This window comes from Eretmochelys imbricata, chromosome 24, assembly GCF_965152235.1.
Source record: "Eretmochelys imbricata isolate rEreImb1 chromosome 24, rEreImb1.hap1, whole genome shotgun sequence".
NCBI classification, from domain to species: Eukaryota; Metazoa; Chordata; order Testudines; family Cheloniidae; genus Eretmochelys; species Eretmochelys imbricata.
The window spans coordinates 15,318,856-15,375,175 of NC_135595.1; the positions used below are offsets into that span (position 1 = coordinate 15,318,856).

The 56,320-nt window shown below is 53.7% G+C and overlaps 1 protein-coding gene across 1 annotated transcript; it reads right to left on the reverse strand.

Annotated features, from left to right (window-relative positions):
* Positions 1 to 512: 512 nt before the first annotated feature.
* HPN (hepsin) lies at positions 513 to 47,929 on the reverse strand. The gene is made up of 16 exons (XM_077841658.1): positions 47,912 to 47,929; positions 47,470 to 47,536; positions 47,166 to 47,215; positions 23,077 to 23,194; positions 22,736 to 22,837; positions 10,290 to 10,391; positions 9,745 to 9,786; positions 9,158 to 9,287; positions 8,390 to 8,512; positions 6,428 to 6,468; positions 3,698 to 3,863; positions 3,211 to 3,401; positions 2,757 to 2,852; positions 1,046 to 1,188; positions 795 to 959; positions 513 to 551 (listed from the first exon to the last, which is right to left on the reverse strand). The coding sequence occupies exons 1-16, from the start codon at positions 47,927 to 47,929 to the stop codon at positions 513 to 515; spliced, it is 1,593 nt and encodes a 530-aa protein (XP_077697784.1).
* Between the last annotated feature and the right edge of the window lie 8,391 nt (positions 47,930 to 56,320).

A 56,320-nucleotide genomic window follows, 5' to 3' on the forward strand; every position in this document is an offset into this window, starting at 1 on the left:
GCTTAAAGGACCGCGCTGCATTGTGATAGGTGGAGCTAGAAAACCCCATTGGCAGGTGGGGTCTTCGAGGGCCGGTGCTGTATTATGATAGTGGATCTATAAGTCCACCATTGGTGGGTGGTGGCTTAAAGGGCCACACTGCATTGTGATAGGTGGATCTGGCCCATTCCTCCCCAGCCCCCACCCACACTCGCATTTAGGGTGACCAGATGTCCTGATTTTATAGGGACAGTCCTGATTTTGGGGTCTTTTCCTTATATAGGCTCCTATTACCCTCCACCCCCATCCCGATTTTTCACGTTTGCTGTCTGGTCACCCTACTCTCATTCCAGTAACACAGACAAGGCGGTGTGGGGGTCAGAGGTCGAAGGTCATTGGGTTGCAAGGTCCAGTAGGTCATGTAGGAACAGCTGCCCCTCGTGGCTGGAATGGAGGGGGAAGCGTCTGTCTGGCTTGGGGGGCGAGGGGAGGGCTGGCGTAACTCCGTAGTGCGGGAACCTGGGCAGCAGGGGTCAGTGCTGGGAAACGATCCCGCTGGCCAGGGAGTGAGTCTGCAGAGAGAGACACGGGCATCAGGGGCTGGCACAGCTGGGGTGGGACAGACCGGGGCGGATCCAGGCTGGGGAGGGGGTGGCAATGCCACCCCCCTGCAAATACACTGGAGGGATGATCCCTCCTGCCTCCAGGAGGCCAGAGTAGGAGGGATGGGGGGTCAGACTGGGGGATCCCACCCCCCTCAGGGAGAATAGACTGAAAGGGACGATAAATGGAGGGACCATCCCTGCCCCACACACCTTCATGGCCTGGTGGATCCAGTCGTGGAAGGCGCCAACCCTGGTGTAGACCCCCGGCTTTTGGGGCAGGGCGCAGCCGGTGCCCCAGCTGACCACGCCGCAGAGCCGCCAGCGGGGGGTGCGGGAGATGCCGTCCTCACACACAAAGGGCCCCCCGCTGTCACCCTGCCGGGAGGGAGACAACAAAGAAGTCAGTGCCCTGACACTGGCCCGTACTGCCCACCTGCCCTGCCCGCCCCGGCCGGCCCCACCTGGCAGGCATCGGTGCCACCCTCGGCGTAGCCAGCGCAGAACATGCGGGGGCGGATCTGGTTGCCGTAGTACTCAGGCGAGTTGCACAGTGCGGTGCTGATGATGGGCACAGAGGCCTCCTGCAGGATGCTGGACTGCTGCCCTGGGGGATAAGGGGAGGGAAGAGTGGGCATGGGGTCCCCCGCCATGCCCCCACCTGCCCTGCCAAAACCCAACTGCCACCCCCCCCAGGGCATCCCGCCCCATCCCAGCTTCTGCCTGCCCCACATCTGCCCCCCACCCCACCTCTGCCCACCCAGCATCCACTTGCCTGCACCCAGCCCCTGCCCGCCTTGCTTCTCCCCACCCAGAACCCAGTGCCCACCCGCCCCTGCACCCAGCCCCCACCTACCCAGCACCCGCCCTACCCCCCAGCACCCAGCTTCCGCCCACCTAGCTCCCACCCCTGCCCATTCCCCCAGCAACTGCCCTGGCACTTGAACTGTAACTCTCCCCCCGCACACATACACCTGCCCACTAAATGCCTCCACCTGAACCCTGGCACCTCACCTGCCTAGCATCCACACCAGCATCTGAACACTGGCACCCATCCCTATAGAGGAGGGACCTCCGGAGTGGTGCGCCCCCATGGGGGTGGGCTTTCCTGAACTTGGTTCTTGGGGTCAGGATATCATGGGTTGCTCTGGGTGGCATCTTGGGAAGCCCCTCCCCATGGGCGGAGCCTAGCATTGCTACCCATCCAGTTTTTACCTGGTTTTTGGTTTCTGCGTCTGGGTGCCATTTAGGGTTACCAGGTGCCTGGTTTTGGGGGACCTGACAACCCTAAATGGCATCCAAACCAAAAGCCCGGTTACCATGGGCCGGGGGGAGGCTAGGGTTACTAAGGTCCAGTTTTCAAGCGGAATGCCCGGTCGAAAAGGGACCCTGGAGGCTCCAGTCAGCACCGCTAACCGGGCCATTAAAAGTCCAGTCGGCGGCGCAGCGGGGCTAAGGCAGGCTCCCTGCCTGCCCTGGCTCTGCGCTGCTCCCGGAAGTGGCCAGCATGTCCCTGAGGCCCCTAGGCACAGGGGTGATCAGGGAAGCGCCACACACCGCCAGAGCCCACAGGCATTACCCCTGCAGCTCCCATTGATCAGGAACCACGGCCAGTGGGAGTTGCGGGGTCAATGCCTGTGGGTATGGGCAGCGTGCAGAGCCCCCTGGCCCCTCTGCCTAGGGGCCGCAGGGACGTGCCGGCCGCTTCCGGGAGCAGCGCGGAGCCAGGGCAGGTAGGGAGCCTGCCTTAGCCCTGCTGCACCCAACCCCCTGCCCCAGCCCTGAGCTTGCTCCCACACCCCAACCGCCTTGTCCCCAGCCCCACCCCAGAGCCTGCACCTCCAACCAGAGCCCTCACCCCCTCCTGCACCCCAACCCCATTGAGAGGATCCAGTGAGCAACCAGAGGGGGAGAAGGGGCGATGAGGGTGGGCCCTGGGGAACAGGTGGAGTGGGGTGGGGCCATGGGGGTCTGGTTACCAGGAATTAGAAAGTTGGCAACCCTAGCGGAGCCTCTAACACAGGTCTCTGTTGCCGAATGGCCCATCTTCCTCCATCCCCAGCCCCCCAGCTGTGTGACCCTGATGAGGTTGCCCTGGTTGCCCACAGGAAGGGGCGGGGCCATGTCTAGGGGTGGGGCTGTGCCCCATGGGGATGGGGGCAGTCACACACTCACCGTAGTACTGCGTGTTGCCCCAGCCGGTCACGGTGCAGACCTTGCCATCCAGGAGGGGCTGCCCCAGCGCCGGGAGGCAGACGGGCTGGACGTCCTCTGGGGAGACAGAGTCTGGGCATGAGGCACAGACAAGGGTTGCACGCCACACAGCCACATGCACAACACACACACCGCACACTATACACACACAACACGCACACGACTCGAACCCATCGCGCTATGCACGCAGATAAATCCCCCCCCACACACACACAAAACCCCCAGACACGCCACACACCTTACACAGACCCCACACACTGGTAGGTACAGACACCCCTCACCCCCACACAACTGCGACACACCCCGGCGTCACTAACACGCTCACGCGACAACCCACGCACAAAGCCCCCACGGGTGGCTCCCTGCAGCACGAGGTCCCAGGTCCCCGGCCGGGCGCCCCACGCTCCCCACGCACCGGTGAAGCTGAGGGGCGCGGCCAGGTGCACCAGCGCGATGTCGTTGCCATTCTCCTCGCTGTTGGGGTCCAGGAAGGGAAGGTAGCCCGCGTGGTACACCACGCCCGTCACCCCCGCCTGCTGCCCCCTGCTGGAAACCTGAGAGATGGCGCCTGAGAAAACCCGCCAGCGGCTCACCACCCGGTTTCTCCTGCGGGGATGGACAGACAGAGACAGTGCATCAGGGGGCTAGGCGGGGCGGCCACCCCCTCCCGCACCTGGGATGGGGCTGCTGCTGAGAGCTGGGAGCCAGGACTCCTGGGTTCTCTCTCTGGCTCTGACAGGAGTGTGGGGTCTCGTGGTTAGAACGTGGGGGCACTGGGAGCCAGGACTCATGGGATCTATCCCCAGCTCTGGGAGGGAAGTGGGGTTTTGTGGTTAGAGCAGGGGGGCAGGGCTGAAGGCAGGACTCCTGGGTTCCATCCGCGCTTGGCGCTGGGCACTCACTCAGGGAAGCAGTGTGCGGCGGTGACAACCCACTGGCTGGAGATGATGGAGCCGCCGCAGAGGTGGGTTCCGTCATAACGCAGGCTGACCTGCCACGGCCACTTGCCCAGACTGGCGTCCTGGCCCCCCACGATCCGGTCAACAGACAGCTTCCTGCGCCCGCAGTCTGCAGGGGACACGCCAGTCAGTGCCAGCCACCCCCCACCGCAACCACCAGGGGGAGACAGCACCAAGCCCGCACCCTACCCCCACAGCCACCCCGGGGGCCTTGGCCACTCCCCCAGCACGGTCCCAGGGGTAACCAGTGGGGCAGCCCCAGGTGACCCCCCTCCCACCCTGACGCCAAGGGAGGTTTCCTGGGTAACTCTGGAGGCTGCATTTTATCCTCTAGCTTCTTCCACGCTGGCTCTTGGCTGTTTTAACTGGAAACTGCAGGCCCAGGAAGTGCCTGTGCAGATCACAATAGGGCCCCGAGCTCGTTCCACCAGACCTCCAGCTGGGGTCGATGGGCCGTAGCTCCACTGGAGTCAATGGGGTCAGATCCCAGTTGGGGTCAGTCGGCCACAGAATCATAGAATCTCAGGGTTGGAAGGGACCTCAGGAGGTCATCTAGTCCCACCCCCTGCTCAAAGCAGGACCAATCCCCAATTTTTGCCCCAGATGCCTAAATGGCCCCCTCAAGGATTGAACTCACAACCCTGGGTTTAGCAGGCCAATTGTCAAACCACTGAGCTATCCCCCTCCCCCAATCCCCCCTCATTCTTCTCTTTTGCAGACTAAACAATCCCGGTTCCCTCAGTCTCTCCTCATAACTCATGTGTTCCAGTCCCCTAATCATTTTTTGTTGCCCTCCGCTGGACTCTCTCCAATTTTTCCACATCCTTCTTGTAGTGTGGGGCCCAAAACTGGACACAGTACTCCAGATGAGGCCTCACCAGTGTTGAATAGAGGGGAACGATCACGTCCCTCGATCTGCTGGCAATGCCCCTACTTATACAGCCCACAATGCCGTTGGCCTTCTTGGCAACAAGGGCACACTGCTGACTCATATCCAGCTTCTCTCCACTGTAACCCCTAGGTCCTTTTCCGCAGAACTGCTGCCGAGCCATTCGGTCCCTAGTCTGTAGCGGTGCATGGGATTCTTCCGTCCTAAGTGCAGGACTCTGCACTTGTCCTTGTTGAACCTCATCAGATTTCTTTTGGCTCAATCCTCCAATTTGTCTAGGTCCCTTTGTATCCTATCCCTGCCCTCCAGCGTATCTACCACTCCTCCCAGTTTAGTGTCATCTGCAAACTTGCTGAGAGTGCAATCCACCCTCCAGATCATTTAGGAAGATATTGAACAAAACCGGCCCGAGAACCAACCCTTGGGGCACTCCACTTGATACCAGCTGCCAACTAGACATGGAGCCATTGATCCTACCCGTTGAGCCCGATGATCTAGCCAGCTTTCTATCCACCTTATAGTCCATTCATCCAGCCCATATTTCTTTAACTTGCTGGAGTCAATGGGTCCAGATCCCATTGGCGTCAGTGGGGTCAGATCCCAGCTGGGGTCAATCGGCCGTAGCTCCACTGGACTCAATGGGGCCAGACCCCCAGCCCATGTCAGTTGGCCATAGCTTCATTGGACTGAGTGGAAATTTGAGTTTTTGACAAAGTGAAATTTCTCAGGAAAAGCCTCTGCTCTGGTTGAAAACCCAACGTTCCTGTCCCAGAGAGACTGACGTGTACCCTGGGAGTCCCTGGCTCTGGTACCTCAGGGTGTCTCAGCCCACAGACGAGACCAGGGACAGGAGGCAACTGAGCTGCACTGCCCACGAGCACTGCGGCCACATTCAGAACCCAAACTCTCTGCAGTCTGACACTTCTCTGAAAACTGTTAATTTCCCTTGGAAATAAAAAATAAATACTTCAACCAGCTCTAATTTGGGCTGGTTATGATGAGCACTGACTAGAGAGAGAGTGGTATGCATGGGGATGAACCCACAGACAGGTTTGTGCAGGAGAGATGAACAGAGGGGTGGCTGGAGAGAAGGAGGGATGGGGGGTGTAGGTGTGGACATGGGTGAATGGAGGAACTGTGGAGGGTGGGTACAGAGGTGGATGGATGGATCAATGGGGGTGTGTAGGTATGGAGATGGATGGGTGGGTAGATGGCTGGCTGGGTATGGAGGTGGACGGATGGGTAGATGGATAGTGGATGGGTGGCTGGCTGGCTGGATACTGGGTGTGTAGATGGCTGTCTGTCTGGGTGGGTATGGAGGTGGATGGGTGTATGGATGGAGGGGGTGTGGAATGGAGATGAATGAGGCATGGATGGACAGATAGTGGGGGTGTAGTTGTGGAGATGGATGGATGGGTTGGTATGGAGATGGATGGATGGATGGAGGGGGTGTGGAATGGAGATGGATGGATAGTGGATGAATGGATGGATGGACGGGGTGTGGATTAGAGATGGAGGGAGCGATGGATAGTGGGTGTGGAGATGAATGGATGGATAAGGTGTGTGTAGTTGTGGAGATGGATGGGTGGGTAGATGGCTGGCTGTCTGGGTGGGTATGGAGGTGGATGGATGGATGGTGAATGTGGAGATAGTTAGATGGATAGCGGGTATGTCAGTGCTGAAATGCATGGGTCGGTAGATGGCTGGCTGGGTATGGAAGTGGGTGGATGGATGGAAGGACGGGGTGTTGGATGGAGCTATGCCCAGGGCTGAGGGCTTCATACCTTGGCAGAGCGTTGCAAGGAACTGGCCCGTCGGGCAGTCGCTGTAAGACAGAAATGTGAGAGGTCAGCGTGAGGGTGGGGCAGGAGGGGATGTGTGGGGGATGTGAGGTGCGTGTTCACCCCCCACTGAGCATCTGGGGAAGGTGCCACTCCCACGGATAAGGGTGTGTATGCACACCTCAGACCCACGTACGTTCACTGACACAGAGACTGGGCTAGACAGAAAAGGACAGAAAGTAGGTGTGAGCTGGGGCAGTAGGGGGCGCACACACACACACACAGAGTTCATTATCATTCATTTATTACGTGATGTTACGATGAACTAACATCATATAGAATCAAGATGTGCTAAATCGATGCAAGTTGTAGGACTAGAGCAGTAGACATTTGCTCGGTAGCCTGAAGGGATATGGATGCATTCGCTATCTAAGTAAACAGGGCTGAAACACCAGGTCTACAGGCTGAGGCCTGTAATATGTCAGCTTAGTCACACTCGGCCAGAAGCTTAAGAAATGCTGGACGTAAGTGACCAAAAACGGGCCCTAAGCTACAAGATTCCTGGGAAAGGTAGAATCATAGAATCATAGAATATCAGGGTTGGAAGGGACCTCAGGAGGTCATCTAGTCCAACCCCCTGCTCAAAAGCAGGACCCATCCCCAATTAAATCATCCCAGCCAGGGCTTTGTCAAGCCTGACATTAAAAACTTCTAAGGAAGGAGATTCCACCACCTCCCTAGGTAATGCATTCCAGTGTTTCACCACCCTCCTAGTGAAAAAGTTTTTCCTAATATCCAACCTGAACCTCCCCCACTGCAACTTGAGACCATTACTCCTTGTTCTGTCCTCTTCCACCACTGAGAATAGTCTAGAACCATCCTCTCTGGAACCCCCTTTCAGGTAGTTGAAAGCAGCTATCAAATCCCCCCTCATTCTTCTCTTCTGCAGGCTAAACAATCCCAGTTCCCTCAGCCTCTCCTCATAACTCATGTGTTCCAGACCCCTAATCATTTTTGTTGCCCTTCGCTGGACTCTCTCCAATTTATCCACATCCTTCTTGTAGTGTGGGGCCCAAAACTGGACACAGGTGTTGCAATGGGTGGCATTGGGGAAAATTAACAGGAAGAATAATTCTGACGAGAGGACACAGTGTCCTAACCTGTGCCCTTGCCCTAGCCGTAACCCTAACCGCAGGGCTTACATCATGCTAATGCCACTAAAAGGAACCATAACCAACCTATGGGAAATGGGGAACCCCAACATTCTTGGGGGACACGATACAAATAAGGAAGAAGAGGGTGGACGCCTTCACACGCACACACAGAGTGTTAGATGTGGTCAGAATCACCAGACAAAAGAAGGCTCCCAGACGGGGGGAAATGAGCTTCCTACAGGCATAGGTGCTGACTTTTGGTTTGGCGGGTGGGTGCCCCATCCCGGCGCCGCCCCTTCCCCAAAGCCCCGCCACCACTCTGCCCCACTCCACCTCTTCCTGCCCACGCTCTGCCCCCTCCCCTTAGGTCCTCTCCCCTGAGCATCTCCTGCCCACTGCTCACTCCTTTCTGCCCCCTCCTGCCTTGAAGGCGAGGTGTGTGTGTTTGCGGGGCTCAGCCTCCCCCCAGAACTGGCAGGACACAGACAGACACACACACACACAGAGCAGGGCTTAGCCTCTCCCACAGGGACAGCAGGACACACACACACGGCAGGGCCCATCCCCTCCAGCAGGGGGCAGCAGGAAGAGAGAGAGAGAGAGAGCACAGGCGCACAAGAGCACACAGGGCTCAGCCCCTCCAGCAGGGGGCAGCAGGACACACACACACACACACAATGCCAATATAAGAGTAACCGGTTCCTAGGGATCCAGCAGCCCAGGCGTGGGGGAAGGGCTGCCCACAGGGTCCCCCTGCCCCATCCTAGCAGCATGGCAACCGCTGCTGAGCCCCCCGCCCTGCCCCACGCACCAGATGGAGACGACCTCACTGAGTCTATGGGCCAGCGGCAGGCGAGACTCGTCCACACAGAAATATCCCGACGTCCCGTTGGCGCCCACGCGCTCCACGTCCAGCTCCGAGTGCCAGAGAGACCTGGGGAGGGGACAGCGTCACCCACAGGCAACCCACCCCTGTCAGAGATCTGCCCCACCGCACAGTGCCCCTCACTCCCGACCCACAGCCCCTGCTATCCCACCCCGGGTCACCCCCAGTTCTGTCAGTGCCCCTCACTCGTGACCCACAGCACCTGCTAGCCCACCCCTGGCTCCCCCAACCCAGCTCTGTCAGTGTCCCTCATTCCCGACCCATAGCCCCTGCTATCCCACCCCTGGGTCCCCACTGGCTCTGCTGGTGCCCCTCACTCCCGACCCGCAGCCCCTGCTACCCCACCCCTGGGTCCCCCCCACCCAGCTCTGCTGGCGCCCCTCACTCCCGACCCGCAGCCCCTGCTAGCCCACCCCTGGGTCCCCCCAACCCAGCTCTGCTGGCGCCCCTCACTCCCGACCCGCAGCCCCTGCTACCCCACCCCTGGGTCCCCCCCACCCAGCTCTGCTGGCGCCCCTCACTCCCGACCCGCAGGCCCTGCTAGCCCACCCCTGGGTCCCCCCCACCCAGCTCTGCTGGCGCCCCTCACTCCCGACCCGCAGGCCCTGCTAGCCCACCCCTGGGTCCCCCCCACCCAGCTCTGCTGGCGCCCCTCACTCCCGACCCGCAGCCCCTGCTAGCCCAGGCTGGTACCTGATGAAGCCCATCTCTGCACAGCTCATTGCAGCCACCAGGGCATTGGAGGAGGTGGAGCAGATGAGGCGCCATTTGCCCGCGCTCTCATCGTACAGTGTGAGCCGGAGGTCCGCCGACCCGACCTGGACTGTGGGGTGGGAGGGGGCCGCACTGAGCAAGGGTCTAAGAACGTCGTGGGTCACCCTCCACCTCCCCTCCAGCCCTGGACTAGCACCGCGGGGCCGCCTGTGTCCATGTCTCCCTCCAGTGGCCATCCCCAGCACTGCAACAGCCATCCTCGGGGCTCCCAGCAACAGGGAGGGTGGCTCAGGGCAGGGCTCTGGGCTGTTCACAGACCAGCCAATTTCCTACTAACACCCACAGAGTGGCAGCAGGACCCAGTGGACGAGGGCCCTCTATGGGCAGTCAGGACTCCTGGGTTCTATGTCTGGTTCTGGGAGGGGAGTGGGGGCTGGTGGGTTAGAGGAGGGGGATTCGGGTCCTACCCTGGTGTGCACAAGGGGGAGGGTGTCAGACCCCCATTACTGAGGGGGGGCCAGTAGCTCTCAGTCATATGGCCCTGAGCAGGGGGCTCCACAACTTACCACCATACAGTCCTTCACTGTCACTCCCCAGCACAGATGTCACTGCAAGAGACAAGAGCCTTAGCGTATATGCAGAGCCCACCAAGCCCAGTAGGGGGCAGCAGGAGGGGGAGCTCCAGGTGCGCCCACGGCCGTGATTGCGGGGAATGAGGCTATGGCATCAGGGAATGTGAGCCGGGGGGTGGGAATGAGGGGCACTGGCAGGGCTGGCAGGTGGGGCTAGCAGGGGGCTACAGGACAGGAGTAAGGGGCATTGGACAGTTGGGGAGGAGTAATGGGGGCTAGCGGGGGCTGCGGGTCGGGAGTGAGGGGCACCAGAGGGTTGGGTGGGGAAAGCCCAGGGCTGGGCTAGCAGGGGGCTGCGGGTCGGGCGTGGGGGGCACTGGAGGGCTGCGGGGGGGGGGGGGAGTCCAGGGCTGGGATAGTAAAGGGAGCTGCGTGTCGGGAGTGAGGGCCCTGGGCAGGGCTGGGTAGGGGGAGTCCAGGGCTGGGATTGCAGGGCCTGTGGGTCAGGAGTGGGGGGCCCTGGGGGGCCAGGTTCTTACCAATGGCCCACACGCTGGCCCCGACACCAGCTAAGAGCAGGAAGCCGCCAGTCACGACAGCCACAACCTTGGGCAGCGACCAGCACGGCACCGTTGGGCCCCCTGGAACAGGAGGGGGGTTAATGGTGCTAGGAACGACCCCCCCTCCCTGGCTCTCAGCACAGGCTATTGCACTGAGTCCCCCCAGCTGGCTGGGACCCCTCAGCCCAGCACACGGCCCTGGGACTGACCCTGGTATCCCGCCCCAGCTCAGCAGCCCCATATCTCGCCCTAGAGGAGTCACAGGAACCTGCCTGCCGGTGGCCCCATGAGCCATCCTCCTGCTGTCTGCCCCACCCCCCACCCCCCACTCAGCCAGCCCCATGGGCTCCCGTCATCCTCCCGCCCGGGGTTGCTGTGGTACCAGAGGGATGGAGGGAGGGGAAAGTAGGCCTGGGGACGAAATAGGGGCCTGGACACCCGAGGGGGTGGGGGTGCCAAGCCTCCGCCCCTGTAACCACTAGAACTCCCCCTCCCTCCCTGTACCAGGAATAGAACCCAGGAGTCCTGGCTCCCAGCCTCCTGCTCTAACCACTAGCCCCCCCTCTCCTCCCCTCCCCTTTCTGCCAGGCACAGAACCCAGGAGTCCTGGCTCCCAGCCCCATCGTGAAGAGTCAATGAATTCTATGTCCCACAGGCCGAGCGTGGCGGGGTGGGGGTTGGTCCAGGGGGACTTTGCCCTCGGGCAGGGTGCAGTGACCCAGCAAGCACCTGGCAGAGTTGTTCCCATTGCTGGGGCCCCTGCAGGAGAGGCTGCCCCCCCCCCAGGCATAGCAGGGTCACAGGGGAGGAAACCGGCCCCATGGTGCCACTGACTGGGAGCCCCCACAGCTCAGTTGCCCCATCTAGGGCCAGAGCACCGACCCCTAGACACTGAGTTTTCTGTGTGCCCCTACAGGAAGGTCCCCCAGCACCCGGGGGTCCAAGCTGCAGGCAGTTGGGTGGCAGACTTTGTAGGGGGCTCCATGCTGCAGGGTTGGGGGCTCAGAAGGGGGTCCGCGTTGCAGGGGCTGAGGAGGGTTGTTTTGCTCTCATACTCAGTGTTAGCCCCAAAGCCCCACATGGCTCTGGAGGTCTGTGTTCCTGGCAGCACCATCCGGTTTAGTTGACTGATTCCCAGCCCCCCTGCTCTGACCACTAACCCCCCCCCCCCAAGCTGGGATAGAACCCAGGAGTCCTGGGGAGGGGGGTGTCTCTGTGGGGACATGGGTGTGTGGCTGAATCTGTCCCATGGCCAGTGCAGGGCTGAAGGAACGCAGTGCCAGCCCCATGCTGGGCCCTGCCCCGAGCCCAGTGCCTCATAGCCAGGGGCCATCTGGGCTGGAGCTGCGGATGCTGTGCTGGGACAGACAGGGAACGAGTGCAGGACAGGTTTCTTGATCTCCTCACACCTGGCCTGGGACGATTGACTCCCCCCCCACACACACACCCCGACAGCCCAGCCCAGGTGGGGGGAGGGAGCTGCCAGCCTATACCTGGGGAAGGGGTGAGGGCGGGGTCCAGGGCCTGGCTCAGCCTCACGGCTGCTCCACCACAGGACGAGTGGTGCTCTCTGAAATGTACAGACAGGGAAACTGAGGCACAGAGCAGGGCAATCAGAGCTGGGGATAAAACCCAGAGTCCTGGCTCCCAGCCGCCCACCCCACGATGTACAGGGACAACACAAAGGCTTCTATATCTTCAACTGCACTAAAATAATACAATGGCAACACACTAATTCAACAGCCCTAGTGTCACACAACTGGCCTGTGTGTGTGTAAAGTCACCCTGGGAAGTGAGACACAGAGAGAGAGTGAGAGTGAGTGTGTGTGTGTACACAGCCATCCTGGGGTGGCACAGCAGGGCCAGCGATGAGCAGTACCACTAGCTGGAGCCCTCCGTGAGCACAGCTCTCTGGGGGTCCCTGGGCAGAGCCAGACCTGGTGTGATACGCACAGCCCCAGCCAGAGCCGGGGCAATGAGGCCGATCATCTATGGGACAGGGACTGTCTCTCGGCCTGTGCAGTGCCTAGCACACAGCCTCTGACCCACCCCCAGGGAGCAGGTGATAGGGATGGAACTGGCGGGCAGAGGAGACATTAACTCCCAGCGCTGAATTCAGTTGGACACCCTGCTGAAGCCAGCTGCCCCTCTGCCCCGTTGCATCACTTCCCCAGGCACGGCCAGAGAGGCTAAAACTCCTTAAAGCAGGGAGGGCTCTTCCCTTGGGAAAATTCCCACTTTTTGTCAAAACTAAAATATCCCCCCCCATATCAGTTTTCAGTCCCCAAATTTTATTTTTTTTTCTTCTCCCAAGGGAAAGTCAGAAAATTCTCAGAGATAGAACCCAGGAGTCCTGGTTCCCAGCCCTGCCTGCTCTAACCACTAGATCCCACTCCCCTCCCAAACCTGGGGAGAGAACCCAAGTGTCCTGGCTCCCAGCCTCCCCCACCACATCCCCTCCCCTCTTCTGCCAAAACTTTTGTTTTCTTGAGAACCTGATTTTCCATCAGAAAAAGAGTCGCAGCCGGGTCAGCCCCACTCCAGGGGAAAGGCTGTGTAAGCGACTGCCCCAGGCACGGAGCAGCCGCCCCAGAGACAGGGGTCACCTCCCACTCCCAGGCTGCAGGGCCATGTGAGCAGCTCGGGCTGTGGTGTCCTCACTGGAAGATGATCAAAACAGCCACTTACCCAAGCTGGGTTCTACTCGGGGCACAACCCACCCCAACCCCCGCCCCCCAGGGCTCCCCCTGCTCGTACAGCATAGAATCATAGAAGATCAGGGTTGGAAGGCACCTCAGGAGGTCACCTAGTCCCACCCCCTGCTCAAAGCAGGACCAACCTCAACTAAATCATCCCAGCCAGGGCTTTGTCAAGCCGGGCCTTTAAAACTTCTAAGGAAGGAGATTCCACCCCCTCCCTAGGTAACGTATTCCAGTGTTTCACCACCCTCCTAGTGAAAAAGTTTTTCCTAATATCCAAGCTAAACCTCCCCCACTGCAACTTGAGACCATTGCTCCTTGTTCTGTCATCTGCCACCACTGAGAACAGCCGAGCTCCATCCTCTTTGGAACCTTCCGGTAGTTGAAGGCTGCTATCAAATCCCCCCTCATTCTTCTCTTCTGCAGACTAAATAATCCCAGTTCCCTCAGCTTCTCCTCGTAAGTCATGTGCCCCAGCCTCCTGATCATTTTCATTGCCCGCCGCTGGACTCTCCAATTTGTCCACATCCCTTCTGTAGTGGGAGGACCAAAACTGGACGCAATAATCCAGATGTGGCCTCACCAGTGCCGAATAGAGGGGAATAATCACTTCCCTCGATCTGCTGGCAATGCTCCTACTAATACAGCCCAATATGCCGTTGGCCTTCTTGGCAACAAGGGCACACTGCTGACTCATATCCAGCTTCTCATCCAGGCCCTTTTCTGCAGAACTGCTGCTTAGCCAGTTGGTCCCCAGCCTGTAGCGGTGCATGGGATTCTTCCTTCCTAAGTGCAGGACTTTGCCCTTGTCCTTGTTGAACATCCCACCCTGATGGGTCAGATTCCTTGTGACTCTCCCAGGCCACAAACCGCTAACAGGGGGAACTGCTGAGAAAGCACCAGGCCTTGTGAAAGCCACAGACCAGCCTGATCGGTGCTGGGGAAACACCCCTCCAAGCCAGGCAGGGGAGGGAAGAGGGACAGGACCCCAGTGCCCCTCACTGGCACACACAGCAATGACCTGCCAGCCTTGCTGGGGCAATCCCTGCACTGGGATCCCGCCAACCAGCTCAGGAGAACCGTTCCCATCATCCCCTCCGACCAACCCACTGCTGCCCAACACACGCCCCCGAAATCAGCCAGGCCAAAGTACAGCTTTACTGTTGAGATAAAGGGGGGACTGAAAGCCACAGAAGTGGACAGACGTGGCACGGATGAGTGGATGGATGGAGTCGGAAGGAGGGGTACATGTGGAGATGGATGGATAGAAGGGTACATGGAAGTAAGGAGGGGTACATGTGAGGATGGATGGAGGGAAGGAGGGATACATGGAAGGAAGGCGGGGTACATGTGAGATACATGTGCAGATGGATGGATGAATGAATGGATGGAGGGAAGGAGGGGTACATATGGAGGGAGGAAGGGGTATATGGAAATAATACAGCAGGGCAAAGATCATCCAACAAGTTCTGGGAATGTATTGGAGAATTTTTTTTATTTCAGATGGTGGAGAAAGCTAGTGGGGAGAGGCTGTTCTAGATTTGACTTTGCCAAATAGGGAGGAACTGGTTGAATTTGAAAGTGGAAGGCAGCTTAGGTGAAAGTGTTCATGAAATGATCATGATGAGTTTGTGATTCTAAGGAACTGGGAAAACAGCACAATAAAGATAATGGATTTCAAGAAGGCAGAGACTTTAGCAAACAGAGAGTTGGAGGTAAGATCCCATGGGAAGCAAGTATAAGGGGGAAAAGAATTTGAGAGAGTTGGCAGTTTTTCTTAGAGATGTAATTAAAGGGAACAAGAGCAAACTATCCCATTTCAAAGGAAAGATAGGAAGCATGACAACAGATCACCCTGTCTTAACCAGGAGATCTTCAATGCTCTGAAACTCAAAAAACAGTGTTCTGCAAAAATTGGAAATTAAGTCAAACTACAAAGGATGAATATAAACAAATAACACAAGTACGTAGGGACAAAATTAGAAAGGCCAAGGCACAAAACAAGATTAAACTAGCTAGAGACATAAAGGGTAACAAGAAAACATTCTACAAATACATTAGAAACAGCAGGCAGACCTGGACAGGGTAAGCCCATTACACAATGGAGAGGGCTGGGGGGAAACAATAACAGAAAATGTGGAAATGGCAGAAGTGATCAATGACTTTGTTGTTTCGGTTTTCACCAAAAAGGTTAATAGTGATTGGATGTCTAACCTAGCGAATGCCAGTGAAAATGTGGTAGGATCAGAGGCTCAAATAGGGAAAGAACATGTCAAAAATTACTCAGACAAGTTAGCAAAAAGAAAAGGAGTACTTGTGGCACCTTAGAGACTAACCAATTTATTTGAGCATAAGCTTTCTTGAGCTACAGCTCACTTCATCGGATGCATACTGTGGAAAATACAGAAGATGTTTTTATACACACAGACCATGAAAAAATGGGTGTTTATCACTACAAAAGGTTTTCTCTCCCCCCACCCCACTCTCCTGCTGGTAATAGCTTATCTAAAGTGATCACTCTCCTTACAATGTGTATGATAATCAAGGTGGGCCATTTCCAGCACAAATTCAGGTTTAGATATCTTCAAGTCACCAGGGCCTGATTAAATACATCCTAGAATGCACAAGGAGCTGACTGAGGTAATATCTGAGCCATGAGCGATTATCTGTGAAAAGTCATGGAAGACGGAAGAGATACCAGAGGACTGGAAAAGGACAAATATTAGTGCCCATCTATAAAAAGGGAAATAAGGACAACCCGGGGAATTACAGACCAGTCATCTTAACTTCTGTACCCAGAAAGATAATGGAGCAAATAAGCAATCAATTTGCAAACACCTAGAAGATAATAAGGTAAATAACAGTCAGCATGGATTTGTCAAGAACATATTGTGTCAAACCAACCTAATAGCTTTCTTTGACAGTGTAACAAGATTTGTGGATGGGGGGGAAGCGGTAGATGTGGTATATCTTGACTTCAGTAAAGCTTTTGATACTGTCTCGCATGACCTTCTCAAAGATAAACTAGGGAAATACAACCTAGATGGAGCTACTATAAGGAGGGTGCAAAACTGGACGGAAAACTGTTCCCAGAGAATAGTTATCAGTGGTTCACAGTCATGCTGGAAGGGTATATCAAGTGGGGTCCTGCAGGGATCAGTTCTGGGTCCAGTTCTGTTCAATATCTTCAATGATTTAGATAATGGCAGTACACTTATAAAGTTTGTGAACGATACCAAGCTGGGAGGGGTTGCAAGTGCTTTAGAGGATAGGATTAAAATTCAAAATGATCTGGACAAACTGAAGAAATAGTCTGTGGTAAATAGGATGAAATTCAATAAGGACAAATGCAAAGTGCTCCACTTAGGAAGGAACAATCAGTTGCACACATACACAACAGGAAATGACTGCCTAGGAAGGAGTACTGCGAAAAGTGATCTGAGGGTCATAGTGGACCACAAGCTAAATATAACTCAACAGTGTAACACTGCAGCAAAAAAAAAACAATCATCATTCTGGGATCAGGAACAGTCAACATGGATTTACCAAGGGCAAGTCATGTCTGACCAACCTGATTGCCTTCTATGATGAGAGAACTGGCTCTGTGGATATGGGAAAAGTAGTGGATGTGATGTATCTTGACTTTAGCAAAGCTTTTGACACGGTCTCCCACAGTATTCTTGCTAGCAAGTTAAAGAGGTACGGATTGGATGAATGGACTATAAGGTGGATAGAAAGCTGGCTAGATCATCGGGCTCAACGGGTAGTGATCAACGGCTCGATGTATAGTTGGCAGCCAGTATCAGGCAGAGTGCCCTAGGGGTCAGTCATGCGGGCCGGTTTTGTTCAACATCTTCATTAATGATCTGGAGGATGGTGTGGATTGCACCCTCAGCAAGTTCGCAGATGACACTAAGCTCTGGGGAGAGGTAGATAAGCTGGAGGGTAGGGATAGGGTCCAGAGTGACTTAGACAAATTGGAGGATTGGGTCAAAAGAAGTCTGATGAGGTTCAACAAGGACTAGTGCAGAGTTCTGCACTTAGAACGGAAGAATCCCATGCACAGCTACAGGCTGGGGACCAACTGGCTAAGCAGCAGTTCTGCAGAAAAGGATCTGGGGATTACAGTGTATGAGAAGCTGGATATGAGTCAGCAGTGTGCCCTCGTTGCCAAGAAGGCCAACGGCATATTGGGCGGTATTAGTAGGAGCATTGCCAGCAGATCGAGGGAAGTGATTATTCCCCTCTATTCGGCAATGGTGAGGCCTCCTGGAGTATTGCATTCAGTTTTGGTCCCCCCACTACAGAACGGATGTGGACAAATTGGAGAGTCCAGCGGAGGGCAACGAAAATGATTAGGGGGCTGGAGCATGTGACTTACGAGGAGAGGCTGAAGAAACTTGGGTTATTTAGTCTGCAGAAGAGAAGAGGGGGGATTTGATAGCAGCTTTCAATAACCTGAAGGTGGGTTCCAAAGAAGATGGACCTAGGCTGTTCTCAGTGGTGGCAGATGACAGAACGAGGAGCAATGGTCTCAAGTTGCAGTGAGGGAGGTCTAGGTTGGATATTAGGAAACACTATTTCACTAGGAGGGTGGTGAAGCACTGGAATGGGTTACCTAGGGAGGTGGTAGACTCTCCATCCTTAGAGGTTTTTAAGGCCTGGCTTGATAAAGCCTTGGCTGCGATGATTTAGTTGGTGTTGGTCCTGCTTTGAGCAGGGAATTCACCAGATGACCTTTTGAGGTTTCTTCCAACCCTAATATTCTATGATGTATTAGCAGGAATGTTGTAAGCAAGACACGAAAAGTAATTCTTCCGCTCTACTCCACCCTGATTAGGCCTCAGCTGGAGTACTGTGTCCAGTTCTGGGTGCCACATTTCAGAAAAGATGTGGAGAAATTGGAGAAAGTCCAGAGGAGAGCAACAAAAATTATTAAAGATCTAGAAAACATGACCTATGAGGAAAGACTGAAAAAACTGGGTTTGCTTAGTTTGGAGAAGAGAAGACTGAGAGGGGACATGGTAACAGTTTTCAAGTACATAAAAGGTTGTTACAAGGAGGAGGGTGACAAATTGTTCTGATTAACCTTTGAGGACAGGACAAGAAGCAATGGGCTTAAATTGCAGCAGGGTGGTTTAGGTTGGACATTAGGAAAAGCTTCCTGACTGTCAGGGTGATTACGCATGGAACAAATTGCATAGAGAGGTTGTGGAATCTCTGCCACTGGAAGTTTTTAAGAGCATGTTAGACAAACACCTGTCAGGGACGGTTTAGCTAGTATGCGGTCCTGCCTTGAGTGCAGGGGACTGGGCTAGATGATCTCTCAAGGTACCTTCCAGTCCTACACTTCTATGATTCTGTGTGGGCTGACGGCTGGCTGGAGCAGTGTGCGTGTGGAGATGGATGGGATGCGTGTGGAGATGGATGAATGGATGGGATGCGTGTGGAGATGGATGGATGGATGGGATGCGTGTGGAGATGGATGGATGGATGGGATGCGTGTGGAGATGGATGGATGGATGGGATGCGTGTGGAGATGGATGGGATGGTGTGGAGATGGATGGATGGATGGGATGGTGTGGAGATGGATGGATGTATGTATGGGATGGTGTGGAGATGGATGGATGGATGGGATGCGTGTGGAGATGGATGGATGGATGAGATTCGTGTGGAGATGGATGGGATGGTGTGGAGATGGATGGATGGATGGGATGGTGTGGAGATGGATGGATGGATGGGATGCGTGTGGAGATGGATGGATGGATGAGATTCGTGTGGAGATGGATGGGATGGTGTGGAGATGGATGGATGGATGGGATGGTGTGGAGATGGATGGATGGATGGATGGGATGGTGTGGAGATGGATGGATGGATGGGATGCGTGTGGAGATGGATGGATGGATGGGATGGAGTGGAGATGGATGGATGGATGGGATGGTGTGGAGATGGATGGATGGATGGGATGCGTGTGGAGATGGATGGATGGATGGGATGCGTGTGGAGATGGATGGATGGATGGAGAGGTATGTGTGGGAATGGATAGATGGATACATGGATGGAGGAGATGTGTGTGGAGATTGAGGGAGGGGAACATATACATATGATTTGGCTATCAGATCACTTCACTTCCAAACTCCATGAAGAAACCCTAAATCGATAAAGCTGTAACACCACTGCAGCTGACATCTGATAGCACTGTTAGTATTTATTAGTAAATATTCACCCTTTTAGTCCTTTACTTTCAGCATATTTGATTCATTTATATATCAACTATGCTTTAAAATCTTTATGATATTAACAAAGGAGATGTTTGAATTCTAAGGACCAAAACACTGGGCCTTGTTCTATAAGTAACCCTAGTCAGGTATACTATCTATTAGGCTTTAATCTAATAATCTGTGGCATCTCCATGCCTATAGAACTCCAGATATCCTTGATTCCCTTAATCAGAGGCTAAAATAGGGAAAGAACAAGTCAAAAATTACTTAGACAAGTTAGATGTCTTTAGGTCCCAGGGCCTGATGAAGTGCATCCTAGAATGCACAAGGAACTGACTGAGGAAATATCTGAACCATTGGCGATTATCTTCGAAAAGTCATGGAAGACGGGAGAGATTCCAGAAGACAGGAAAAGGGCAAATATAGTGCCAATCTATAAAAAGGGAAATAAGGACAACCCGGGGAATTACAGACCAGTCATCTTAACTTCTGTACCCGGAAAGATAATGGAGCAAATAATTAAGCAATCAATTTGCAAATATCTAAAAGATAATAAGGTGATAAATACAGTCAGCATGGATTTGTCAAGAACAAAACTTGTCAAACCAACCTAATTAGCTTTCTTTGACAGAATAACAAGCCTTGATGGAGGGAAGCAGTAGACGTGGTATATCTTGATGTTAGTAAAGCTTTTGATACAGTCTCACATGACCGTCTCATAAACAAACTGGGAAATGCAACCTAGATGGAGCTATTAGAAGGTGGATTCATAACTGGCTAGAAAACCGTTCCCAAGGAAAGAAAAGGAGTACCTTTTTGTGGCACCTTAGAGACTAACCAAGTTCCCAGAGAGTAGTTCTCAGTGGTTCACAGTCATGCTGGAAGGGCATAATGAGTGTGGTCCCGCAGGGATCAGTTCTGGTCCAGTTCTGTTCAATATCTTCATCAATGATTTAGATAATGGCAGTACACTTATAAAGTTTGTGGATGAAACCAAGCTGGGAGGGGTTGCAAGTGCTTTGGAGGATAGGATTAAACTTCAAAATGATCTGGACAAACTGAAGAAATAGTCTGTGGTAAATAGGATGAAATTCAATAAGGACAAATGCAAAGTACTCCACTTAGGAAGGAACAATCAGTTGCACACATACACAATAGGAAATGACTGCCTAGGAAGGAGTACTGCGAAAAGTGATCTGAGGGTCATAGTGGACCACAAGCTAAATGTAACTCAACAGTATAACACTGCAGCAAAAAAAGCGAACATCGTTCTGGGATGTATTAGCAGGGGTGTTGTAAGCAAGACACGAGAAGTAATTCTTCCGCTCTGCTCTGCACTGATTAGGCTTCAACTGGACCATTTTGTCCAGTTCTGGGCACCACATTCCAGGAAAGATGTGAAGAATTGGAGAAAGTTCAGAGAACAGCAACAAAAATTATTAAAGGTCTAGAAAACATGACCTATGAGGGAAGATTGAAAAAATTGGGTTTGTTTAGTCTGGAGAAGAGAAGACTGAGAGGGGACATGATGACAGTTTTCAAGTACATAAAAGGTTGTTACAAGGAGGAGGAAGAAAAATTGTTCTTCTTAACCTTTGAGGACGGGACAAGAAGCAATGGGCTTAAATTACAGCATGGGCGGTTTAGTTTAGACATTAGGAAAAACTTCCTAACTGTCAGGGTGGGTAGGCACTGGAATAAATTGCCTAAGAAGGTTGTTGAATCTCCATCACCGGAGCTTTTTAAGAGCAGGCTGGACAAACACCTGTCAGGGATGGTCTAGATAATACTCAGTCCTGCCATGAGTGCAGGGGACCGGGCTGAACGACCTCTCGAGGTCTCTTCCCGTTCTATGATTCTATTAATGTAGATCTGATGCTGACATAAGCATATATAAACCTGGGATTGATGAGGGGTGATGTTTCGTAGGGGAAATCACTAGGGAAGAATGACCTTGGGGAAAGGAGGACCCACTGAGAGAGATTATCTTGAACAACGTTGGTCGTCTCCACTGTAAATAATGATGCCTTCACACATCAATCGGTAAAGATTTCCTCTGAAAGGAAATCCCATCGGAACAGATGGTTCTGGGCAGGGGGCTGGGACCATGTGCATAGTGGGGGTTCTGAGAGCCACTGAACCAAACTGTAAACCCTGGATATGATGGAAACCGATTCAAGCCAGGGGGTGCAGCAGCACCCCCAGGACCCCTAGTCCAGGGGGTGGCAAGGAGGGGTCTCTTTGTCTATGTATTGACAGAAAGTTTGGAACTTAGTTGGAGGATGAAACTGCGTGTCCCACCAGTTCCAGTGGAGAAGGGACACGGCCGACTCTGCCCCTCACCCCGGGGTGGGGCTGGATCTGTTCTTTCTGTGCCAATCTCTGACTGTGGATTTTGGTTACAGAATTCCAGCTGACCCTCTTATGTGACAATCTCAAACTGCCATTAACTTCAGACATGCAACAACATCACCTCTGCCCCTCCTCTGCCAGCTGGGCCAACTGCTCACCCCCACCACCCATGCACTAACTCCCCACCCCTCTCCCGCAGGCTTCACCCGCCTCCCCACCCCCATCTGGCCCTGGCCCTGGCCCTTCTCCCCAGCCTGGGGAGGGAGGGGGGAGCTGGGAGTGGGGGACCAGCAGGGAGCTCAGTTCAGGCAGCGTGACCCTCTCGTGTTCTCTGCCCAGCCATCTGGCACTGTTAATGATCAATTTCTGCTGCAGTTCGGGGAGTGGAGTGGGATCAGAAAAGAGGTAGAGGGGAGTGTGGATTCCGAAGGGGGCAGACGGGTGTGGGATATAGGATTGGGAGCATGGGATCAGGGCCCATCGGAGGGGTGGGAGCAAGGATTGGGGAGGTGTGGGGGACTGGAGAAGGGGGTGTTGGATCAGGGAAGGGATTGGAGAAGGAGCAGGGACATGGGATCAGGGATCAAGAAGGGTGGGGGTGTGAAATATGGGACCGGGGAAGGGGTGGGATCAGGGATTAGGAAGGGGCAGGGGTGTGGGATACAGGACTGGGGGAGTGGTGAGATCAGGGATTGGGAAGGGGTGGGGTGTGAGATCTGGGACTGCGGGAGGGACATGGGATCAGGGATTGGGGAGCGGTGGTGGTATCAGATCTGGGATTGGGGAAGGGGTGGGATCTGGGATTGGGGAAGGGGTGGGGGTGTAGGATATGGGACAGAAGAAGGGGAGGGATGTGAGATCAGGGTTTCGGGGGCAGGGTGGAATATGGGACTGGGGAGGGGTGGGATCAGGTATTCGGAAGGGGTGGGAAGGATATGGGACTGGGGCAGTTGTGTGATGGGGGAGGGGTGGGGGGATTGGAGATGGGGGTGTTGGACCAGGGAAAGTAGGAGGGATTGGGGAGGGGGGAGGGGCATGGGTGGGATCAGGGATCCCCCAATCATAGGGGGCACGGCACTGGCTCGGGCAGGGAGTGGGATGTGGGATTGGGGCAGGAGCAGCCCGCGGCCCAGCTCCCCTGCGACTCACTCACCGTCTTTCTCAGCCATCTCCTTGCAGCGGTTAATGATTGACTGGGGCCACTGGGCCGGGCCAGACAGACCCCGCTCCCCTGGCACCCGGCAAGTCCTGCACCCTGGGGACAGAAAGCACAGTGGGGCGGTGACTACAGGGTTCCCAGCCCTGGCTGGCGCCAGTGAAGGACTCCCAGGCTCTGAGATCCCGCCCGGGGACCCCAAATCCCCTGCCTCTGCAGCCTTTCACCCCACAAGCCTGGACACACAGGGATGGTTTGCTGGGAGCTAAGGTACAGCTACCTCTCAGGCGGGGCAGCTGGGGAACAGCTGCACGTAACATCGCAAGGGGACAGCTCACCCGGTGCTGACATGCAGCCACCTCTGGGGTGGGGCCCGATTCTGTGCTGTCCAAGCTCCACGTACTGAGCCACAGCCCCTGCAAACCCATAGGGCAGGCACTGGCTGTGGGCGCCGCACTGAGGAGAGACAACCACAGCAGCCAGCCAGCCACTGCCGAGCCTGCACTGCTGTTTTGGCAACGGGCAGCGCTGGATAAACCATACCCCCATGCGCCTTTCCATCCACCCATCCCCCATCCAGCCACCCTCCCCTTCCCCCCACGCACCCCTCCATCCTCCCATCCCCAAACCAGACACCCACACATCCCCCCCACACGCACCCCTCCATCCACCCATCCCCCATCCAGCCACCCTCCCCTTCCCCCCATGCACCCCTCCATCCACCCATCCATCCCCCCACGCACCCCTCCATCCTCCCATCCCCCAACCAGACACCCACACATCCCCCCCACACACACCCCTCCATCCCCCCATCCCCCATCCAGCAACCCTCCCCTTCCCCCCACGCACCCCTCCATCCACCCCTCCATCCCCCCACGCACCCCTCCATCCTCCCATCCCCCAACCAGACACCCACACATCCCCCCCACACGCACCCCTCCCTCCATCCATCCCCCATCCAGCCACCCGGCCCTCCCCCCATACACCCCCCCATCCAGCCACCCCTCCATCCACCCACACATCCCCCCCCACACACCCCTCCATCCACCCACACATCCCCCCCCACACACCCACACATCCCCCCCGTGCACTCTTCCATCCATCCATCCAGCCACCTGCTCCTCCCTGCACACACCCCCATCCAGCCACCCGCCCCTCCCCCCAGGCACCCCTAAATCCAGCCATCCCCCAACCAGACACCCACACATCCCCCACACACACACCCCTCCATCCACGCATCCCCCATCCAGGCACCCACCCATCCCGCCCACACATCTCAGTCCACCCATCCATCCCCCCACATGCCCCTCCATCCACTCATTGACCCCACTCACCCCACCCCCCCCATTCTCCCTCACACTCCTCCACCCATCCACCCACCCCACACACCCATCCCCCAGGGGGAGGAGTGAACTGGGTGTGGTGCCCAAGGGGGCGGGAGATTTGGGGCACAGTGCCCAGTGGGGGTCAGAGTGGGGAGCTGAGTGTGGAGCCCAGGGGAAGGGGTGATGTGGGTGCGGTGCCCAGGGAGCCCGGAACAGGGGTGTCTGTGGTGGGGGTGTCTGAGCACGGTGCCCTGGGTGGGGGTGCCCGGGGGGGGTGTCCGGGGCACGCTGCCAGGGGTGGGGGAGTCCGGGAGCAGTGCCTGGGGCAAGGGAGTCTGGGGCGGCGGGTGCCCGGGGCGGGAGGTCCCTTACCGGCGACACGTCCCTCCCGCTCCGGCTGCCTGCGGGCTCACCGTGCAGCTGGCCGGAGCTCCCCCGAGCTAGGCGGCTGGGCACGGGCCGGCATGGCGGGGGGCGCCGGGCTCAGCGGGCCGATGGCTCATCCGGGGCGGACGGAGCCGGGGGCCCGGGAGGGGAGGGCCCGGGCAGGGCTGCCCAGTGGGCGTGGCAGCTCCAGGACACCTGTGCACGCCCCCCCCCAGCGCCCCCCGGGGAGGGGGCAGGGGGCCAGTCTACACACAGCACAGGGGGGGGGGGGGACGGTAACTGGAGGGGAGAGGGGTCTAACGGTTGGGGGGCGGGGTCTGGGAGCCAGGACTCCTGGGTTCCATCCCACCTCTGGGGGGAGTGCCCTGCCAGGAAGTCTCTCCCCTCGCCGTCCCGGGGGCTGGCTGGGCAGGTAGCCCCCCCTCCCCCCCGCATTTTCCTGGCAGTGTCGCTTACCGCTGCCGCCTCCCTTCGCTCAATGGGGCCATTGTGTCCTGTGCCCCTCGGGGCTCCCCTTAGCCTGGGCACGGGCTGGGAGGAGGGGAGTGGGGGCGGCAGATGGGAAACCTGCCCTGGCTGGGTCCCAAGCTGCTGGCTGCTAGGCCTGGCATTGTCCAGGGGAGGAGCCCACACTCTACTGTCCCCCTTCGACCCCGGGTATAGAGGGGAAACTGAGGCACGGTGAGATATTCAAGGGTAGAACCCAGGAGTCCCTGCTCCCAGTCTCTGCTCTAACCACAAAGCGGGACAGCCAGCTAACAAGGGCCCCCATTTGTCAATGGGCTCACAGCAGAGGCTAATGTTGGCTTAACACTAATTTGCAACCCTGGAAAGGCTGCACCACAAAGTGTCTCCTCTTACAGCCCGGTGTAAATCAGGAGGGACCCCATTGCAGTCACTGTGGTGGATCCCCCTCTCGGTAACACTGGTGTAAATCCACTGATGCATCTGACTGCAGCCTGCCCTGTTTCTCTCCCCCCCACCCCCATTGGCCCCTTTCCCATAGGCAGAAAGGGGCCAATCCTGCGCTCTGGGCCTGCATCCAGCCAGCCCCTGGAACAGGCGCCTGAGGATGGCAGGGACAGGCAGCTCCCAGCTCCCCAGGCCAGAGGGGTTTGCTGACTCGGGTCTCTAAGTGCGTGCTCCAGCTCGGAATGAGCCCAGAAGTGCCGGGAATCAGCCTACTGCCCCCCAAGTCCTGCTGCCACTCTCGATTTGCTCTGGTTAATGCACAGCAGGTTATAGCATGTCTGTGCTAGATTGGGAGGGGAAACTGAGGCACACAGTGGGGGAGGGACTGGCCCAAGGCCGCATGGCAGGCCAATGGCCCAGCTAGGAACAGAATCTAGGTGTCCCGAGCCTTAGTCTAGTTCTCCACCAACTTGGCCATGCAGGACAGAAAGTTATAACCCTGAGAGCCCAGATCAGTTGGAATGAAATGACCAACACTGGCCACTAGACAAGGTCAAGGTCCCACCAGCCACTTATCAGGGGCATTTCAGTTTCCAGTGCAGGCAAGCGAATCTGGGAACCTTCGAGGGAACCCATTTCCCATTAGAGAGATTGGGGCCCCTCATTGTGCCAGGCACTGCACAGACCCCGACTGAGATCAGGGCCCTGTTGTGCCAGGCTGGCATAAATATAAAGGGAAGGGTAAACACCTTTAAAATCCCTCCTGGCCAGAGGAAAAACCCTTTCACCCGTAAAGGGTTAAGAAGCTAGGATAACTTCGCTGGCATCTGACCAAAATGACCAATGAGGAGACAAGATACTTTCAAAGCTGGAGGGGGGAGAAACAAAGGGTCTCTCTGTCTGTGGGATGTTTTTGGTCAGGAACAGAACAGGAATGGAGTCTTAGAACTTAATAAGTAATCTAATTAGATATGCGTTAGAATCTGTTTTGTTTAAATGGCTGATAAAAAAACCTGTGCTGAATGGAATGTATATTCCTGTTTTTGTGTCTTTTTGTAACTTAAGGTTTTGCCTAGAGGGATTCTCTATGTTTTGAATCTGATTACCCTGTAAGGTATTTATCATCCTGATTTTACAGAGGTGATTCTTTTACTTTTTCTTCAATTAAAATTCTTCTTTTAAGAACCTGATGGCTTTTTTCATTGTTCTTAAGATCCAAGGGTTTGGGTCTGTGTTCACTTATGCAAATTGGTGAGGATTTTTATCAAGCCTTCCCCACGAAAGGGGGTGTAGAGTTTGGGGAGGATTTTGGGGGGAAAGACGTTTCCAAGCGGGCTCTTTCCCTGTTATATATTTGTTAGACGCTTGGTGATGGCACAATAAAGTCCAAGGGCAAAAGGTAAAATAGTTTGTAGCTTGGGGAAGTTTTAACCTAAGCTGGTAAAAATAAGCTTGGGGGGGTTTCATGCAAGTCCCCACATCTGTACCCTAGAGTTCAGAGTGGGGAAGGAACCTTGACACAGGCACTGCACAGACCCCTAACTGAGATCAGGGCCCCATTGCACCAGGAGCTGCACAGACCCCGACCGAGATCAGAGCTTCATTGTGCCGGGTGCTGCACAGACCCCAACATAGATCAGATGCCCCCACTGCACTGAGTGCTGCACAGATGCTGTTGTCAGATATTTGGCTGCATGTGTGCATTCTCCGTGTGTGCTGCCCCAGCTCTGCGCAGACAGCCGGCACAGCAGACCTCGAGCGAACCACCCAATGACCACAAGTTCCGTTAAGGTACGAAGGGACCAGGCCAGGTTTATTGTCAACAAAGCATGGTACTAGCACCTGGCAGACTCTACGTGCAATCCATCCCATCATCCAGATCATTAATTAACTAAAACTTGTATGCATGTGACAATGGACAGCTCAGTGAATGGTGGGACTTTTCATTCCGCCTTTGGCTGGACAAAGATACTCCCTCTGAGATACATCTTTATACCCTGATACAAACAAGTTACATACTGCTTCTGACATAGTCACTGCCCCCTGCCGTGGCTAGTTATTAAGCATCACCATGTAGATGTTGGTTTGATCAGAACATTTCTATTGCATACTGTCATCCTGACCTTATTTTTTAAGGAGGGGCCAGTGTGTTCCTGTTACTCTTGGGGAATGTTTTTGTACCATCCTTGATATTGGGATGTTCTTGTACCACTTGATATCAGGCTGTGTTTCCATGAGTGCTCTGTGCCTAGCACTTCTTAGCAATGTGTATTTCTGCAATATCAGCCCTGTTCTTGAGAGATTCTGTGAGCAGGTCCTGCCTCATACCAGGCCTCTGATACAAGGGCTTATGTCTCAGGCTCTCTTCCTACTGCATTCCCCTACTTTTTGTCTTTTTATGCAGAGGATGTTTACCCATCGTCCCAGAAAAACATAATGCATGGACTGAAGATGGCCCAGTGGACTAAACACTGTTATGTGACCACCTTACTTTTCCATTCACACATGCATAGAATCATAGAAGATCAGGGTTGGAAGAGACCTCAGGAGGTCACCTAGTCCCACCCCCTGCTCAAAGCAGGACCAACCCCAACTAAATCATCCCAGCCAGGGCTTTGTCAAGCTGGGCCTTAAAAACCTCTAAGGAAGGAGATTCCACCACCTCCCTAGATAACCCATTCCAAGGGCACACTGCTGACTCATATCCAGCTTCTCGTCCACTGTAATCCCCAGGCCCTTTTCTACAGAACTGCCACTTAGCCAGTCTGTCCCCAGCCTGTAGCAGCACATGGGATTCTTCCATCCTAAGTGCAGGACTCTGCACTTGTCCTTGTTGAACCTCATCAGATTTCTTTTGGCCCAATCCTCCAATTTATCTAGGTCACTCTGGACCTTATCCCTACCCTCCAGCATATCTACCTCTCCCCCCAGCTTAGTGTCATCCACGAACTTGCTGAGGGTGCAATCCACACCATCCTCCAGATCATTAATGAAGATATTGAACAAAACTGGCCCGAGAATAGACTCCTGGGGCACTCCACTTGATACCAGCTGCCAACTAGACATCGAGCCATTGATCACTACCCGTTGAGCCTGACAATCTAGCCAGCTTTCTCTCCACCTTATAGTCCATTCATCCAAGCCATACTTTTTAAACTTGCTGGCAAGAATACTGTGGGAGACCGTATCAAAAGTTTTGCTAAAGTCAAGGAATAACACATCCACCACTTTCCCCATATCCGCAGAGCCAGTTATCTCATAGAAGGCAATCAGGTTGGTCAGGCATGACTTGCCCTTGGTGATTCCATGTTGACTTCCTGATCACCTTCCTCTCCTCCAAGTGTTTCAAAATGGATTCCTTGGGACCTGCTACATGAGTTTTCCAGGGACCATGACTGAGGCATGGGGTGTAATCTGTGAGTGACATAAGGAGTCCTTTATACTTTGTTGGTGGTTGATGATATGGGCTTTGGTCAGGATTATAATATGCATATTTGTTTATGTTTGTACCTTATACATTTTTATAGGACACATTTGGTTTAACACATGCTGCAGAGTATTAAAGTATACAGATGTCCAACAGCCCTTACAAACTGTATAAATTCAAGCATTTTCTTTTAAAACATTAATAAGCATTTGATTATTTCTTATAAAGATTATTCTTTACTATGGCAGTGTCGATAGCTAGTTTTGTTTGTTGGTTTGGTTTTTAACCAGGTGTTGTAATTTGGCTTTTTTGGTTTGTCATTGCATGTAGCAACACATTCCCATCAGTGCAATTACCGTTATGGCTTGTATTCCCAGCAGTGTTACACGAAGTGTTTGGATGCTTGGGTGTCGAGTAACATCCTCTGGGAATGCCCACCAAGTTGTTTCCTGTTTGCACGCCTTCTACTTCTTCTATTGGATAAGAAGAGCTGTGGGTATTAAGGCTTCTTTAGTTCTTGCCACCAACTCATGTATGTCCAACTGTAATTGCTCCACTGGGGGAAACAATTCAATCAATAAATGTTCTAGGTTGCCAGGAGGAGTAACAATATCGAGTGCTGACAGTCCTTGCTGGCCAAAAGGCCTGGGTTCCGATTTGGACTGTGCTAGTGACTTGCACACAAAATCCTGTATTGATTCCAGGACAAATGTTTCCATGTGTAGAAAAACTGGAATATCCCAGAGCACATACCCATCTTGTATTCATTCTACCTCATTGACTAATTCTTTTTGTACCAGTAAGCAGAGGCACCAACTCCATGGGTGCTCCGGGGCTGGAGCACCCACAGCCAAAAATTAGTGGGTGCTCTGCACCCACCGGGAGCCAAGCTCCCCTGCCCCACTGTCTCCTCCTCCCTTGAGCTTGCCGTGTCCCCGATCCTCCACCTACCTCCCAATGTTTCCTGCCCGGCCGCTGCCAAACAGTTGTTTGGCAGCGTTAGTACGCTCTGAGAGCGGGGGAGGAGCGGGAATGTGGCGCGCTCAGGAGAGGAGGTGGGGAGGAGGCGCGGCCGGGGCGGGGATTTGGGGAAGGAGTTGGAATATTGGCAGGGAGGGGGCGGAGTTGGGGTGGGGACTTTGGGGAAGGGGTGGAAAAGGGGCGGGGTAGGGGCGGGATCTCATGGAAGGGGTGGAGTGGGGCCGGGGCCAGGGGCAGAGGAGGGAGTCAAGCACCCACGGGAAAGAAGGGAAGTCAGCGCCTATGCCAGGAAGGCCAAGTCTCTTTTTGTGTTGTTGCAGCATTCATACAGCCATCATCCATTATGTTTTGTACAACAAGCCTGATTAATTTTTAAGCCAGTGTCAGTTACTAGGCGCACCATGGGATCATGCTGTACGTCAGTATTAGTTACCAAAGTTCCCACCCTGTTGGCATAGTAAACTTTGACTGGATCTCGCATCCACCTTGGGATGGCCATCATGATCTGAAGGCTTTGACTGTCATTATGATCCAAACTTGAAACCTTACCAAACGTAGCAAATTGTAAAAACACTGGCACAATATTATTTACCCCTTGCTCCTGTCTGTTTTGAAATGGCTGTGCGGGCCAGGATTCGGGGCCAATCGTCTCATTTTAATAGTAATAAGCTTTGATTTATGATTTCAATTACTCTAATCACCACAGGCCAGTGTCAGTGCACCCGTCCTCGTTCTTTTCCATGCTGTTAATAATTGACAGGACAGTAGAATTTAGGTGGCTGAACCCTTGAGCAATTGAATTGAACCCTTGGTAATTGCATGTTGATCCAGCAATCGGCTGGTAACGCCTCCTCCAGTTTTGACTGCCTTACCTATTCCATTAACGATGCTGTTTATTTTCAGATTGAGATTTTGGATATCTGCTGAACTCCAAATCATAGAATCTCAGGGTTGGAAGGGACTTCAGGGGGTCATCTAGTCCAACCCGCTGCTCAAAATAGGACCAATTCTCAATTTTTTTTTTTTTGCCCCAATCCCTAAACGGCTCCCTCGAGGATTGAGCTCACAACCCCAGGTTTAGCAGGCCACTGCTCAAACCACTGAGCTATCCCTTTCTTGCTCCTCAGATGGGCATGCCAAGACCTGAGCCTCCCAATACGGTCCCCATAAGACCTCTTTTGTTTTCTCCTTTGCTGCGGATATGGTGCAGATATGGCCTGGAGATTTAAGTTTAGTAAATCTGCATCATTCATTTGAAATGGCCAGATGCAGCCAGAGACAGTCCCTGCCCCAGCTGAGATCAGGGCCCCGTTGTGCCAGATGCTGCCCAGACACAGCCAGAGACCATCCCTGCCCCAGCTGAGTTTGGGACCCTTTGTTGTGCCAGGCGCTGCCCAGACAGACTGAGAGACAGTCCCTGCCCCCAAAGAACTTGCAATCTGAACAGCTGAGACAGAAGCTGTCTTTGAGGGGAAACTGAGGCACAAGGTGGGGGGAGGGGAAGAAGTAACTTGGCTGAGGTCACACTGTGGCCACACTGGTAGTTGAACCCTGGAGTCCTGAGTCCCATCTTAGTACAGCACCCGCTAGTTCATGGGGCCTCTCAGTGAGTGACAAGTCAGGGCTAAATTGAAGTTGCCCGTGTCTTTTTCTTGTCATAGAATCTCAGGGTTGGAAGGGACCTCAGGAGGTCATCCAGTCCAACCCCCTGCTCACAGCAGGACCAATCCCCAATTTTTGCCCCAGATCCCTAAATGGCCCCCTCAAGGTTTGAACTGACAACTCTGGGTTTAGTAGGCCAATGCTCAAACCACTGAGCTATCCCTCCCAACCACTGAGCTATCCCTCCCATTGTTGTATTGTCTGGCCCAGAGGAAGTCCGTCTGGTCGCTGTGCGTGGGTGCGTAGCTAGGCATGCAGGCCAGGCTGGCTGACGCTCCTGCAAAGGGCTCAGTGCAGACCCACGCACCGCAGAAGGGAACGGCACCATTCCCTTTCCTACCTTGACTTTTTTTTACCCTAGGAAATCAGCTCTAGTCAAAGCTGGGAGCCCCCGTGGAGAGCAGTGGGGCTGGCAGGATGACAGACTCCCAGCCGGTGCCCAGAGCGTGAGCCGGGAGTGAGTGGGGTTCCCAACTGTTAAACCTCTGCTTCCTGGTGAACTCGATGTAATGCAGAAGCTTGGGCTAAAGGCCACCGACTACGGCTGGGAAACCCAGGCCGGTTAAACCTCACAAGCCTAAGGCAACCGTGCTGCTTCTGCCAGCTGCTGAGTGGCTTGGAGCCCCAGTCCCCCTTGTAAAAAGAGGCAGCGTTCCCTAGTAGATAGACCAGGACCTGCCACTCACCTGCTGGGGACCTTGGCCTTGAGAGCTGCTGCTGCTAAGAGCTAGGAATTATTATAATTATTATTATGGCTGGAAGGGGGAGATCCATAACAGGAAAACTTGGATTATGCCTTTTTTGTGCTTTTCTTTTCTGCCCGGAAACTCCCCCGCTCCAAAAAAGGCTTGTTTCCTGCTTCTATTTGAGCTTAGAGACGCCTGGCACTCCCTGGTTGTTCTGGAGGCGGCTTGGGAGCCCCTGGGATGAAGCGTTGGGACTTTTCTCAGCCCATCTGCGAAACATCTGGGTTTTTATCAGAGTGTTTTTCTCCCAAGTGTTCATCAGGAACAGGCCATTTCCCTAGCCCTGGGATTGCAGACCTGACGCGGAGCACTCTCCCTACGCGGTCCCATTGCAGGAAGGATGCTCTGTGCTCAGAGCCCTGGAGGCAGACCAGGAAACCCAAACCATGGATCTCTTCACCCTGGTGGGGTTAAAGATGATGGGGCTGGCATAGCACAGAGCTAAAGCAACCTGTCCAGCTATTGACCTGGCCCCAAAGTCTCCATCTGACCCTTCTCTCTGAACCCAGCAGAGCTCTGCACCCCGGGTTCTCAGCTCAGGCATGGGCGCGGGCTGCTTTCCCATTGCCGGCCGGGCTGAAGTCCTGAGTGGGGGTGAGATGTCACTGGCTCCATTTTGCCGAGCCCTCATGGCCCCTTCTCTCTGGCCCTTTGGAAAGCTGGTGCGCTGGGGACAGCCTCTGCAGCACAGGTCCCTTCCCAGGATGCTGGGGATCCCTCCCCCGGCAGCCGGTGCCACTAAAGGACCCAGCATTCAATGCTGGCCTTTCCCGGCTGGCACAGGAAACAGGTCCTCACGGCTGGCCGCTCAAGGGGACAATTCAGACTAGAAATAAGGCGTCAGGTTCTAACAGGCAGGAGAATTAGCCATTGGGACGACTTGTCAGGGTTGTGGTGGCATCTCCTATGGGTGGGCTCCCAACCCCAGGGTTAGGGTTCCTATGGGTAGACCACTTTGAGTTAGGGTTGGCGTTCTTATGGGTAGGGCTCCCCACCCTAATGTTAGTGTTCTTATGGCTAGGGCTCTCTGGCATAGGGTTAGTTTTCCTATGGGTAGGCCACTTGGAGTTAGGGTTAGGGTTCCTATGGGTAGGCCACTTGGAGATAACGTTAAGATGACTATCAGTAGGGTTCCCCACCATAATATTAGGGTTCCTATGGCTCGGGCTCCCAGCCCCACGGTTAGGGTTCCTATGTGTAGGGCTCCCCACCTTAGGGTTAGGGTTCCTATGGCTAGGGCTTCTCGCCCTAGGGTTAGAATTCATATGGGTAGGCCACTTGGAGTTAGAGTTAGGGTTCCCATGGGTAGGGCTCCCCAACCTAGGGCAAGGGTTCCTATTTCTAGAGCTCCCCAAGCTAGGGTTAGGGTTCCTTTGTGTAGGTCACTTGGAGTTAGGGTTAGAGTTCCTATGGGTAGGGCTCCCCCTCCCTCCCCACCATAGCATTAGGGTTCCTATATGTAGGACACTTGGAATTATTGTTAGGGTTCCTATGGGTAGGGTTCCCCACCGTAGCATTAGGGTTCCTATACATAGGGCTCCTGGACTAAGGGTTAGGGTTCCTATGTGTAGGCCACTTGGAGTTAGGGTTAGGTTCCTATAGGTAGGGCTCCCCGCCCTAGGATTAGGGTTCTTATGGGTAGGCCACTTGTATTTAGGGTTAGGTTACCTATGGGTAGGGCTCCCTACCCTAGTGTTACAGTGCCTATTGCAGGGGAACTTGGAGTTAGGGTTCCTTTGGGTAGGCCAATTTGAATTAGGATTAAGGTTCCTATGGATAAGGCTCCCTGACCTAGGTTAAGAGTTCCTATGGGAGGGCTCCCCTCTTAGAGTTAGGGTTCCTATGGCTAGGGCTCTCTGCCCTAAGATTAGGGTTAGTATGGGTACGGGTCCCCACCATAGGGTTAGGGTTTCTATGGGTAGGTCACTTAGAGTTAGGGTTAGGAATCCGATAGGTAGGACTCCCCCCCATAGCATTAGGGTTCCTATACATAGGGCTCCCAGCATAGACTTAGGGTTCCTTTGGGTAGGCTACCTGGAGTTAGGGTTAGGGTTCCTATGGGTAGGGCTCCCTGCTCTAGGTTGAGGGTTCCTATGGCTAGGACTCACTGCCCTAGGATTAGGGTTGTATGGCTAGGCCACTTGGAGTTAGTGTTACGGTTCATATGGGTAGGGCTCCCCAGCCTATAGTTAGGGTTCCTAGGCGTAGGGCACTAGGAGTTAGGGTTAGGGTTCCTATGGGTAGGTGTGACATTATTGATATGAACTGTGCCCATATAGACCATTGTTGCAACCAAGGTCCTATAGTGGTGTTGCCAGCACAGAGTGCCCGAGGCAAGCAACAGCAGGGTTCGTTGCCCGGCGTGCGTCGTCCAATAACCACAACGGGGTTGAGAAGAGGAAAAGTTTATTTGAAGCTTCAAGTGGTGCAGGGAGACATTAATCTCAAATCCTGCAAACCGAGCAGGAAGTTACACAGACTTTTATACATCCTTTCTTCAGCATACTTATCTGTCAAGGTTCCTTCCCCACTCTGAACTCTAGGGTACAGATCTGGGGACCTGCATGAAAACCTCCTAAGCTTACTTTTACCAGCTTAGGTTAAAACTTCCCCAAGGTACAAATTATTTTTCCCTTTGCCCTTGGACTTCCACTACCACCACCAAACTTTATCTGGGTTCCTGAAAAAACAGAGTTTGGACACGTCTTTCCCCCCAAAATCTTCCCAACCCTTGCACCCCACTTCCTGGGGAAGGTTTGGTAAAAATCCTCACCAATTTGCATAGATGATCACAGACCCAAACCCTTGGATCTTAGAACAATGAAAAAGCATTCAGTTTTCTTACAAGAAGACTTTTAATAGAAGTAGAAAAGGAATCACCTCTGTAAAATCAGGATAGTAGATACCTTACAGGGTAATTAGATTCAAAACATAGAGAATCCCTCTAGGCAAAACCTTAAGTTACAAAAAAGACACACAGACAGGAATCAGAGTAACAGCCGTGTTAGTCTGTATTCGCAAAAAGAAAAGGAGTACTTGTGGCACCTTAGAGACTAACCAATTTATTTGAGCATGAGCTTTCGTGAGCTACAGCTCACTTCATCAGATGCATACCGTGGAAACTGCAGCAGACTTTATATATACACAGAGAATATGAAACAATACCTCCTCCCACCCCACTGTCCTGCTGGTAATAGCTTATCTAAAGTAATCTTCAGGTTAGGCCATTTCCAGCACAAATCCAGGTTTTCTAACCCTCCACCCCCCCCCACACACAAATTCACTCACCAGCAGGAGAGTGAATTTGTGTGGGGGGTTTGTGTGGGGGGGTGGAGGGTTAGAAAACCTGGATTTGTGCTGGAAATGGCCTAACCTGAAGATTACTTTAGATAAGCTATTACCAGCAGGACAGTGGGGTGGGAGGAGGTATTGTTTCATATTCTCTGTGTATATATAAAGTCTCCTGCAGTTTCCACGGTATGCATCTGATGAAGTGAGCTGTAGCTCACGAAAGCTCATGCTCAAATAAATTGGTTAGTCTCTAAGGTGCCACAAGTACTCCTTTTCTTTTTACAGACAGGAATATTCATTCTATTCAGCACAGCTATTTTCTCAGCCATTTAAAGAAATCATAATCTAACGAATCTCTAGCTAGATTACTTACTAAATTGTAAGACTCCATTCCTGTTCTGTCCACGGCAAAAGCATCACACAGACAGACACAGACCCTTTGTTTTCTCCCTCCTCCCAGCTTTTGAAAGTATCTTGTCTCCTCATTGGTCATTTTGGTCAGGTGCCAGCTAGGTTACCTTAGCTTCTTAACCCTTTACAGGTGAGAGGATTTTTCCTCTGGCCAGGAGGGATTTTAAAGGGGTTTTACCCTTCCCTTTATTTTTATGACAACAGACTTTTATACATCCTTTTTCCTTCAGCATACTTATCCAGGAGCAAGCTGCCCTAAGCATCCATACAGCCAGCCAATCCAGTATACCAGCTAGTGCCCTTTTTCTTTGTACCATCTGTTAAACTATATATGGAGTTGTTTTGTTCAGCATTGTTTTGCCATATCTGCCCTGTCTGTCCAGTTTCAGACAGTCTGCGCTTGCAACATGTTGTTGCAAAATCCTCAGCATGACTGTTGCGAGTGCCTCTGGGGGGGGGGCCAAGGTCACTTGGGCCTAGTGTGAGGGGGCTTCATTGACACTCGTGGTCTTCCATCCCCTCAAGTTACCTAGTGTCCCCGCCTAGTGTCCCCAACAACTCCCTCCTTTGAGAACACTCAACAGCCTTGGCTCTGAGTTTTCTCACTTGGGCTACTTATTTCTTTACAATAGGACTTTGCATAAGCACTTTGTGATAGCCCTGAAGAGAATGACTTATTAAATTTTGCAAAAGGGCCCTGACACATGAGACTGCACAGCATAATACCATTAATACAAGCAATACAGGAAAGAGAAGTTTCAATAACAGGCTAAATAAACCACCAAGCCAAAACGACAAACCCCAGCCTGAAAACAAGGTTTGCAACCAATCGCTCTCGGGGGGCAATATAGAGAACCTGTGCTCCAGCTCGGGCATGGGCCTCAGCCTGTACCACCTTGTCATAGATCTCATAACTGCTATCATTTACATATACACAACATCGGGGCCCAACGAGGGCACAAACCCCGCATTGGGATGCCAAGAGATAGTCCAAAGCTAGCCTGTTTTGGAAGGAAAACGTCCTGAACTGCTGTACCTCTTTATTTAATGTTTTTACTGCTGACCCTAAATCACTAATTGAGTCCTCTAACTGGAAGGCAACTTTCTCAAGTACCATTTGCAGCCTTACAGTATAGCGGCCTATGCATGCCATGGCTGGCCCGGTAAACAGTGGTGCTATTCCCAGTACAGAGCACCCTACAAGCTTTTCGGTTGTGAGGGGATTCTTTATATTGCCCTCCAATGCCGCAGTTAGTCGCCACAGGGTCTCTTCTCGTGACTCAACAGAGGTATCTCGGGCATTTCTAATCTTTCCTTTGGGCAGTGTGGTAGTTATGGAAAGATGAGGAACATCTCGGGGGGGAAAGATAGCTCAGTGGTTTGAGCATTGGCCTGCTAAACCCAGGGTTGTGAGCTCAATCCTTGAGGGGGCCATTTGGGATCTAGGGCAAAAATTGGGGATTGGTCCTGCTTTGCGCAGGGGGTTGGACTAGATGATCTCCTGAGGTCCCTTCCAACCCTGATATTCTATGATTCCATGAGCTATATAACAGCTACCTGTCCAATTGGCTGGCAGCACCTGGTAAGCCTTTCGGCCACATACGAAATAGTGACCCTATAGGGCCCAGTAAGGACTGTTTCTTAAGGGGATTTCTGGGATATTTAAGGCTGCTTTTCCAAACAGTTCATATGCCCCAAAGGGGGCTTCCCATCCTCCTGATTGGGTACAAGTGGGAGTGTTTCTAATTGTGCCATTCAAATTACACTCGCCATAGGGACCACTACAAACCCACCATTGGCTTGCTACATTGGAGATATTAACTGGGCGGCAAGTTATGTTTCCAAACCCTCCTTTTGTGGTAAGATTATTCGTAAGAGTTTCCCCAAAAGGGGAGGAACCATTACACCCACACTGCTGACCTCCCCTCTTGGTCATACCCATCAGTCCACTGTGTAATAACACAGAAGCTCTTTCCCACAGGACGCCCATAGTGATCAGATTGGTTTCAGGTAAAACATAACACTTCCTCAGTGAGTACTGCAGCTGAGTACTCCTGGTCCTGGCAAGTGGCTTGCTGCAAAGAGGTCTTGTTCCAGAACGGCGAGTCCGTTCTTTCCTGCTCTTTGGTGGCGGCTAATTCTGCTAGGGTCAAGGGCAGCATGTCAAGGGGCATTCCTGTTTTGGGGGACAGTGGAGTCAGAGCACATACCCAGCAATCAGTCTGGTTTGTTAAAGTAGCAACATGGTGTGCAAGCGAAACAAAGGAGTTATGCTCCCGATATGCACAGTTTGGAAATATCAATACAGAGAATAACAATGTTACCCAATTAATTATTACCAGAGTCTTCCCAGCCCAGGGTCTCCAGTACCTGGGTTGGCCCATTTTGGTGTTAAGGTGCCCCCTATTTGTGTCTCTTAAAGAGTAGCTTTAGCCTGAGATTGTCACTAGATGAGGAGTCAGCAGGCTGGACGGTCCACTGTTGTGCTGACGAGGGGGCGGGTACTGCCTTCAGATGAGAGTGATGGATCCAGTTTTTGTGTCCCTCGACCTTTGCCGCCGTATGGGAGATCAGCAGGACGGTATAGGGTCCTTTCCACTTTTCCTGGAGAGGCTCGTCTTTCCAGGTACGAACTAGCACGGAGTTGACGGGAGAGTCCAAAGGCAGAGGCTGGGAATCCTTAGTATACATGTGAAGAGACAAGAGAACAGCAGACAGGGAACACATATACTGAGACAAAAAACCATTACCCAACTCCCATTCCCCTGATAGAACCGGTGTGCCTTTCACAGGCCATGCCCTTCCAAACATAATTTCAAAGGGACTAAGCCCTAATCTACCCTTCGGGAGAACGCGGACACAGAGCAGGACAAGGGGCAAAGCATCAGGCCACCGTAGGGAGGCTTCTTGGTGCACTTTTGAGAGAGGTCGTTTAAGGGTCTGATTGGTACGCTCCACTACACCACTGGCTTGCAGTCTCCAGGGCGTATGGAGTTTCCAGGGGATCTGTAAGGCATGTGAGATGCTTTGAATGATTTTTGATGTGAAGTGTGTCCCATTGTCAGATTCCATCCACAGGGGGAGTCCAAAGCGAGGAATGATCTCCTTAACAAACTTGAGGGCCACTGTTCTGGGAGTGCAGTTACGGCATGGGAAGGCGTCTGGCCATCCGCTGAACCGATCCACTAAGACAAGGAGATATTTGAACCCTTGGGTCCGGGGAAACTCAGTAAAATCTATTTGCCACACTTGTCCGGGGCCCGGAGTGGGTTCCAGGGCAGCTGGTGGCACAGGATGTCCCGGTCGGGGGTTATTCTTTTGGCAGACTAAGCAGTCCGCTTGTACCTGGGCGGCCAGGGGTCGGAGTCAGGAAGTGATAAAGTATCTTCCCATTAGTTGGATAAGTGCTTCCCTACCAGTGTGAGTGGTTTGATGTAGTTTCTGCAGCAGTGGCCGGATTAGGTCCTTTGGTAAGAGGACCTTCCCTTCCGGGGAATGGAGCGGTCCCTCCTTTTCCCGGAGACTGAGTCTGTCGGTTAGCTGTCTCTCCTCCCCAGAGTACTGAGGGGTTGGAAGCTCCCCTACTGATGGGATAAGGGCATGCATATGGGCGTTCTCAGTCTGAGGGGATGGCAGGGTGGCAGCATGCTTAGCCTCTCTATTTGCCCGGGCGATACCCCTGGCCACATCTTGATCTTCCCTTTGATGGGCTTTACAGTGTACCACCGCCACTTCCGAGGGAAGTTGTACGGCTTCTAGGAGCCGGCAGATTTGGGGTCCGTACTTGACTGGGGAGCCTTGGGCTGTCAGCATTCCCCTTTGCTTCCATAGGCCAGCATGAGCATGTAGCACCCCAAAAGCATATTTTGAATCGGTAAAAATGTTGACCCGCTTTCCTTTTGACAGTTCGAGTGCACGGGTCAGGGCTACTAGTTCGGCAAACTGGGCAGAGGTCCCTGCGGGCAAACCTTCAGCTTCCACAATGTCATGGAGGGTCACAACAGCATAACCCGCCCTCCTTTGCCCATCTATTACAGTACTGCTACCATCAGTGTACCACTCATAATCTGCATTTGGGAGGGGTACATCCTTTAAATCCGGACGGCTGGAGTACTGGGCATCTATGATCTCTAAACAGTCATGTTTCTGTTCCTCTGTTTCTGGCAAGAGGGTGGCTGGGTTAAGGGAGGGGCAAGGCTGTAAGGTGACTTCAGAGTTCTCTAACAGCTTAGCCTGGTACCGAGCAATCTGAGCCTGGGTGAGCCAGAGCCCTCGCTTTGTATCCAATAAGGCTCAGACCATATGGGGAGTATAGATTTGCATAACCCCTCCCAAAGTTAGCTTCTCGGCTTCCTCAAGCACTAGGGCAGTAGCTGCGGCTGCCCGTAAACATGCCGGCCAACCCTTTGCAACCTGATCCAGTTGCTTAGAAAAATAAGCCATGGGACGTTTCCAGGTCCCCAACAACTGGGTTAACACTCCCAGGGCCACCCCTTTTCGTTCGTGTATATACAATTGAAATGGCTTAGAGAGATCCGGCAGACCCAGGGCTGGAGCTTCCATCAGCTTCCTTTTTAAGATTTTAAATGCCCTGTCGGCTCCTGGGGACCAGTGAAAGGGGTCGTGATCCGTTCCCTTGACACAGTCATATAATGGTTTAGCCCACAGTCCAAACTCTGGGATCCAGATTCTGCAAAAGCCTGCCATACCCAGAAAAACTCTGAGCCCTTTACAAGTGTTTGGGGTAAGGACTTGACAGATAGCTTCCTTTCTTTCGCTTGAAAGCTGATGCTCCCCTTGCCTTAGCTGTAACCTGATCCCGCTCCACCTCAGACAACAGGGTTCTCAGGAGGATATTACAGTCGTCCCAATCTGGCTTGTGACTACTGAGGCACCCCTCGAAGACTGAAATAAACCATCTTGGGTTTGTGGAGAATTCCCCAGCCTGTGTTTTAAAAGCTGCTAGGTCTATTGGATTGAATGGCACACGGGTGTAAACTTGCATGGTGGTAGCCTGACGTCCGTGTGCCCCTGGGCAAGCCACAACAGTCTTGGTAATCAAAGGATAGAATCCCACCGAGGGGGCAATCTCTGTAACCCGAGGCATCCTACCCTTATAAGGTGGGGGTGTGGGGGCCAAAGGGGACACCGGCTCTGCCATTGCAGTGGGGGTGGGGGTGGGGGTCTGGGGACTAACAGTAGCTGCTACCAAACCAGTCGGAGTCAGATTACAGCGCTGTAAAATATCTGGTCGAGTACATAAAGCCAGAAACAAAAGTGCATACATATGTTCATTCCATTTCCTTGTTCTCTGACAAAACAGGAGTAACTGGAGGATCGTGTTGTAATTAATTGACCCTCCCGGTGGCCACCGCTCCTGGTCCTCTAGTTGATATTGAGGCCAGTCAACTGTACAGAATTGTTTTAATTGACTCTTAGTCATCGGATCCGAACCAAATACCTTCCAGTTTGCTAGGATACACTCTAAGGGCGTACACTGTGCCCTACCTCCCGAGCTCTGTCCCTGTCCCATGCCTACAGGGCGTCCCCAGGTTCCAACAGAGCATACAATCCAGAGTTCAAGAGGTTCCTACCTTATCCAAGGTACCGGTTCCCCACCGTCGCCCGCAGCTGCTTCTCCACTATATGAGTGCGTTGCACCGTTGTGCCCTCCGGGGTCGATCAAATCGCGTCTCCTCCAAGGCCCCTGATGAACTCACTGGCGTGCACTGGGCGTTGGTTGTCGCCGTAATCCTCAACCGCTGGGAGGGGTCCAGGAAGGCTAAATAGCAGCCTCGAGCCCACCCAGGGACGCCAAAAGCTGTTGCCGGCGCAGAGTGCCCGAGGCAAGCAACAGCAGGGTTCGTTGCCAGGTATGCGTTGCCCAATAATCACAATGGGGTAGAGAAGCGGAAAAGTTTATTTGAAGCTTCAAGTGGTACAGGGAGATATTCACCTCAAATCCTGTACACAGAGCAGGAAGTTACACAGACTTTTATACATCCTTTCTTCAACATACTTATCCAGTAGCAAGCTGCCCTAAGTATCCATATAGCCAGCCAATCCAGTTACCAGCTAGTGCCCTTTTTCTTTGTACCATCTGTTAAACTGTATATGGAGTTGTTTTGTTCAGCATTGTTTTACCATATCTGCCCTGTCTGGCCTTGTTCAGTTTCAGACAGTCTGCGCTTGCAGCATGTTGTTGCAAAATCCTCAGCATGACTGTTGCGAGTGCCCCCGGGTGGGGGGGCCAAGGTCACTTGGGCCTAGTGCGAGGGGGCTTCATTGACACTCGTGGTCTTCCATCCCCTCGAGTTACCTAGTGGCCATGCCCAGTGTCCCCAACAGTGGCACCAAATCTTGTACAAAGGAGGTCAAGTGGGGTGTCCATGAAAAGGTTATGATCTGCTAGTTATGATTATGCTGACTGTATGCATGTATCATTTTTGTTTTTAAAGTTATAAGTATTGGCTCGATACTGTCTGTATATCAAACTTGTGCTGTGCTTCTGGGTGATACCCCAGACAATTTGGGGTCAGCACTGCCTAGCCTGCTTGATGGCCCATTAAGGACCATCAGCTATACAACTGACCCATTGAGAGAAGGCAGATACACGTTGTAACTCAGCAAGACATGCAGGCACATGCCTATGGACAGAACTCTAAGGTTTTTCCAAACCATGTGCTGGGTAGCTTGTTTTTGGAACAAAGGAAGCACAGGCCGCATGCCAAGTGACTAGAAAAGGCAGCTGCATCTCCTCCATCTTGTCTTCAGTCCTGCTCCTTACCTCTGGAGGAACTTTGCTACAAACTGAAGCTCTGAACAATGGACTGAATGACCCATCCCAGCTGTGGATGTTCTCCAGAGACTTGATTTGAACCTGCAGTTTATTCCATCACTGCTACAAGCCTGAACCAAAAACTTTGCCATGACTGTATGTAATTGATTCCATTTAACCAACTCTTGCGCTCATCTATATTTCTTTCTTTTTATGAATAAATCTTTGGATTTTAGATTCTAAAGGATTGGCAACAGTGTGATTTGTGGGTAAGATCTGATTGGTATATTGACCTGGGTGTGGGGCTTGGTCCTTTGGGATTGGGAGAACCTTTCTTCTTTCACTGGGGTATTGGTTTTCATAACCAGTCATCCCCATAAGGAGTGGCACTGGTGGTGATCCTGGGAAACTGGAGTGTCTGAGGGAATTGCTTGTATGACTTCTGGTTAGCCAGTGGGGTAAAACTGAAGTTCTCTCTGTTTGGCGGGTTTGAAGTAAAGGAACCCCAGCCTTGTGCTGTGGCTGCCCTGCTCTAAACAATTTGTCCTGAAGTGATACTCTCAGTAGCGTCCCACCAAAGGCCGCTTTGTTACAGTTGCGTAGTCGTGCTAGGATCCACAGAACCAGATCAATTAAGCTTTGGATCAGAACTGCACGCTATCCAAATTGGAATTTTGGTATTGAGAGTTTGGCTGGTTAAAGAGCAGTTGCAATGGGTGAGCAGAGAGCATATGAGGGCCTTGACAAAAAAAAGCCCTGGAAGATTTGTGTTCAGAAAATTTGTGAGCAGCTTTAAAAAGAAAGCTACAAACCAAGAACTGAGAGATCTGTTAATGGCCAGTGATCAGAAAGCAGGAGCACAGCCCCTACCTGGTACTACAGAAACTGCAAAAGGAATTAGAATGCAAAAGGCAGCAAATAAACTGCAACTTGAGCATGAACAGAAACTAGCAGATCTTCGATTGCTGGAAAAGCAGAAGACAGCTGATCTGGAACAGGAAGCTAATGTAAGTGGGGGAACAGTTCCGCTCTTGTGGGGAACTTTCCTGGTTTCTGTACTACCCCGGTGAACTGCGCTAGCGAAAGGATCTGAGTCCTCGCTCCCACTTCCTTTACCCAGTGGCCTCCCTGCCCTTGAGGACTCCCCTTCCACTCTCCTGTCTGGCAGAATCCTCGCAACCCCAACAAGGCTGGGCCCAGGATTCCTGGGGGGCTCAACCCCCAACCCTGCTGTGGTCACCTAGGACAGGGGCTAGGGTGTCCCCACTCTGGGGTACTCTCTCAGCGCTGGGCACTTCTCTGACCCACTGACCATTACATGCATTTGCTTTAACTTGTAAGTTATCTAATCAACAATTAATTTTTAAAAGAATAAGGAATAATGGGAAAGGTTAAAGGAAACACATCACCCCGCTCTGTGGCAGGGAACATCACAAACAGTGTCTCTGGAACATCAGGGCAGTTCACAGTCTGTTCCTCTTAAGTCCCAGGCCTTCTTCTCAGGCCCTGGCTGTGCTGCAGGGATGCTGTGGGTTGGACACTCGCTCTGGTGGTGGCCACACGCTCTCAGGCTCTAAGTGGTAGGACCCTTCTTCCCAGTGTCGCCCCCGCCCTGTCGGGGTTACGATCCAAGCCTGGCCTGCAGAGCCTCTTGGCTGAGGCGTCTCCCTGTGCTGGGCCCACTGCCCAGGGTCCCCCTCGGTTTCCCCAGCTGCTCACCGCACTCAGCTCCGGACTGCTCCAGCCCCAGCTCCACCGCTCTGCCTCAGCACGGCTGCTGCTGCTGCCTCCAGCTCCCTGGGCTGCTTCTCTGGCCCCTCTGGCTCTGGTTGCTGCAGCTCTGCTCCCAGGACAGGTCTGCTCCGCAGGCTGCTTCTGTGACTCTGCTCCCAGCACTGACCTGCTTCCTGGGCTGCTTCTCTGGCCCCTCGGACTCTGGTTGCTACAGCTCTGCTCCCAGGACAGGGTCTGCTCTCTCTGGGCTGGGCCTCTGCCTTTGGGGCTGCAGCTGTGCTCCCAGGACAGGGTCTGCTCTCTCTGGGCTGCTTTTCTGGTTCCTCTGGATCCGACCCAGCTCTGCTCCCCAGCTTCGCTTGGGCCCCTGCTCTCTCCTGAGCTCGGCCCCACTCTGTCTGACCCAGGCAAATCCAGCTCACAGGGAGGACGAGGACGGGACCTCCCTGGCCTCCTGACTCCCTGATTAGCCTGCTCGCCCTGTCATTCAGGCTGACCTGGAGCATTGGCCTCTCCCCATTGCCCCTGGGGACTGTCGGTCTCAGGGTCCTGATTCCCCATCGACCCTTCCCCCCTTTTTAGTACTGGGAGCTAGCAACTAAAACACCCCCACTGACTGTTAGTAAGGGGGCAACAGTCCCCTTGCACTAAGGAAAGGGCCGCTGAAAGATAGAGAGAAGCTGCTGAGAGAACGGCTGAATTGGAGGAAAAGGCTCCTAGAAGGCACATGGCGCGTATAGCTGCTGAGGAGAAGGCTCACCAGATGCAACAGGAGACTGCCAGACTTCAGCTATGAGTATTGGAAGAGCAGAGAAAGTCCCCACCGCCTGGTGCTCCAGTTCCCCACCACCAGGAGAAAAACTGGGGAAGTATTTACAACGATACTGAGGATATAGAGGAGTTTTTGTCAACCTTTGAACGCCTCTGCAAGCTGCACAAGATCCCCGATGGTCAGCGAATGCCTGTCCTGATGAGCAGACTGACTGGAAAAGCCAGGGAGGTATTTAATGAATTGGGGGAACAAGAAGCCTTAGATTATGAGCTGTTTAAAGATTCTGTGTTAAGGCGGTTCAAGGTTACTCCTGATTCTTACAGAATTAAATTTGGAAAGTTTAGAATGTCTAATGATTGAACTTTTGTGGAATGTGCTCATAAGCTGATGGGTTTTCTTAAAAAGTGGGTTGTGGGAGCGAAAGCACAAGGGAGCTTTGAAAAACTGCTGAATTTAATAACTGTGGAACAGTTCTTAGACGTTGTGCCTAACCAGGGGAGAGCAGCTGTGTGTGATAGGGACCCTGAGTCAGTCCTGCAGGCCGCAGAGATTGCGGATGCCCATACTCAAAATAGGGCTCGAGAAGGGTGTAAACCCCAGGGGAAAGTTAATCACCATTCTCCCCAGTTTAAGAGGCGAGGAGGATTTAAAAGTGGGACCAGTCCCACTTCTGTGAGAAAAGCCCATGGGGGCCCAGAGCAGAAAAACTCCTACTCCAAGTGGTATGTCATTTGTGTGGTACACCTGGGCACATCAAACCAGAGCATCCAAACGTAAAAAATAAAACCCCAAACCCAGTAAATGCTTAATCCTGTTATTATAAACTCACAGGCAAGCCAACAGAGCCCAGCACTGGTGCCCTGTGTACAAATGCTGTTTCTGTTGTCTCTGGAGAATTTGACCTTAAAACTCATATTAAAGCTAAATACGGGGGAAATAATATAGAGTTTGTTAGCAGTGCAGAAGTGAATGGAGTAAGGTGTATGGCATGGAGGGACCCCACAGCAGATATTACTTTGGTTAAAGCAAGTCTTGTCAGGGAGGAAGATTATTTGCCAGGTGAAAGTGTAACTGTTGTAGCCTTATCTGAGTATTTTGTCAGGGTGCCTTTGGCTAAAATCCGCCTTACATGGAAGGGATTTGATGGCACCATAATTGTGGGAGTGAAAAACACAATCCTTAAGGATCTTATGATGGGAAATGATATTAAAATTATGTTCAGTCAAATTAACATAAACCAGGCACAGGGGAGGATTAATCCTGAGGCTGTGTCTATGGAGGGTTTTGCCAAAAGTTTGTCTTTTGGAAGTAGCTGTTTGTCTGTGCAAAAAAGCAGTTTGTCTGTGAATGAAGTTGCTGAATGTCTGTCTGCTGTCTCAGAAGTGACTCTCTGAAATTAGATCAAGCACAGAAAAAACTCATTGGTCAGGAAAATGTTTCTCAGGAGCAGATTAAAGTGGATGGTCAGGTTAAAGCCCTGTCTGAGGAAGGAAGGGGTAGATTTTTGATGGATTGTTGGCTAGTACAGCTTGTAAAAGCGAACCTGGAAAAGGTAGCAGTGATTTGCTGGAAGTAGCTCAGTGTAATGTGAAGAGCAGCAGATTATCTGTTGGCTCACCCAGCCCTGGGATGCAGCCTCCTCTGGGGCAGGGCAGCTGGGGAACAGCCACACATAACGATGCACAGAAACAGCTTGCCCAGCCCTGGGATGCAGCCACCTCTGGGGCAGGGCAGGTGGGGAACAGCTGCACAGCGATGCCACATAAGGATGGGTTGCCTGGTGTGAGGTGCAGTCAGGATTTCTGGCTTCTGTTCCCAGCTCTGGGAGGGGAGTGGGGTCTGGTGGGGAAGGGGCAGGGGGAGCTGGGAGTCAGGACTCCTGGGTTCTATCCTAGCTCTGGGATAGGAGTGGTGCCTAGTGGTTAGAGAGCTGGGAGCGGGGAAGGGGGCTGAGAGCCAGGACTCCTGGGTTTTATTCCCAGCCCACTTTCAGTGACTCACCTCAAAGAAATTGTTGTAATGCTCCTGCACTTCCACATCGCTGACATGACCTGGAGGAGAGAGACACAGACTCACTCTGCTGTCGGACAATGGGAAAACTGCATGCAGTACCCCCCGTGCCTCCTGTCGCCAGGAGTGAGGGGCGTCTCCGGAGGCTGCGAGCTTCCTCACAAGCAAGGCAGAGCCGAGGCTCATGAATAGAGGCCCAACCAGGGCGTTAAGGGACAGGAAGGGCTGGGAGGCTGAGCACTTCCCCAGACAGTGTCCCATGCAGCTGCGCCAGGAGGGGGTATCGGGTACTCACAGTGCGAGCCGTCTGCCAGCTGGGCTGTGTTCTGGGGGTTCCGGTACAGATTCAGCAACACGACGGTCTACAAAGGGATATGCAGACACAGTGAGGTGTCCGTGTTCCCCAGCTGCCCCGCCCCAGAGCGGGCCGCATCTCAATGCCGAACGAACCCTCCCCATGCAGCGTTATGTGAGGCTGTTTCCCAGCGGCCCCCCCCAGAGGTTGGCTGCATCCAGATCCCCCAGACTCTGTGCCCCGGAGCTCCCCTGGCTGAAGGTGGGTCTGTTGTGGAGGTGGGAACGCCTGTCTCCGAGGGTTGCTGTGCAAAAGTCTGGTTGGTGGGGCTAAGGCAGGCTCCCTGCCCGCCCTGGCTCCTTGCAGCTCCCGGAAGTGGCCGGCATGTCCCTGGGGCCACTGGGTGGGAATCTATGTATCTATCTATGCTCCACGCACTGACAATGAAGCTGTTACCCATCGGGGTGACGGGCAGGCAGGCGAATCAGTGGGGCAGGGTCCATGGATGGGGCAGGATTCATTCACTGGCCAGGTGCTGAGTCATCAATAGCGACTCACCCCATCACTGGGGAATCTGCGACAGACAAATCATTGGGGTATTTCCCCCACCCCATACCCCTCTTCTGGGCACAGGGTGTTATGAAGGTGGGGCTCTGTGTGTCTCTGTCTGTCTGCATACACGTGCTCTGGGCGGGGAGTGGGAGCTAGTGGGTGATAGCGGGGGTAGTGGGGAGCCAGGACTCCTGGGTTCTATCCCCAGCCCTGGCTGGCAGGAGTGGGGTCTGGTGGGTCAGAGCAGGGGGAGCGGCTGGGAGCAGAACGCCTGGGTTCTATTAACTACTCTGCCTCTGAAGACATAGAATCATAGAATATCAGGGTTGGAAGGGACCTCAGGAGGTCATCTAGTCCAACCCCCTGCTCAAAGCAGGACCAATCCCCAACTAAATCATCCCAGCCAGGGCTTTGTCAAGCCTGACCTTAAAAACTTCTAAGGAAGGAGATTCCACCACCTCCCTAGGTAACCCATTCCAGTGCTTCACCACGCTCCTAGTGAAAAAGTTTTTCCTAATATCCAACCTAAACCTCCCCCACTGCAACTTGAGACCATCACTCCTTGTTCTGTCAGCTACCACTGAGAACAGTCTAGATCCATCCTCTTTGGAACCCCCTTCCAGGTAGTTGAAAGCAGCTATCAAATCCCCCCTCATTCTTCTCTTCTACAGACTAAACCATCCCAGTTCCCTCAGCCTTTCTTCATAAGTCATGTGTTCCAGTCCCCTGATCATTTTTGTTGCCCTCCGCTGGACTCTTTCCAATTTTTCCACATCCTTCTTGTAGTTTGGGGCCCAAAACTGGACACAGTACTCCAGATGAGGCCTCACCAATGTCGAATAGAGGGGAATGATCACGTCCCTCGATCTGCTGGCAATGCCCCTACTTATACAGCCCAAAATGCCATTGGCCTTCTTGGCAACAAGGGCACACTGTTGATTCATATCCAGCTTCTCGTCCACTGTAACCCCTAGGTCCTTTTCTGCAGAACTGCTGCCGAGCCATTCGGTCACTAGTCTGTAGCGGTGCATGGGATTCTTCCATCCTAAGTGCAGGACTCTGCACTTGTCCTTGTTGAACCTCATCAGATTTCTTTTGGCCCAATCCTCTAATTTGTCTAGGGCCCTCTGTATCCTATCCCTACCCTCCAGCGTCTCTACCTCTCCTCCCAGTTTAGTGTCATCTGCAAACTTGCTGAGGGTGCAATCCACACTATCCTCCAGATCATTTATGAAGATATTGAACAAAACCGGCCCCAGGACCAACCCTTGAGGCACTCCACTTGACACCGGCTGCCAACTAGACATGGAGCCATTGATCACTACCCGTTGAGCCTGACAATCTAGCCAACTTTCTATCCACCTTATAGTCCATTCATCCAGCCCATACTTCTTTAACTTGCTGGCAAGAATACTGTGGGAGACCGTGTCAAAAGCTTTGCTAAAGTCAAGGAACAACACGTCCACTGCTTTCCCTTCATCCACAGAGCCAGTTATCTTGTCATAGAAGGCAATTAGATTAGTCAGGCATGACTTGCCCTTGGTCAATCCATGCTGACTGTTCCTGATCCCTTTCCTCTCCTCTAAGTGCTTCAGAATTGATTCCTTAAGGACCTGCTCCATGATTTTACCCACCCACCCCACACACACACTAACCTTTAGACCCCACTCGCCTCCTAGAACTGGGATAGAATCCAGGAATCCTAGATCCTAGCCTGCCACTGTAACCACGAGACCCCACTCTGCTCTGAGAGCTGAGAATAGAACCCAGGAGTCCTGGGTCCTGGTCTGGTCTCCCCACTCCCCGCCTCTCACCACTGGCTTCTCTTGACATGTGAAGATCAGGACTGGTGCCATTAAGAGCCAGGAAGTCTTTATCACAGTTCCTTTTCCTCCCCTGAGCCCCAGCCCCTGCCAGCCCAGCACACAGGCTCGTGGGTTACAAATACTTGAGCAGGGATGTTTGTCTCTCTGCCGTAGCCCACTGCCTCCCTGGTTACTGTCCTCGGTGAGATCGGAAGGGGCTCCCAGTGTCTAACGCAGCCCCAGGACCAGGGTAAGTGCTGTGCTCCTGAGATCGCACACTCCCGGGAACTTCCATGATATTGTGTGTGTGTGTGTGTGTTTTGGGAAAGAGTCTGTGTTTAGAGTCTCAAAGCAGATTAAATTGAAATGGAAGGTGTTGCTCTTAGTTTAGTATCAGTTGCCCCACCCCAGAGGTGGCTGCATCTTAGCGCTGGGTGAGCTATCCACATGGGGCATTATGTGCAACTGCTCCTCGGCTGTCCTGTGCCAGAGGCAGCTGCATCTCAGCACCCGGTGAGTCATCCCTGTGTGGTATTATGTGTGGCTCTTACCCAGTTGCCCTGCCCCAGAGGCGGCTGCATCTTAGCCCTGGCTGAGCCATCCCTGCCTGGTGTTATGTGCGGCTGTTTCCCGGTTGCTCCACCCCAGAGGAGGCTGCATCTCAATGCCAGGGGAGCTGTTCCCGTGCAGCATCTTCTGCAGCTGGTAACTGGGTTATATGGTGTTTGGATGAAGGAGTAATTGAAATTTTAAATAGAGGATCTTGTAGGTTAATTATTAGTTATTATTTGCACTGTAGTAGTGCTGAGAGCCAAGCCTGGGCAAGCACCCAAGTGTGCTAGGCGCTGCACAAACACGGGAATATTGCTGCCCCTCTGGGGAGTGGGAGCAGAATCCAGGGCTTTGTAGGTCAGTCACCTGAAGGAGGAGAAACTAGCACCATGGAGGCTGGGTATATTCTCAGTGCAACTTGCGCGTTTGCTGTACGTGCACCAGTCCTGGACAGACGTGGTCGTAAACAGCATCCAGGGAACTCCCTCTGTAGGGACTCTCAGCAGAAACCACCAAGGCCGGGTTCCCAGGGGGCAAATAACTCTCCACAGACTGAGGGATTGAGGCAGCAAGCACCCCGGTGAGAACTAAAGTGCAAAAATGAGTGAAAAACACATTTCTTCCAAACCCTGAACAGTTGCTTGCACACTAAGGGCAAATTGTAACAGCACCATCTGGAGGCTGCTGGCAGAACAAAGATAAAGCCGAGCTCATGTGCCAGGGAGACTGAATTCCCTTGGGGTCTTTGCTGAGCCGTTCTGTACCCCATACTCATGCTCCCGCTCCCCCTGCCCCGTTAATGCCCACCTCTCCTCTAGGGGGCAGAGGAGAGCTCAGTCCCCATGGTCTGTTCAGCCAGCGAGGGGCTGGTTAACGCCATCTGGGGTGTCGATTTGGTGCTTCAGACACATGTTTGCTAGGAACAGGTCTGAGATGCTCACAGCACCCAGCCGCCTACCAGGGAAAAGCCCCTGCTGATCTCACCATTAGATCCCACAACCCTCCCCAAGCCAAGACTGGAACCCAGGAGTCCTGATTCCCAGTCCCCCCTGTTCTAACCCACTGGACCCCCACTTTCATCCCAAAGCCAGAGAGAGAACCCAAAGTCCTGACTATCCATCCCCCTGCTCTAACTACTAGACCCCAGTCCCGTCCCAGAGCCAGGGAGAGAACCCAGGAGTCCTGGCTCCCAGCCCCCACCCCTGCTCTAACCTGTAGACCCCACTCCCCTCCCAAAGCTGGATAAAGAACCCAGGAGGGCTGCTTTCACCACTAGCCTTGGCGCAGCAAGCTGCAGACTGCAGATAATCGCTGGCCCCTTCCGCCTTCTCTGTGAGATCCTGTGTCACATCACACATCACACGAGATGAGATCTCACACGAGGTCATTGTGTCACATCAGATCTTCCGAGACACAAACTCAGCATCTCTGGCCCCAGTGGGGCAGAGGGAAGGGCCCAGCTAGAGGAACTGTCATGACGAGGCTGGGGGGGCTGTACCTGCTCAGCAGTGACTCTAGGAAGGACCCAGGTGTCCTGGTGGAGCCAACTGTCCATGAGCTCCCCAGGCGATGCTCTGGCTAAGAGGGCGAGTGTGACCCTGGGCTGGAGACACAGGGGAATAGCAAGTAGGAGCTGGGATCCCCGCTGGACGTGACATTGGGGAGATTGTGCCTAGCTCTGGGGGGCCACCTGGCAAACAAGGTATCCAGAAATGGGGGAGGGGTCAGAGAAGAGCAGCAGGGACAATCGGAGGGCTGGAAAACCTGCCCGACAGCCAAGCACTGAAGGAGCTCAATCTAGTGAGTTTAACCTGGGGAAGGCTCAAAGGGGACTAGATCCCTGTCTGTCAGCACCTCCCTGGTGGGCGGGCGGGGGAGGTTTCAGAGGGCTTGTTAACCCAACAGACATGGACAACGTGAGAGCCGACAGCTGGGGGATGGAGCCAGACAAATCAAGACTGGGAATAAGGGGCAGATTTTCCCCACGGAGGGGAAGTGACCCTGGGAAGGACTGCCCCAGAGACAGGGCAGAGTCTCCAGCCCTCGGAGTCTTTCTATGGAGATCAGATGTCCCTAAAAGCACTGCTCTAGCTCGACCATCAGATCTGGGCTGGAGGTCGGGATCCCTGGGGCGGTCACTGGGCTGGGCAGACTGTGTGGGCATAAAGGTCCCTTCTGACATTAAGATGGGCAGATCAATTAACTCAGCAGTAAGCGGCTGGGCTGGTAGCTTCTCAGGTCTCCTCAGCAAGGCAGGAAGCTGGGATGCTGAATAAAGCTGAACACTGCGAGGTCGTTATCACTATTTCCCACATGTGTTATGGTCACGTCTAATGGCCCAGCTGAGATCAGGGCCCCGTTATGCCAGGCACTGCCCAGACACAAAGCGGAGACTGTCCCTGCCCCAGCTGCGATCAGGGCCACGTTATGCCAGGTGCTGCCCAGACACACAGCCAGAGACAGTCCCTACCACAAAGCATTTGAAGTCTAAAGAGACAAAAGTAAGATTTTTATCCTCCTTGTACAGGTGGGGAAACTGAGGCACGGAGCGGCGTGGCTTGCTCATGGTCACATGGGGCCCTGTGGCAGCATTGTGTAGCCCATAAAGCTGGCTTTAGCATTTATTTTATGTGGCAGCAATGCAAGGAACCCACAGGCCTGTCACCTGTGAGACGCTGGTGTCAGCAGTTAGCATAAGGCTTGGGGCTGTGGACTTTGGCACAGAGAAATGGCCTAACAGTGACCCCTACATTTTGGGACGTGGGAACAGAGCGTTTAAGGGGGAGCTTTGTCCACAACGACACTAGAAACATGAGCTAACACCAGCTTGCGGATATTTTAGCATGGGCCCATCGGCAGCTGTCTGACCACCAGAGAGCCATGACCTACCTATAGGAGAAGGGCCCCCACCACTGGTAGGGGGAGGAGATACACATAAGGAAGAGGGGAGACACCCCTATGGAACAGGCATTAGGTGGGGTGGCGTCAACGTAACATGAAGTACAAGTCGCATCCCAGCCTGCGGGCAGGAGAGCGTCGTGTAGCCCTTGGGGGGTGCCAGGGTGACAGCGAGGAAGGTGATGGTGAGGAGGAAGATACTGGCTGACAGTCTGGGTTGTTCTGCATGGGATGGTTCAGAGGGACCCGCTGCCGTCTCTCTATCTACCTCGCTGGGCTGGAGCCTTTGTGACTTTGTTAAATGTGCTAAGAATTCCTCAAGTGCGAGTGTCACGGCTGTGCCCAAGGGGCTCCCAGCTGAACCCCAGTTTCCATAATCCTGGGCCTGACCTGGGGACACGAACCTGTCAAACCTCCGCGGGATCATTGGGAATTCTGAAGGAATCCAGAGAATGACTATGTGACTCCTATATCGGGCTCCAGCCGTGACTAGAGCCAAGATCTCCTGCCTCAGCCCCAAGCCCGGCCTCGCTATGGAGCTTGTGGCCTTTCTGGGACACCCTCTGTGCTGAAAATGTTTTCGTAGGAACCTTTCCTGGGCCCAAATCCGGTTTCCCTTTCTTGTAGGCCCTACATCAACGTTCACCCTGGAGGAGATGGAGGCCCTGCTGCTGCTGGCCCTCTCCATCCTGACTGGTGCGTGGTGCTGGTTGCGCTCGGGCTGGGGCTGGGATGCGGTAACGGGGAGGCGGGAATGTGGGAGACTCTGCCATGGAGACAGCTCCACCTGCCAATGCTTGAAATCCAGCAGGGGGCATCTGGAATTTCTGGGGTTCAGTTGCAAACTCTAGGGGGCGCTGTGCTGCAGGAGGCAAGGTCGTGGCTTTCCCCTGGCAGACCGGGCTGGCCCCGATGCCCCAGGGCAGCACCAGGGGGCGCTGTGCTGCAGGGAGCAGGGTGGGGACTCTCCCCTGGCAGTCAGGGCTGGCCCCGATGCCCCAGGGCAGCACCAGGGGGCGCTGTGCTGCAGGGAGCAGGGTTGGGACTCTCCCCTGGCAGTCAGGGCTGGCCCCAATGCCCCAGGGCAGCACCAGGGGGCGCTGCGCTGCAGGGAGCAGGGTGGGGACTCTCCCCTGGCAGTCAGGGCTGGCCCCGATGCCCCAGGGCAGCACCAGGGGGCGCTGCGCTGCAGGGAGCAGGGTGGGGACTCTCCCCTGGCAGTCAGGGCTGGCCCCGATGCCCCAGGGCAGCACCAGGGGGCGCTGCGCTGCAGGGAGCAGGGTGGGGACTCTCCCCTGGCAGTCAGGGCTGGCCCCGATGCCCCAGGGTAGCACCAGGGGGCGCTGCGCTGCAGGGAGCAGGGTGGGGACTCTCCCCTGGCAGTCAGGGCTGGCCCCGATGCCCCAGGGCAGCACCAGGGGGCGCTGCGCTGCAGGGAGCAGGGTGGGGACTCTCCCCTGGCAGTCAGGGCTGGCCCCGATACCCCAGGGCAGCACCAGGAGAAACTAGCGCCATGGAGGCTGGGTATATTCTCAGTGCAACTTGTGTGTTTGCTGTACGTGCACCAGTCCTGGACAGACGTGGTCGTAAACAGCATCCAGGGAACTCCCTCTGTGGGGACTCTCAGCAGAAACCACCAAGGCCGGGTTCCCAGGGGGCAAATAACTCTCCACAGACTGAGGGATTGAGGCAGCAAGCACCCCGGAGAGAACTAAAGTGCAAAAATGAGTGAAAAACACATTTCTTCCAAACCCTGAACAGTTGCTTGCACACTAAGGGCAACTTGTAACAGCACCACCTGGAGGCTGCTGGCAGAACAAAGATAAGGCCCAGCTCATGTGCCAGGGAGACTGAATTCCCTTGGGGTCTTTGCTGAGCCGTTCTGTACCCTATACTCATGCTCCCGCTCCCCCTGCCCCGTTAATGCCCACCTCTCCTCTAGGGGGCAGAGGAGAGCTCAGTCCCCATGGTCTGTTCAGCCAGCGAGGGGCTGGTTAACGCCATCTGGGGTGTCGATTTGGTGCTTCAGACACATGTTTGCTAGGAACAGGTCTGAGATGCTCACAGCACCCAGCCGCCTACCAGGGAAAAGCCCCTGCTGATCTCACCATTAGATCCCACAACCCTCCCCAAGCCAAGACTGGAACCCAGGAGTCCTGATTCCCAGTCCCCCCTGTTCTAACCCACTGGACCCCCACTTTCATCCCAAAGCCAGAGAGAGAACCCAAAGTCCTGACTATCCATCCCCCTGCTCTAACTACTAGACCCCAGTCCCGTCCCAGAGCCAGGGAGAGAACCCAGGAGTCCTGGCTCCCAGCCCCCACCCCTGCTCTAACCTGTAGACCCCACTCCCCTCCCAAAGCTGGATAAAGAACCCAGGAGGGCTGCTTTCACCACTAGCCTTGGCGCAGCAAGCTGCAGACTGCAGATAATCGCTGGCCCCTTCCGCCTTCTCTGTGAGATCCTGTGTCACATCACACATCACACGAGATGAGATCTCACACGAGGTCATTGTGTCACATCAGATCTTCCGAGACACAAACTCAGCATCTCTGGCCCCAGTGGGGCAGAGGGAAGGGCCCAGCTAGAGGAACTGTCATGACGAGGCTGGGGGGGCTGTACCTGCTCAGCAGTGACTCTAGGAAGGACCCAGGTGTCCTGGTGGAGCCAACTGTCCATGAGCTCCCCAGGCGATGCTCTGGCTAAGAGGGCGAGTGTGACCCTGGGCTGGAGACACAGGGGAATAGCAAGTAGGAGCTGGGATCCCCGCTGGACGTGACATTGGGGAGATTGTGCCTAGCTCTGGGGGGCCACCTGGCAAACAAGGTATCCAGAAATGGGGGAGGGGTCAGAGAAGAGCAGCAGGGACAATCGGAGGGCTGGAAAACCTGCCCGACAGCCAAGCACTGAAGGAGCTCAATCTAGTGAGTTTAACCTGGGGAAGGCTCAAAGGGGACTAGATCCCTGTCTGTCAGCACCTCCCTGGTGGGCGGGCGGGGGAGGTTTCAGAGGGCTTGTTAACCCAACAGACATGGACAACGTGA

Bases quoted from the DNA above. Each gene is read 5' to 3' on its own strand.
- HPN (XM_077841658.1), bottom strand. The intron at 9,288-9,744 runs GTAAGTTGTGGA...CCCACCCCACAG, and splicing joins CAGTGAAGGACTGTATGGTG to TCCAGGTCGGGTCGGCGGAC. The intron at 2,853-3,210 runs GTGCGTGGGGAG...CTGTCTCCCCAG, and splicing joins CGCGCCCCTCAGCTTCACCG to AGGACGTCCAGCCCGTCTGC.